Raw genomic sequence first — 72,089 nt, 5'->3', positions numbered from 1 at the left:
CACACCTTCGGCTGCCCGAGGCCCAGTCTTCGCCGAGAAGCAACCTTGGCCAGATCGCCACACCGACCGACCGTATCGCAGGAGCATTTAATGCGAGGATCGCCTGACACCTTATCCTGACGCGCGCTCTTCAGTCGACAGAGCCGAAGTGACCGCAGTCACTTCACCGCTCCACTGACCGACCTGACAAGAAGACAGCGTCGCCTGCGTCGCTCCGACTGCTGTGCCGCTCGACAAAGTGAGGCTGACAGTAGCCAAGTCCGGCCTCGGGCACCATAGGAAGCTCCGCCTCGCCCGACCCCAGGGCTCGGCCCCCGTCTCGGCCTCAGACGACGAACTCCGCTTCACCCGACCCCAGGGCTCGGACTCGGCCTCGGCTCCGGAAGACAACGGACTCCGCCTCGCCCGACCACAGGGCTCGGACTCGCCCTCGGCTCCGGAAGACGACGGACTCCACCTCGCCCGGCCCCAGAGCTCGGACTCGCCCTCGGCTCCGGAAGACGACGGACTCCGCCTCGCCCGACCCCAGGGCTCGGACTCGGCCTCGGCTCCGGAAGACGACGGACTCCGCCTCGCCCGACCCCAGGGCTTGGACTCGGCCTCGGCTCCGGAAGACGACGAACTGCGCCTCGCCCGACCCCAGGGCTCGGACTCAGCCCTGGCCTCAGACGACGGTCTCCGCCTCGCCCGACCCGGGGCTCGGACTTGACCTCGACCTTGGAGGACAGACTCGACCTCGACCTCGGAGGAGCCTCCGCCTCGCCCGACCTAGGGCTCGGACCGACCACGTCACAGGGGGGCCATCATTACCCTACCCCTAGCTAGCTCAGGCTACGGGGAACAAGACCGTCGTCCCATCTGGCTCGCCCTGGTAAACAAATAATGATGGCGCCCCGCGTGCTCCATGACGACGGCGGCTTTCAGCCCCTTACGGAAGCAAGGAGACGTCAGCAAGGACTCGACAGCCCCGACAGCTATCCTTCCGCAAGGCTCCAGCGCTCCTCCGACGGCCACGACATCACATGAACAGGGTGCCAAAACCTCTCCGGCTGCCACGATGGCATGTACTTAGGGCGCTAGCTCCTCTCTGCTAGACACGTTAGCACACTGCTACACCCCCATTGTACACCTGGACCCCCTCCTTACGCCTATAAAAGGAAGGTCCAGGGCTCTCTTACGAGAAGGTTGGCCGCGCGGGGGAACGGGATGACGCGTAAAGTCTCTCGCTCTCTCCCACGCGGACGCTTGTAACCCCCTACTGCAAGCGCACCCGACCTGGGCGCAGGGCAACACGAAGGCCGCGGGTTTCCCCTTTTGCCTGTCTCCCCTTTTTGCCCCCCTTCGTGCTACGTCTCGCGCCGACCCATCTGGGCTGGGACACGCGGCGACAATTTACTCGTCGGTCCGGGGACCCCCCGAGGTCGAAACGCCGACAATATTGCATAGAATCTAGGAGATGCCAAAATTAGAGCACCACTAGCACACAAAGAAAGTCTAGAGATATCCAGGGAATTGACTGATCAAAAGCTTGGTCCTCATGTGGGCATCCTTACCATGTGTGGTACTCCAATGAGGACTAGGGAAAGCTTGCATGCTTCTCAATATCTTAGTAAAAATAGTAGATTCGCCTATGAGAGTTTGTATCTCTATCGTACTTAAGCTTCTACACTTATAGTATGTATTTTAGTTGTGTACTTAGCTTAGTTGATAGGTTTGGAAACTAAGTTGCATAACTCTTTGCGATAGAGATAGCACCACTTAGTCAAAATTGTAGTTGCACATAGATAGTTTATTTATTGCTTAGGTTTTGACTAGGCAAAAAATGGAGGCCATACTTTAGTGAAATATATAGATTGCCTAATGCACACCTTAGGCGTCGAGGTGTCTTGTATGTTCTTTATTGTTTGGTAAGAATCAAATGGTCTATTTTTCACAAGTGCCTCCAACAAAGTGCTGATGCTTTTGTAAAAGGAGGGTGCGAACAATGCTTAGTTCAAATGGTTAGTAAAATAAAACTATTAAAGTTGTGTTTTATTTGCTAAAGTCAATACTTGAAAATAACATAATAGAGCATAATCAAGATGTGGATATTCAAGAATAGCCTATGAGGTTATTCAGAAACTATTTTTCCATAATATGAAGTGGATGTCCAGCAGAGTAAAAAAATGCTAACAAGTAGCTCAAGCTACCCTAACCGTTTTTCATCATTATTCTACAAAATAAAAATGTCATTGTTGAGAGATATCCTACTCATAGAGACAACAATATTGGTGAGTCCCATATGAACAAATTGGTCATAAATTGATTTACAACATAAGATCATGGATTTATGAACATAGCCAAAGTTGTCCTCGTCAATGTTTATATGTGGAGCTAGAAAGTTAATTAAGTAATTAGGAGTTGGCCAAGAAGACATAGACTATTATTGTGAAGGAATATGGGGGTGCTCTTAACTACTAAGAAGAATGGTAAACCTTGTGGAATAGAAGGCACATAGCTTGGTACATAGAAGGTGGTAAGAATCACCCAAACAAGGAAATAAGTTTTGTAGGGGGTCATAGATGAGACGGCCAACAAAAACACAAGAAAGCATAATATATCTTGGATTATTTAGTTGTGGTAAAAGGATTAATTCTCCTTGAGAATGTCGATTACCAAGGATGTTGCACATTTTATTTTTAGTTTACTATTAAATCAAGTTTTCAAACAATTTAAAATTTTACTAGAGATGCATATAGACATGGTATATCATGCCTTAAATTTCATTGTTGAACTTGGACTGTATAAAAGCAGTATAAAACACTTTTTCTTGAAGAATGGAATGATTTCCATACAAAATTTTGTGGGCGTGTCAAGTAATCACCTTCAAACATGGTAAAGTAACTAGTGAAGATAGTTATGATCTAATGAGATTGTTTAGAAGTGATGGAGGTAGCCTAGAGGAAGAAACCTTCTAGGTTGTAATATCTTTATAACATGTTCAAAACAATGTAGGGAAGGAAGCCTGAAACTAATATCCAGAGGGCCATCATAGCTATCTCAAAGAATCATAAATGACGAGTCCTTTTAGGATCCTGACCTGATGGAAGAAGTCCCAAATAAAGACACTCCAACTAACCATGCAAAATGCAAAAGTTTTCATGGAATTCTCTAGCACAAACATGGGTACAAGGTGGCAAACAAGACCCTTTCTATGCTAACAACATTGTAGGTGCAACACTAGTCAAGGCTAGGACTCTAGGCTCTATTTTTATTGTAAATATTACTAGTGCAAAGACTATTCACATGATCTAGAAGGTACGCTATTAATGGTACGTGTCCTTCAAGATCACTAGAAAGGCATCCTATATATGGCCTCATTTCAACGATAAGGAGGTAAGTCAAATATATTCAAAATAGACCAAGATGTATCTCACTTTGTATCTGTTTATCTAAATTCATCTAGAGTTGATTTTGACTCTAGGTCTACTATTTTTGTGTTGGATCAAAGATTTCCCAATAGTTCCTTCAACATGGAATGAAAGAAATCAACATATGGTTAGAATGGTAGATGGATTCCAAATACTCATAGATAATATTCCTCCATAAAAGAAATAGAAGTTATCTAGACCCCAACTAGGGGGTCATCATGGACACATTAGAATAATTGTAGGCTATGGCCTCACATGGGGTGATGATTCACTATGGAGTACGCTAGATAATCTCACTTGTATATGAAGGACCAATGCTAAGGGCAGGCCAATGCCCTAAAATTATATTTTTGTTGACACCTCAAAGTACAAAGTCATAAACTGAAGGTCACCATACATATATGAACCAATGCATGTAGTGCAAGAGGATTGTCCAAAGGCCATGAGTGTTCACCGCTAGATGTTGTTGTAATTAAATGTCTGCTCTGTCAAACTATAGGCTTAGGTAGTGGTTATGAATGCCATGAGGTGATGTTGTCTAAGATAATCAACTAGTAACTCTAGAATGATAAGAGCAGGAATCACATGTAGGCCCAAGTCTAGGATTTGGGTGGTGACTAGTGAGTGCATTCTTGCCTACCAACAGGAGGGGAAGGGTATATCCCCCATGCTTAATAAAGATGTTAGGTGCAAAGGGACAGAAATGGATGGACCCTACCCTAACTTCCTAATCATATGCCTTATTGGGATATGGGGCCAACCGAAAAGCATGCATGTCACATTTTTATGGAGAAATGCTACATGCATAGCATCATAAGACAATAGCCACATTATGTGATGATGCCCCAACTAAGATGATGGGGAAACAATATGACCAAATACTTTGGCCAATTGAAATCTTGTGCCTAAACCGTAACATCATGTACTTTTTAAACAAAAATGAATAATGTGTCAATAGTTTATATCATCCTAAATTAATAAATTTATTTCATATCCGCTTTTTCTTCGCATATCTATATTTAAATCTAGATCCAAAAAGTAATCCTCCTTCACGCTAAACCAAAGAGTCTAAAAATGAAAATAGGTCTAAATAATAAGAAAATGTTGTGCCCTACTCAATTCAAGAAAGTTTGTCCAAAGAATATAACTGAGCTAATTTCACGTTCAAATGGCAAAACCATGTTCAGTGCCTAGAAACTCCCAAGATAGTGCAACCGAGATTTAATATAACACAAATAATGTGGCACTACACTTAAAAATGACACATGATTATCATATGTTCTTGCCTTCCATAGATAAATCCTTCAAGGAAATGGAGAGTGTCTTCCTTCTTTATCCTTAGATGTACAATTCTATCCTTGAAAACCACATGTTAACGTTAACAGGGAGGTCAACCATATGGACCACTTTTAGGTAATTTCCTTTACAGGTGTGGATTGCAAATTGAACTATCCACAGAAATAGAGGCATTTTCCATGGGAGCTTCATAAGCTAGCCCCTCCATTTCCAAAGGCTACTAAAAATGGCAACCACATGTGAAATAATCTTATGTGTGTCCACTAGTACATAATACAGCCTCTAGCCTGGTTTGGAAACCCCATTAGTTCTAATTTTTAACTGAGACTGTGAATTCAGGACTAAAGGCCTCTCCCTTTAGTCCTGTGGGTCACTAAACCGAGACTGAAGTGCACCTTTAGTTCCAATTGGTAACACTATAATTTTTCATCTACCACCACCAAACTTGGTTTATTGGGCCATATGAGATCCAATATAAAGGTTTTGTGCCATTTCAGGTTTTTTAAAGGTACACTCGGTTCAACCTCTAATTACTTTGTACCGTCACACAAAAAATATTTAAAATATAGAAAATAGCAAACAAACTCTAGAAAATCTAAAATTTAGCGTTTCTTTAACTTGTGGTAAGTAAAAGCATTAAGAAAAATTTGAGGTGAGTACGACACCAAAATACAAGTAAGTTATGAAAACATAGTTTGGCCCATAAAATCACTACCGGAATCAGCTTCTTTGCTGAGTGTCTGAAGCACTAGGTGAAGCCTGTAAAACACTCGGCGAAAGCTTTGCCGAGTGAGACACTTGGCAAAGAAAGCTCAGCGAATTGTATATCGGCAACAGCTTCTTTGCCGAGTACTTTTTATCGGGCACTCGACAAAGTCTTTGCCTAGTGTCACTCGGTACTCGACAAAGAAAAGTCGCCGTCACGGCACCAGGTAACGGCGACGGAGCCTGTGCCGAGTGTCACAAAGGTGTAGTTAGGGTTCCATGCATGTAATGACACAACTACTTTATGAAGCATGCATGTTAAGTTAATGTCAAAATGGCTTGAAAAGTTTTCTGCAAGCATATGTACACCCAAACTATGGCCCACACATAATCTTAGATTTTTTATAAAAGCAAACAAAAGTGGCTTTCACTTGCTCTTAAGTATTTTTAGGCTGCTTTAGAGGTTTTTATGTTGGTGGCTTCTACATGGTATCATATCATGAAGCCAAAGCTAATAAGGTGAGACCCTACCACACTGGAGAATGGGGCTTCCATTCATCAACATGTGTTCTGGTTGTTCTAAAACCGATATCGATACAAGAATTAGTATTGGTTTTAAATATGGAGTTCGTGCAAAGAAACTTAGTACTGGTTGGTGTCTCCAACTAGTACTAATATCAAGTCTTTAGTACCGGTTGAAGACACTTAACAATACACATATGCAGAGATATCTTTAGTACAAGTTCTAGCAAGGAATCGGTACTAAACTTTAACTCTTTAGTACTAGTTAGAGACACCAACCAATACTTAAGATCCTCAAGCAGGTGCCAAAAATAGAGACACCTTTAATACCGGTTTTAGCAAAGAACTAGCACTAAAAGGCTATTCTCCATTCTCACCCAAATACTTTAGTAGCGGTTCTTAGTACCGGACCATGCAACTAGGACTAAAGCTTGACACATTTTGTTCGCAATGCCTAGTATTGGTTGGGAATCTAGTATTATAGCCAACATGGTTATTAAAATGTTAAAACAACAAACGTTAGGAGCCACCTTTTCAACATTTAAACATTGAAACGAACGTTCAAATGCATGTCGTATTAGACTTGACATAAAATGGCAGGATATGATATATTCATACTTGTAAGTTGAGTTCACAAAACAAATAGCATAAAAGGAAATGGATCAAGTTCAACCACACAAGTTATGCAACATGTAAGTTAGAACTTGCATCTAGGAACATTAACCATCATCCAACTCATCAATTTCAAGAGCACGAGCATCCATGTATGGACCATCATCATATTTTCCACTATTGTTTACTTGCAACGCTAGAGGCGGTGGCGCTTGGAAGAGCTAGAGGAGGTGGCGCCGCCTAGTGGAGATGCGGATTGCGGAGGTCAGTGACGCTCTAAGAGGCAAGCAAAAGGAGCTGAAGGCTTGCAGATTAACCTGGGAGCTAATGTGCCTCACAATGACAGGCCTTTGAGAGGCTCAATACACTAAAGCACTCAAAACATAAGCTAAATGCCCAAAGACAATTAAATGACACTAAACAAACGTTTAAATGTGTTTAACGAACGTTCTACGCTATGTAATCAAAGCATTCGGGCGCTCCAACTCATAACACATTTAAACATCACTTAAATGATGTTATAATAACCATGATAGTCGGTTCCCAACCAATACCGATTGTTTGTTCTCTAGTAGTATACCAAACAAGTGCTTTGAAGTGGGGAGTGAAGCTATCCAAACTTGTTGCTCATTAAAGAGGCAATTATTACTACTTTCTACACATAATATTATCCAAGAAACTATTTAGGCCATGTTTGAATGCACTACAGTTAATAGTTAGTTGCTAAAATTAGCTGGAGAAATTCAAACAACCCAAATAATAGTTTCGCTATTAACTACTTTTAGTTGGAGACATCTAAACACCCCTAGCTAATAGTCTAGCTAACTATTAGCTACACCACCCTCAACTATCCATTAGTTATTATTTGGTTCAACCTAGCTAAAATTAGCTACTAGTTAGCCAACTATTTGTTAGTTAGCTAATTCCACTGGCAACTTTTTATCTAGCAAACTATTATTTCTAGTGCATTCAAATGTGCCTTAGTTACTACTTGTCGGTGATCAGATCCTTGGGCCCCTAGGGGACCATGGGTGAGAGCGAAGATAGCGAGAAGCCTGCCCAGATGAATCTACCCTTGGATGACCCTTGTGCACTGCGCTCGGGGTCGGACGAAGTGAAGCCTGGAAAGGGGGTCAGACGAACCGCCAGGGAGCCACTTGAGTGGAAGGTGTTTCTAGCCGTAGGACTTCTCTTGCCATCAATACTACGCAGACCACATTAACTATGTCTGGCACCGAGCAGTAGTGTAGGAAAGAGTCGGTCCGCCTCCCACTCATGAAATACGAGTCCTAGGCCTTAGCCCCACTCATGACCTATGGGCCCTAGGCCTGAGTCCCCGACGCTCTACGAAGCACTCAAGATGACGAGGGAAAGCCGTAGGTCAGGCCACGAAGACCAAGGGTCAATGTAGGAAGAGATGACACAAGAAGTAATGATGATGCTCGGATTCCTGTCGTCGGCACGCTTCACCAATAGTCTTGAAGAGGCATGACCAGATATTTATGCGGGAGCGAATAACGACACACGACAAGGTGTTTGTTGTGGGAGAACTATTCCATTTTACCCGCGTAATGATTCCTCTGAGTGAAGATATCTATAAGTGGGACCTATAAAAGGAGGGTCGACCCGACGAAAGAGAAGTGAAAACACTCGATACGTAGACCCTTTAGCCAAGAACCCTTAGAGACTTGGGATCCTTCCGTCTCTCACCCGCTAGTAACCCCTACTATGAGCAACAAAGTGTCGGTAGTGCGAGCCACCGAAGACTGAAAGTAGGAACGCTCTGTCCGAACTAGTATAAATCTTGTGTCCACTGATCACATCATCCGAACCCAAAATGCACATACACAATTTTACTTGTTGGTGCTGGTTCGAAACACCGACACTACTACCATGGACTTGACTTTTGGTCGATTCCATTGTTGTCGACACAGACGTGTGTGAACAGAGTGTGAGAACAGAGAGTACGTGCTACTAGAAAAATTAAAAGAAAAGGCTATTCGAATATATTTTTTTTCCAGAGCGGCATTTTATGTCATGAACTTGACCTTTAATTTGCCATGTTGAGCGACCGAGATGTTTTACTCATTTGTTCATAATGAAAATGCTAAACTGTTGTCGGTCACAGCGCGCGGTTTTGCTGGTCTTCGTTGGTCGCCGGCGGGCTTAGGATCTTGTCGCGTGAGCCGGAGGAGGGGTGGGCAAGCCGCATGCGGGTGCTACGGTGCGAAGAGCCACACAAATCCAAGGCACAAGCACAACGCACGCAGGCCGCCGACTAGGGCTGCAAACCGGAACGGCAGCAGCGACGACCAAAGGCACGGCTCGGCTCTCGAGGTTGCTTCTCGGTGCAGGCAGGCCCCACGTCGTACGTCCACCACCTGAGAGGACAAATGTCGGGATCGGGCGCGGGAGTGGGGCCCCCCCACACTGGTCGTCATTTCCTCGTTCGGCAGTCGCCGCTCTCCCCTTTTTGTAACGGGATACGGGAGACCCGGCCGGCTGCTCCCTCGTCCACTTTGCATTCGTCAGTCGTCACGCAGTCCACCACTCACTCGCTCGCTCACTCCGCGTAGCCCCTCCCTCCCTCCCTCCCCACGAGCCCTCCGCAATGCCGATGCGCCCTGCAGCCTCTCCGTCGCCGACGGGCCACCGAGCCCCGCCGCAGCTCCCGCTGCTGCTGCCGTCGGCCTTGGTGCCCATGAAGAAGCGGCGGACGCCGCGCAGGGCCAGGCCGCCGGCCACCGTCCCCGTCCCCGTCCCCCCTCCGGCGGCCGCCGCTCTGATCCCAGTTCCAGTCCCATCCGCCCCATACCAGATCCCCGCGCCCCCAGCCGCCGCCGCGGCTCTCGATGCCCATTACCTCATGCTCCTAGCCCACACCGTGGTGTCTCAGGCCGACGCGGAAGAAGCAGCACAAGCCTGGTCTCCTTCTCCTCCCGCGGCTCCCGTGGGCGAGAAACTCTCCTCCTCCCCGCCACCGCTACCTCCGTCCGCCGCGGACGAGGAGAAACCCCACGCGCCGCCGCCGCCGCTTCCTCCTCTAGCCGTGGACGAGAACCCGTCGTCCTACTCCATCTCCATGTACCATCATGGGCATGGCCACGCCGCCACCGAAGAAAGTGCGGAAGACTGTAAGGAAACCGCTTGTCCCCAACTCGGAGGGAACGCCGGCGGCGGCAGCTCGAAAGGAGACCAACGCGGCGGAGGTGTGCCTTCGCCTGCCGCCGGAGCGTCGCCGCCGCGGCCGGGGAACGAGGACGACGAGGAGCTGGAATTGGGCGAGATTCCGCCTGAGAAGAACCCGGCCGCTGACTGCAATGCGGGTTCTGCGCATGAATCCTCGCTGGGGCTGGGCAAGGAGGAGGCGACGGGTGGCAGTGGTCGTCATGCGGCCCCTGTGCATGCGGCTGTGACTGAGATGTCTGCTGCGGAGCAGAAGAGGGTGAGGGAGGTGTTCGTCGGCGGGATCAGCAGGGACGCCGGGGAGGCGGACGTCCGGGCGGCGCTCTCGGCGGCGGGTGAGATCACCGAGGTCCGCATGATCAGGGATAGGACGACGGGCAAGAAACACAAAGGCTACTGCTTCGTGGCCTACCGTGACGCCGCCATGGCCAGCAAGGCCGTCGCCGAATTCCCCAGTGTGGAGGTTGTGCTAGCTTGCCCCAATTGCTTCTTTTCCATCATATTTCCCGCTCATCAGCTCTGCCCGTTTTATGGTAACTAGCTAGTAGGTATCACATTCACACCATAATGACTCACAACATCATTGGTTTTGCACCCCTCTTGAATTTTGATCGTTAGATACAACAATGGACTAGACGTCATTGAGTAATTCCCGCCATTGGAAGACCACTACTTTGGGTTTGTTTCGTAATGCAGTTTTGAAATACTAAAATTTTGAAATACCATAGTTTAGAATGGTATATTACATAAATACTACAGTATCACCTTACCACATTATTGCTGAAAACTAAGATGTGTTTGATTCCATTATAAAACCAAAGTATTCATAGAGAGAATAAAAGAAAACCGAGATCCTCAGTGGAGTTTTCAAAACTCCAAAAATATCATAGTTTTAGATAAACTATGGTATTTAAAATAGTGTTTTACCTGTATCAACCAAACACCTTTTAGCTTTCCATACCACGGTATCATCAAATACTATAGTATTTACTACAACAACAGGCATTCAGAACAATCCCTCATCCACATTCGCCACGTATTCACCCCACGAACTTCTCTTAATTTAAATTAGTCTCTTGACATATTAAAATTCTATTAACATTCAAAGTATATATTAGTATAAATAGCAAACTAAACTAAAGTAGACGTCTCTTATAATTAAATTTTTTGTTTAATTTATATTTAATTTGATATAATTAATTTGCATTTGTCTCCAAATATTGTATATTTTAACGGGGATGAATTCTTATGGACATAAATTTCCTGATGAGGATGGAGATAGAAGAAAAAGCTCTCTCGTGATCGTTCATTCCACGTTGACTTTGTTGTCTTGACCAAAAAATAGTTCTTGTGAAATGTTGGTTAAATTTTATAAAATACCGTTCAAAATATCCACACGTTCTGGATATGTAGCTACGACGTTAGCAAGATATGCCCACGATATATATAGAAATAGTTTTTTAGTGGAATTATTCACTAGTACAAAGAAGCTTTACAGTGGCGATTTTAAATCTATTTATAATGACGTTTTTCAATATCGTCAGTGCTATATTTTCATTGACAGTTATTTTAGAACCACTAGTGGAAATGTTATTTTCAATGGTGGTTTTCTTAACCAACCGCCGATAGAAACAGAATTCCACTGACGGTTTGCTTAATAATAATTCCTACAAGTGGTTTTCTTTATTAAGCTGCTAGTGGTAGTTTTACCGCCTTTTACAAATTTTCAAACAAAACTGAATATATATATATATATATATATATATATATATATATATATATATATTGATATTGAAAATGTGGCTAAAATTGAGCAAGAATGAACAAAAATTGTCAAGAAAACATAAACCAACCTTTCTTAGCAACCTGCTTCCAAAAAGTAAAGATGAAAATCTTCTCCTTTGTATTTTGTGAAATCTGAACCTCTAAAATCGCCTTCAATGAAAGTTGGCTGCGAACTACATCTCTTGTCGGGGAGGACGAAAGGGTATTTATACTACAAAGGTCACTGACGGTTTTCTTAACACAACCACCAGTGTAAATCGTCCGTTTCCACTTGCGGTTGGTGTAATGAAACGTCGGTGAAAACGATATTGTCACTGGCTGTTCCATTACACGCACCAACCGCGCGCCAGTGGAAATGGATGATTTTCACTAGCGGTTGTGTTAAGAGAACCGTTAGTGAAAATAGGTTTCTACTGGCGGTTCCTTAAGCTGAACCCGCCTGTTTATTTTAACTAGCGCGCGATAACTAAAACCACCAATGAAAATTTGTGCGTACCATAGACTTAGAACTCTTTTCTACTTGTGATTGTTGATTGTTGTTGAGCTTTGTTTTGCCTTTCTGATCTCCTGCATGCTCCATGTCAATATTGACTGTTGCCTTGCTTTCTGAAACACCATCATCAGATTTGTGGGAAACTGTGCCGAGTTGCTGTCGCTGAAGGGGATGAAAAACCCAATAAGTTTGCTCAAAGTGAGTGAGTTCTCTTCAAAATTCCAACCGGCTGTGTTATTCATTAGTTTCAGATTTATTGGTGTCATTTATAGTTTACCCATCTCAATCGTCCTATATATATATATGTCATCTACTATTTCGGTTTATCACAATGGTCTAACCATGTAAGTATAAAGTCTTTCCCAATTTTCTCTTGTGATAAAACTAAAGGCTATGCTGTTTTTGTGTGGCATCTATTTCACTAGCAAGCTAGGTTGTATTTTCATCCAAAGGGTGAACAACATTGGACTAAATAACAAGCACATACAATAGATTTTAATCTCCTAAGTGTTGTCGGATGACCTTTTTTATATTCTTATGCGACAAATTGACAGTGCATGGAACATACAATAGATGTATAAGACTTTTAGATATGTATATATTGGTGTATCTTATGTAATATTAGCCTAGTGTTTCATTCATTATGTGAATAATCAGTGGTCCTAAATGTGAATTATTTTTCTCTAACCTGGATAGTTAATTTTCTGTATTAGGACTGGAGCCTTTCTTTCAACTATTTGCAAATAATTGCAATTTGCAAATGGTAATATTGGATGGTTCTCTTTCATTATTAAGTAATCTTGACAGTACATCTTATTTTGGTTTAGTATTATTGGCTACAAATTCTGCTGCCCTAACGTTGTCTCCAGCACATATATGGTCGTGCAAAACACTGTTTGCACTATAGATAACACTGTTTGTAGTAGAGTGGAGTTTGAAATAGCTTGGATAGGGAATGAGATAAAAGAGCAGCTAGAAAAAGCCTTAGTATTATATGCAGATTTATCTTTTATGTCATGCTTCACTACAAGAATCGTCTTCTTTATCTAGTGCCACAATAGACACTCAGCAAAGGCTGCTTTGCATTCAGCAAATAGGATTTGGTAAAAAATTGACAAAGGCTCTTTGTCGAGTGCTATTTTATTGGGCACTCGGCAAATACTTTACCTAGTGCTGACCCGAAACTCAGCAAAGAAAAGTCATCGTAATGACGTGAGACGTTAACGGTGGCTTTGCCTAGCGTTGCACTCAGCAATGATTTATTACCAAGTATTACACATATATACTCATTTCTGGCACTAAACAAAAAATTAGATTTTATTCTTGGCCACAATATATAACTACTGTTTCCAATTAAAATCTATCAACCTTTAAAAGTCTTAACTGTTCATGTTTTTATCCCTGTTACAGGAGGTCCTATTATTCAAGATTATAACCCCATATATGAACATAGACAGCCTTCTCCAACACTGGTAAGCTATATATACTACTGCACTAGTGTAAAATTACTAATAATTGATTTTGCTGTAGTATAGGGTTTAATCTTGCCTACTGCAGGCTGTGCATCCTTCTTATATCACAAGCTGGGGTCCTCGTGCCAGGAATGACAATAACACTTATGCTATTCCAGCTTCAAGGTTATCTCAAATCCCTAAGCTAGCTATATCAGAGCGCATATGTAATAATGTTTTGCATTTCGGCGTAGATCGAGTAACATATTGTATTCAGTGGCGTATCCTGAGGGGTGGACACAGGGTGAGCCCCGGCCCACCCTCTGATTTTGATCATACTAAAGTATATAGTTTTTTAAATTATTTATAAAATTGAACAACCCTAACTTTAAATTTTAGATTCACCACTGATTGTATTCGTTTCTAAATTTATTTTGTCGTCTCAGCTATGTTGTGTCGCCCATTGTTGCTGTCCCAGCTGGATACTATACCCCAATGTACCATGAAGGAAACAGCATGTATCTGCCGCCACCACCAGGTAAACGACAGCCTGCTATCTTGTGCGAATCTGACTGCCATCTCTGATGTTCGAAATTATTTAAAATGTGCTGCTCTTGCTATCAGATTTGAATCATGGAGTAGCCGGACCATCGCGAAGAAGTGAGGTAAACTAAACCATCTCATCATATGTTGACATCTTTTTCAAGAGGAACGAAGATTGATTCAATTAACTAAACTACCTTATTTCATTTATTATGGTTCATGTTTCAGCGTCGAACTTAATTCATCAGTAGTAATTGTTGATCTTATTCCTTTGTTCAGATGGACCAATCTGGTTCTTGGAGGCCAGCTCGGCGGCCACGTAGAAGCAGACATTAACACAAAAAATGTAAGTGTCCCTATAGCCTATTTGCCCATCATTCGTTTCACGGCAATTTACATATTGTCCCATGGACTTGGATCCACAGGTTTACTACTGCAGTTAACGGACTCCTTTCGTAAATTCACAAGGAGGCCTTGGGTGCTTGACTCAAAAGGACGACACACACACCTGAACGCTTGTGTGGTGCTAGACTTGAAAGATTAATTCGGACTATATATCTGTGTATTCTATGTGCGTTTTGTACTAATTACTATACATCTGATCGACAAGAGATGCAAATTAAAGATTTTGCCTGTTTGGTAAGCACTGGTGCTACTAATAATCTGCTTAGGTTTCTATTAGCTTGGATGCCTTTCAATCTTGAACACCTAGTAACTAACAACAGATAATAGATTCAGATTTTTCAATCCCAGTAAGAAAAAAAAATGAACAACAGTTCAAAAGAATTAACAAGAGCTAGCTTAGGGTATGTTTGCATTATTGACTCCTTAATTCCCATCTCCTTTTTTTCTTTTTGCTAGAAATATGTTACCATTGCATAATCTCAATAATGATAGTATCAGGGAAATTGTATCTCCGAGCGTCACTTGTTAGAAAACAAAAAACACTCTTAAGTTCAGATATATAACTGACCAAATATGTCTGCTTTATTTACTTTCTATGGCATGCACTCTCTTGGTTCACATGTGTGTGGTTGATTCTCAAAATATCAATATACTAGCTAGCTAGCCTCTACGCTGGATAATCACCGAGGTAAGAAGTAGCTTAAGCTCCACTATACTACAATAATAATTCTACTTCATCATGAAACAGAATGACCTGCTAGAAAATGCGAAGTTAGTGTATCATGGCCATCTTGGACCCAATGATAACATATATGTTATTGATTCTATAAACTTTCGGACTGGTGCATTCTTGAATTAAAGCTGTTCGGACTGCTGCAACTGTAATCCATAGAGACAAAATACTATAAAAAAAACAGAAGCCGGTGGATTTAAGCCGTAAAGAACAGGCTTATGCATGCTGTCATCTCAAAAGGAGTTTCAGCAAACCAATGGATGGTGCCTTGTGGTTTGCTAGAGCGGCCATTTTTCTATATGATTAAGAAGTTCGGTCTAAATCGGACAGAACAAATAGAGAAGCACATGATTTTTGCAGTATAGTGGAGCTAAAGCTGTTGTGCTACTTCTCTATGATTTTCTAGTATTGAAAGTCAGCCAAACACAAGTCAACCAAGAAGGAGCATGTCATGTAGAAACTAAATTAAGTATGCATGCTAGCTGCAGTCTCCTGCCAATCCTTGCATGCAGATTTCTAATGATCTGCTGGAAGACAACAAAATCAACGTATACCAGCAGGGACGGAGCTGAGGGCCATGTTAGCTACTTGGCTAGATTGATGGTAGCTACAGGAACATAGAAAAGGCGGAGTACTAGCTACTGAATCTGCAAGATTGAGAGGAAGGAATGCCGTAATATAACTCGATCTCTACTAGGAATTAGAGGTGGCCCTAGCTAGCTAGGCTCTGATTTGTGGATGGTTGGTTATGTGACTTGCTCAGTAGTGGTGTTGTGTGGAGTGTGTATATACATATACCACAGCATCTACGTTCCATTACAAAGGCATTCATATATGGCCAAACGACGACTGTTCGATCGTATCAATTTACGCCCCTATGTATATTGTATAAAGAGTTCGACTCAAACTCTATTATAACACCTAATACAATTTACTAAATCATATCTTAACTAAACTTGCGCGTACGTATTCGACGCACACTGCTACAATATGCCCGTTGCTATCCTTTGGTACAGTTCCAAGCGACGGTTGATGAGATCACACTGCAAGAGGCTTCAGATTTGGGAGGGTTCAACAAAGTCATTGACCAAATAAGGCCATGCTAAGAAGTATATCTTCTTGCCTTTTTGCACTGATTCAGCCCACATGGAAGTTACGACCAAGCCAGCTTGTGGAGTGCATGCATGAATAAGAGAGCGGTGAAAACAATAAGCTAATTCTCAGCCAGCCTGATGGAGTCTAACCACTTAAGTGATGCTACTGTGCAGATCTGTTCCATGATACTATCATTAGTCCTTAATCAACATGTGTATGTCGTTGTGGAACAAACTAAATAAACTGGCCACAGTTTGTTTTGGTTGTACAAAACGCCATGTAGTGCTGGTCCATTTGACGAGCATTCACGTCTGTGGCTCGCCATTCGGCACCAAATAGAACTTGATGCATGTCATCCTCATCCCATGCCCAAGTCTTTGTGAAATCATTGTGCTACATCTCCTATTATTAACATTCACGACTTTCTCTTCTTGCAAGCTGCTTCTACCGAATAAGCCGGCAGACAAAACTAACAATTCTGTGGCATGCAAAAAAGTTGCACTTCATCCTAATCTATAGATTCGGCGCATCTTCCTGGTGCTTTCCATGCCTAAGCACGCACACAGTTGTGTTGTGGTAGACAAACACAATATACCCTCTCTCACACACACACAAACTCAAACGTTGAGCACAGCCTTCGAAAACTTCTCGTCCACGAACCAATATATATAGCTAATAACTACCACAAGAGGGACTTAATGTGCCCATCTTCTCTGTCTCATTTCACACATGAAGTATTTATCTATCTATATACATACACGATACTCATTCTGAGGGAGCAAGCAAATAAATGCAGTTATAAAATCATGAAGAAAGAGTATGTGAGGAGCGAGAGGACTAGTGTTCGTGTTTAATTTTTTTAGCTGAGCCATTATTTAGTTGGTTGCCATATATACGATGGGAAGGAAAGCTAAAAAATACAGACAGACCTACTACCCTCAACCATGCAGCATGCACACAGCTGGTATTTACTTAAAAAACAAATTAAACTCAAGGTATGTCGTCACAGAATATATTTTATTATTAGCGTGAAAGCACACTGAGTGTCCAACACCATGTCGATCATAGCCAGGGGCAGGATGATGAGGTCGGTTGAGAACGATGCCTCGTGCACGACGAAGGGCGCCCGTCAGAAGACCCTCAGGCATGACAATAACATAGAAGTTAAGTGATAATATATTAGACCATTTGATAAAAATAGTTTTATGATAATAACATGGAGGTTAAGTGATAATATGAGGAGTGTTCCAAATGACATGAATACCGAAAATTCATTTTGGCCACCCTAAAGGAGAGCTGGAGAGAATAAAGGGGTGGGGGACGGGACGCTAGGGCAAAGCGGGCATATCGACACGTCGGTGTGGAGAGTCGGTGAGTCCACTGTGAAATGACGACGGTGGGGCGACAACAGGCGTGGGATAGCGAGGGCAGGCGGCGATGCGACGGTAGATGATGACGACGAGGCGAAAAAGCAGTGGTGGCAAGCGACAGCCATTGCCGCATTGCGACGGCGTGGCGGGACCCTTGTGAGATAACGAGGGCAGGTGGCGTCATGGTGCCAAGGCAGAATCCCACTGATAGCCGACCCATCCGCTGGTGCGGACTATGATACAAAGTAGTTGTGTTATGTGTAGGATCTCGACGTGGCGATGAGCTGACGAGTGACGAGGAGGTAAGGTGGCATTGGCAGCGGGCGGGTTAGGTCACTGAACCGATCATTCAATGGTCGAAGGAGCGAGCGAGTCGTGACAGGAGAGAATCGAACAACTCGGGTGGGGAGTGGGTTGAGTAATGGAGCGCCGAGAAAAAGTTAGATCAAAGCCTAGTCTTCGTTAAATTTAGCACGACCTACTATATAAAAGTTTGTTTATTTTATTGTATATCTAAATATAGGTATAAGAGTTTATAAAAATTGAGGTGGGATCGCGGCCCCCATTGCCCATTCCTCGCGTCCACCCCTGCTCGACGGTGCTGGGAGGGCAGGCCGACAAGGATGGTGACAAGTCCTATTAGGGGCTGTCTGCAGTTGAGGTGAAGGTGGCGTTGAGAGCAAGTCGTGGCTTGACTATGGAAGTCGGTTGGCGCTTGCCTGGTGTGCAGCGACAACTTGCTCACGCCATTCGTTATGCGCGGGTCAGATTCATGGCCACCTCCAATGTCAACTGATTCTCTAACTGGACATCAATGATATTTTTCCAATGTCAAATAAAATATAGTGGTCTATATTCTCTCCAAAATCCTTCTCAAAATATACTGCAAATATTTTCCTAGTGATCCCCTCAACTTCTTTCCAGAAATACTACCCAAATATTCCACTCATATTTCTCCAAATATTTTCCTCTTGAGAAATACCTTCAGAATCATTTTTAAAATCCCTATAAATATTTTTTCATAATTTTCCTCATACTCATACGTATACATACGCCACTCATACGTATACATACGCCTCTGGTGTCATATAGTAAGCTCTACAAGCTAATTTCACTTATACATGACTAATACATGCTTATCTCTTACTAATCCTCGCCCCCTCCCACTAATCCTCGCCTCCTCCCCCTAATCTCCCCCACCTTGCCTATAAATAGAGGGGCAAGGGCCTCCCCTCAAGCCACCCCAAGCCATTTCATGGCAACTCACTCCCCCCCCACTCCCACTCCCACACAAGCACAAGGATCGTTCGATCGTTCGTCCACTTGTTCATAGTTTGTTCGTTCATCCGATCATTCGATCGTTCGTCTGATTGTTCATGGTTCGTTCGTTTGTTCGTCCGATCATTCAATCGTTCATCCATTCGTTTGTCCAAGTAATCTTTGTTCAGTCGTTATGCTGACGAAATTTTGATCGTTCGTTCATTCGATCATTCGATCGTTCATTCATAATCCCTATTCATCATTCATCGTTCGTTCAAACGGACTATTCATCGTTCATCGGATCGTTTATTGTCACTATTCACTATTCATCCGATCACCCAAATATTCAACTGCTCATCCATCATGCTGTCCAGCTCACCTAATACCTGCCAGACCAATATTCCAGTCATACGAACTCCAGTGACTGTGATTTTCCTTCCAGTAAGAACTTTCCATCTGGTCACCTATCCCAAATTTCTCCAACTTGAGCATGCTTAACTTTGAGATTCTTCCGAACCAGGCTTCCAAAAAGAAAGATGAACCATGTTTGTATGGATACGCCTTCAATCCTATAAAATCTATCCCAAGATACCACAGACCACCCGGACTAGAATACCACAGTATTTCAGCTATTTGGGTCTCGCTTTACTGTTATCTCATGTGACACAGTAGGTAGGAACAGTTGCCACCAACATAAACCCCTGCCCAAGAATAGCCCAGAAATAATTTCTGGCACTCCGCTCAGAAATACATTGATTTTCCAAATATATCTAAATATTCAAATTCTGGAATAATATTCGAGGAATATTTATTTTCCCTTTTCTTTTTATTCCTATTTTTTTATTCCGATGATTATAAAATCCAAAACTCCTCCATCCAAACTCAGATTCCAATAATTCTTTTTTTCTAAATTCTTATCAAATTACTCCCTATACAACCATGTCATCCCTTAAGCATGGTTCATATTCTAGAAAACTCCAAAAATACTTTTATCCCATATTCTGCTTATAATTTCTTTGTTCAGACTAAGTCAGACGATTCATTCGCCACTATTCTCACCAACAGTGAACTCTACCATACTAAACCACAGGTACCCAGCTATAAATACACCCAGCTACCCTCTCCCTCTCCACACACTCAACACCCTCAGCCAAGGCAAACCCCCACCCACTCACTTACCCCGCTCTGCCGGCTACACGCATAGTGTCGCTTCACCTCCAATCCACCCTCCTAGTAAGCACCTCCACTCCACCACCAGTAATATCACAACACCACATGACACAGATTCTGCTCAAGACTCTACTCATCCATATATCGCCATTCTAACCACTATACTAAATATTGTTGATATACTTGCTAGTTTGCATGTTTGCTTGTTCATGTTGCATAGTTATCGGAGCGTTCGTGTCATCTCGTGAAGGCCAGTTCTGCAAGTCTACGCCTGACGGTGGAGCCAGAAGCCAGTTCTGCGAGCTCTCACCCTTTCACCGGTTAAAGCACGGCAAGCTCACTGGATCCCTTTGATGCATAAATTACCTATGCTTTTCAACCACAACCCTCAGCCTATTATTTTATGCATGATATGATTTTGCTGCTAAGGGACATGTTAATATGGCCACCCAGCCTTAGAACTTTGCTACGATTCATCTTTATACTCCTCGACATTTTTGTTACAATTGTATTTGGGAAAAGGTGTGAGTTTTCAAAAAAAAATGTTTTTCAAAATGGGTATGATGAAGGGTTTTCACCCTTATCACCTTTGAGTGGGATGATCAGGGACTCCCTGGTTTGGGAGGGCCTTAAGGTGATGGCTCAGTCGGGTTAGGTGTGAGCATGAAGGATTGTCTCTCTCGCCTAAGGATCGGTTTGTCATCACTCCTTACCTATACTCTTATCAAGTACAACCACTCGAGACTGTATGGGCAGACGCTTGATCCGAACTTGCACGGTCTGTGCCCTAGGGTTATGATGGTTGAGGAGCACCGAGAGGACAAGGAGGGAGAATGTTTTGTCCTAGTTTGGGCATGGAGGTGGCCTTGTTCCTTTCGGTATAACCACCAAGGTAAAGTCGTGCAAGGGAAGAGAGAGTTTCGGATTCGGGTCTATTGGCCAAGAGATCGTAAAGCTGGACTAGTGGGTAAAGTGTACACCTCTACGCGGAGTTTAAAAACCTATTAGAATAGTCCGTGTCCACGGATATGGATGAGTCATGGCATGGATTTGACAATTAGTGTTTTGTTTTCCAAAAATGTTTTTGAAAAGTGGTTTTAAAAGGTCTGTGAGTTGAGCCGTGAGCTATGGTGGACGGGAAGTCCAGTAGCTGTTTCTGAAAATGAAAATCGATGGGAAACTGCTGAGATACATGGATGGTTTAGTCTAGGGGATTTTGTTCTATTTTGAAAAACTTCCTGCTCCTTTGGGAGAGGATGTGATTTGAAAAATATAAAATGTTTTACAAAATAACCCTGCATCAAATATTGCTCTTTCTACAAAATATCCTGAGCTCCACAAACTCCATGCATTATATCTAATTTCCCCATTCCATGGGTGAAGGTGGGCTACTGGGTACGTAAGTACTCACTCTAGTTTATTTGTTGTTTTTCAGATAAGGAGATCGTGGATCGAGTAAGAGTTACGGTTGTTCCCAACCATGCATGTGGCTGTTGGACCGCTGATTTGCTTCGCTGCGTATATCAGGCTGCTTCAACCCGACTCTGATGATATGTCCCGAGTTGTGGACCAAGTCTTAAAGTTGATTGCCACCTTTATAGGTTTGTCTCATTTAAGCAGATCTAGAACCATCTGATGTATAAATGTGTTTACTAGCCTCCTAGAACTAGTAATTGTATCACATTTGAATCCCAGAGGATTAGGACGCTTCACAGGTGGCCAACTCACCGAGTGGGCATGACCATATTGGTGGCTCGAAGCAAAAATTCAACAACTCGGAGAACCATCGCCAGGATGACGTCCCTTCTTCTTGGTGTAGTTGCATGTACCATTATCGCATGGCATGTTCTAGATGGTCAGAGGCCATCAAGACCTACTCCTTAGGTATGATCCTTTGTTGAAAAAAGAAGGATTTGCATTTATTGGTGAATACCAGCAGGTTTGTCTTGCCATCGAACCGTGGAAAGTCTAGATGGTGGAACTTGGGGGTGACCGTCGTTTGCGCTGGTGTGGCCACCTTGAACCCGATGGTCGTTCTAGTTATGGGGATGCTCTCCTGCTTCCATTAGTCTAGGTGTGTGATGGTGGCCTGGCTTGCTGTCTATTGTTGTTCTAGATGTCGTTGGATGGTTGTATTCATGGCATCCAAGGTTGCCAGATTTTGGTTGATCGTGTCCAGGGCTATGGCAACCGGATCAGTGTTTGTTGTGGAGGACATGGCGGCAAAGTTGGGTGGTAGTGGAACCTGGCCTCCATACACTTAGATGTTACAGTTGTGGCGATAGGGCGGGAATGGTGGCAGAACTGGCATGGGACCTTGGCTCCACAGGTGACGATCATCGGTGAGACGCCGTCGATCAATGGAGACAGCAAGGAGGGAGACCGAAAAAGCGGGGAGGAGGTGTCACTACAGGAATTCACTTAATTCCCGTCGGCCAGAAACCGACGGGAATAAGCCTAAACCGACGGGAATTACTTATTCCCGTCGGTTTAGGGCTTATTCCCGTCGGTTGTCAGCCGCCAGGCGTCCCTTGTCGGGGATAAGTTTATCCCCGTCGGCGGCTGACGGGAATTATTAATTCCCGTCGGCCACTAACTAGCCGACGGGAATTAAGGCTAACTCCCGTCGGTTCTCCAGGCCGACGGGAGTTATTAATTAATTCCCGTCGGTTCCCCAGGCCGACGGGAGTTATTAGTTAATTCCCGTTGGTTCCCCAGGCTGACGGGAATTAACTGGGCCGACGAGAGTTATTAGTTAATTCCCATCGGTTCAACTATAGCCGACGGGAATTAACTGGGCCGACGAGAATTACCCTATACTGCTACAAAAACATCACTAAATTAGGTCACTATTTCTGCACACATAACATATATCACACATAACATAAATCACAGATAACAACCACATTACAAACACATGCATTCATAATAAAATCACGCATTACAAACATAACATCCACCAACATTTCAAATATAAGTTCAACCACCACATCGAGTCAACGAGTACGACATAGTATTCAAATATAAGTACGACATATGTTCAAGTACGACCAAGAGTCAACGAGTTAAGAAACATGTTCAAGTATTTAGAGATAACCACCACTTGGGTGGTTAGAGCTTTGATCGCTGCCGCCACCACCACCAGGAGCAGGGAACGCGAAGAGCGAGTCAACAAATCCAGTCCCTGCTGCGGGATCAGACCCACTACCACCCGCTTCAGGCGTAACCTATGGAAGTTAGCAAATATCATCACGTTAAATGCAAATATCAAAAAAGTATACAAGTATATAAATTAATGGAGAGTTATCAAACGTACCCTATCTTCAGGTGCAGGTATATGTGTCGGAGGGGTGGTGAACTGTGGTGGTGGAACTGGTGTGTTTGCAAATTGGCTCCATTGTGGTGGTGGTGGAAAATTTGATGTCATGCCCTGTTGCTGCATTAACTTTTAAACACATATGTGTTACTACCAAAGATGTTGTATTGAAATATAATAATTTAGAGTTTGGATTATGTGTACTCACTTGATACATCGCTTGGTTATGTGCATTGCAAGCCTCCATAAATTCGCGTTGTTGTCTCATCTCTTCACGCATCCTCATAATCTCCATCCTCATAGAATTAATACTTACCTAACATCAAGCCACACATGTGATATTAAACTAACTCTAATCACACTCTAATCACATGTGATATTAAACTAACTCTAATCACATGAAAGTTAACTCCCGTCGGCCATAAAAACCGATGAAAATAAGCATGTATACACAAATTTAACAATCGCACTCGCATTTACATTAACAATCGCACTCGCATTTACATTCAATAATGCATAAAGTCATATGAAAACTGAAAACACTATAAATTAACAATTTTAAACTAACTCTAATCACATGAAAGTTAACTCCGTCGGCCACAAAAAACCGACGAAAATAATCAATACTTATTTACATATAGATAGAATTATACCTCAGTTAATGATTCCCGTCGGGGCACGAGCGGACGGTGGACGACGACGGGCTGGGGACGACGACGCTCGGGGTACGAGGAGCTCGGGAGCTTGTGGTGGCACTCGGGCGGCGGCGGCGGCGCTTGGGCGGGGCGGCCTCGGGCAGGGCGGCGGCGCTCAAGCGGCGGCGGCGCTCGGCCAGGGCGCCGCTCGGGTAGGCGGCGGCTCGGGCGGGGGCGGGGGCAGGGGCGGCCTCGCCGGCGGCGCTCGGGCAGGGGCGGCGGTCCGGCAGCGTGGCGGTCGAGCAGGGGCGGCGGTCGGGCAGAGATTGTGCGAACGGAGAAGAAATGAGCCCGCGCGGCTGCGGCCTGGCTCTAAAAAGATTAATCCCCGTCGGCTAGTATACGGGGCCGACGAGAATTAACTTATTCCCGTCGGCCAGAGCACAGGGCCGAAGGAGATTAGTTAATCCCCGTGGGCTTGGGACGGGGCCGACGGGAATTAAAATAATGACCGTCAGCTATTTTGTGGCCGACGGGAATTAGTCTATTCCCGTCGGCTTTGGCTCGGGCCGACGGGAATTACCCTGGCCGACGGGAATCAGTAGAATTCCTGTAGTGTGTGAGATCAACTTACTTCTTAATTCCCAAGAAATCAATTGATTTTCATGAGGCCCCTTTAGCAGGGCTCTTTGGGTGGCTCCTCTTCTGGCTCTTCGTGAAACCGTACCAAACGGTTGTAAAAAATGGCTCCTCATCGAGAGCCATCAAGAAGCTAGAGCCAATTTTGTTGGGAGCCGGAGTACCAAAAACGTGGCTCCTAGCGGCTCCTCCTACCGAAATTCACCAAATTACATCACTGTCACCGCCTCCATTGCCCTTGCATCCATCTTGTCTCTTGCCTACCAGGTTGTGTCACTAGTCGCCAATGAATCTCTCACGAGGACAGACTCTGTCTAGGCGTAGTTTGGTGGCGACCGGATATGCTATCCGCGGGCCATTGGGGTGTGCCACGCTACCAAGGGCGAGGTCCATAATGTCTTCGTTGGAGAAGTCCACTGTGCCGCCTAGGGCGAGGTCCACCACACTGCCAAGGACGACGTTTTTGATGCCGGTGTTGGGGAAGTCCACAGTGTTGCTGAGGGTGAGGTCCACCATTGTCACACCCGGTTCCAGGGGGTAGAACCGAGCACATAGCATATGTGTGCCAGGATCCATTTCCACACATATGTTGACGTCACAAGTGTAATATATCAAAAGACAATGCAATAAAGGCGTAAAGAGAGTATAATACTTTATTACATCATCTGAAACATTGTATCTTTAACAAGTGTCGCATCAAAGTAAAGCGGAAATAAACAACTGGGCAATCTTCCACAGGAAGTTGACCGGCGTATCGTTAGACTTAGAATTCCTCGTCGTCAAAAACTCCATCAAAGTCTCCAGCATCACCCTCTGATCAAAATAAGCAAGGGTGAGCTCACTTATGGTCGGGGCTCAGCAAATGGGGGAAAACTAATGCAGGTATAACAAGGTGAGGCTAAGATTGAGCAGTAAGCATTTTAGTTGGTCAACATTTTATTAACAACACATGTCTTACTAATAAGTGTGAATCCCAAATATCCCATTTAAACAAAGGAATATGAGTATAACAAAAACACTTAAGTGAAACCACTTAAGCAAATTATTGGCAGATCATCGGATCTCAATTTAATTCCATCTTCAAGTTCAATTATCATGTGAGGAGTCCAGGTCACTCATAACCGGGAGCACAACTGATATATCAGTTTTACACTCTGCAGAGGTGGTACAACTTTACCCACAAGCCATGTATCCCATCTAGCCCGGGTTGATCGGACCCTTAGACACTGCCGAGGTGAATGGCTAGGGATCCATTATGAGGTTTTCATAAAATACACTTAATACGAAGCAACCCGCTAAGGTTTTTAAGACGATGGTGGTGGCCCCCTGGGTGAAGTACCTTAGCCAAGAATACGACCCCATGTTAACGTGGGCTGCCAGCACCTACCGCTCCCCCTCTTGCCCATCTTTCAGGTAAGGTTGCTAGGCATTAAGCATATAGAGCTAATTACCAAAGCCAGAGCCATGATAGCACTCGTGGTTGCACTGTTATCCTGGGTGGTCACTCCATGTTCCAATTAAATTTGTAATAAAGTTATCTTAACCATCGGGTTAATGTCATAATTGCCAATTAACATTTTGGAACATTAAAACCAATTAATGAGTGACATTAGGAATCATTAAGTTGGGCGATAGCGTAAATCTTGCACAGCTTAACAATTTTCCTAGGTAAAACAAGGAATACAGGTAGTAAATCTAGGAAATCCTTAATTAGGTTATCCCATCAAAGTATGCAATATATCGAAAGGTAAACATTATTATATGTAATGAATAGGTACAAACAGAATATGCAGAGGGAGAATCCACTTGCCTTGCTCAAAAGCGTCTTGCGGGTCGTCCTCGAACGAGTTCGGATCGCCTACCGCACAATCCGCTTCTAATAGAGTCGCATAGCGCACATACAAAAATAAAACATACACCAATAAATAAACATGCACCATTTCATAAACATACACCATTACATGCACATTAACACGTCGCACTAATCACATCTTAATTACGTACTAATCGCGTAAATACTTATTAATTCAATTACAGCTATTAATGTGAATCCTAATGGTGAATTTATGAGTGGGTGCAATAAATACCATTTAACTAGTATTAATATATTTTAACATCATTAATGAAAATAAATAATATTTATTGTCTTTTAATACTAATAAATAAATTAATACCTTTTATTACTTCTAACTCAAATTAGTTAGCATAGCAAAAATGAATTTAATAATATTAATATTCTAAAAATCTACATAAATTGGTAATTGGACTTTTTATAACACAAGTGAGGATATTTTTACATAAACTAATATTTTGTTTAATCTAAAAATCTAAGTGCTCAATTTGCGAACAAGATTATTTAACTAGCAAAAATCTATTTATCACACCACTGGTGATCTTTTCTCTTTTCTTTCTAAAAAGAAAATGCTAATAAAATAATTAGATAAATCATCTAAAAATCCTATAATATTCATATGACATCTATACCATTTTCCAAATCCATTTAAAATACACCTATAATTCTCCAAATAGTTTCTAAAATTTATCGTGACCAAATTTTTGACTATAAATTCTTATCTAGTATTTTTATCACCAACGTGTGACTATTAAATCTACGTCATATTTCTCTAAACCAAAATCAATGCGTCGATTAACATGAAGTAACACGGTGCACTACTAATCGCATATCTCTAATAAATCCCATAACGCACACATATACATAAATCGGAATCACATGTGTTCATAATACAACAAACAAAATATACAACTCATGAATCGAATCAAAAAGCACTTTATAAAATACATAAAATGAATTTGGGTCATCATCAACCTCGGGTTCGTGCGTGTGACGGGAATGGATCGACGGGTTTTGGCCGGACGGAGAGCGGGGCTCGACTACGGACAGCGAGTACGTGGCTCCGGCGATGAACGACACACTCCGGCGAACTCCACGGGCTCCGGCGGCGAGCGGCAAACTCCGGCGACGAACGGCAAGCGAGAGAGTGCGAGGAATGGGAGAGAGCTCGGGTAGGGAGGATGGGAGTGAGGAGAGGGCGTCGGATTTATAGGGGAGAGGGAGGTAAATGGAGGGTCGTCGTGAGGAAGAGAGGGACGGTCGGTGGCTCCATTAAACGAATTAATGGCGTCGGTTTCTTCTCTATAGCGTTAATGGAGAGCAAATGGGAGAGGAAGAAGAAACGGTCGCGTGAAGAGCTCCATTAATCGACGAAGCGAACGGTCGGAGTCGCTCGGCTTGAGCTCGCTCGCTCAGCGCGGCAGCGTCGGCCTGAGGCGCGCGGGATGGCCGGTGTAGGGCAGGGCGCCGCGGCGTCGCGGTGGGGCCGCCGGTGGGCCCGCTCGGCGCGGAGGAGCCGGCCTGGCGCGCGACGCGGCCTGCTGCGCGCGTGTGCAAGCAGCGAATCGTGAAGGAGCAGAGAGAGATAGAGGAGTGAGAGAGCGGTGAGAGAGAAGAGAGAAGAGAGAAGAGAGAGAGAGAAGTGAGGGAGGCGGCAGCGGCTGGAAAAGCTAGCGCGCGCGGAGCTAGGTTTAGGGTTGGGGCATGGGCCCCTAGTGGGCCGGCCGGCTGTGTAGTTTTTTTTAAATTCCGAAATGATTATTTAAAGAGCTCAAAAAGTCATAAAAATTCACCAAAAATGTTTATAAATAGAATACTTATTTTTAGACTAATAATTACTATATTTCTTAATTATTATTTAATTACTAGTATCTCTTTTAAAATGAATTGATATTAAACATCCGATAAGAAATCAAGCGCATGCAAAGAAAACGATGCAAATAAATAATTAAACACTAAAAAAATTTATTACCTAATTAATATAATATCTAAATTTATTATTTTAATTGATGGCTTTTATGGTGTTACAAACCTACCCCTCTTAAAAAGAATCTCGTCCTCGAGATTAAGAAACTTCCGAGAATAACTGGGGGACTTCTGCTCTGAGTTCATCTTCTCTTTCCCAAGTGGCCTCATCTTCCGAATGATGACTCCACTGAACTTTGCACATGTTAATGACTTTACTCCGTGTAATTCTGCGAGATGTTTCCAGAATTCTGATCAGGTACTCCGAATAAGTCAAATCCTCATTAACATTCAGTTCTTCCATGGGTAACTGTTCTTCTGGTACTCTTAAGCACTTCTTGAGTTGTGATACGTGAAATACGTCATGCACATCAGCTAATCTATCGGGTAGCTCTAGCTGATAGGCTACTTCACCTTTTCTTTCCAAAATCTTGAATGGGCCAATATAGCGAGGTGATAATTTTCCTTTAACCTTAAACCTTTTCATTCCTCTCATCGGTGAAACTTTAAGGTAGACAAAGTCTCCTACTTCAAACATCAACTCTCTTCTTCTATTATCAGCATAGCTTTTCTGTCTTGACTGTGCTGTCTTCAAATTTTCTCTGATAATCTGCACTTGCTTTTCAGCCTCTTGGAGTATTTCTGGTCCAAATACTTGACTTTCTCCAGTCTGATTCCAATAAAGCGGTGTTCTACACTTTCGTCCGTAGAGTGCTTCAAACAGTGCCATTTTGAGACTTGCTTGATAACTATTGTTATACGAAAATTCTGCATAAGGCAAACTTTTATCCCAGCTTCTACCATGCTTTAGAGCGCAAGCTCTTAGCATATCTTCCAACACTTGGTTTGTTCTTTCCGTTTGCCCATCCGTCTGCGGATGATAAACTGAACTAAAATTTAGCTTGGTATCCATGGACTCATGAAGTCTTTTCCAAAAGCGCGAGGTAAACTGGGTTCCTTGATCTGATACGATCTTCTTCGGTACTCCATGCAGACAAACAATCCTCGACATGTACAACTCTGCTAACTGGGCTCCTGAGTAAGTTGTCTTCACAGGTATAAAATGTGCCACTTTAGTTAACCTGTCTACTATGACCCATATTGAATCATAGCCATCTCGAGTACGGGGTAGTCCAACTATGAAATCCATACTGATTTCTTCCCATTTCCATTCCGGTACCTTGAGAGGTTGTAGCAATCCTGCTGGTCTTTGGTGTTCAGCTTTAACTCGCTGTCACACGTCACACAATGCAACATGAGTAGCAACATCTCTTTTCAATTCGTACCACCAATACTTTTCTTTAAGGTCCTGGTACATCTTGGTACTTCCAGGGTGAATAGAGTAAGCTGAATCATGAGCTTCTCTCAAAATAAGTTGGCGCAAGTGCTCGATTTCGGGTACACAGATTCTCTTCTTAAACCATACTGTGTCTTGTTCATCTTCCGTGAAATCCGGGGCTTTTCCCAAACTAATCAAAGTTTTAACTTCCTTAATTTTCTCATCGGACTCTTGTCCTTTACGAATCTCTTCTTCCAAAGTAGATTCGACTTCCATCACCATTGCTTCTACATTATTGAGAAATCCAAGGTTGAGTCGTTCCATTTCCCAGCACAATTCTTGTGACATCAAATGAGTAGTGATGTTGTTCACTTGACCCTTACGGCTCAAAGCATCAGCTACTACATTTGCCTTTCCGGGGTGATATTGTATCTCCAAATCATAGTCTTTAATCAACTCAAGCCATCTTCTCTGTCTGAGGTTGAGTTCCTTCTGAGTGAATATATATTTCAGGCTTTTATGATCCGTGAAGATTTTGCACTTGTTTCCAATCATATAGTGCCTCCAAATCTTCAAAGCATGCACTACGGCAGCTAGTTCCAAATCATGCGTAGGATAATTCTTCTCATGTTTCCTTAACTGTCTTGAAGCATAAGCAATCACCTTTCCTTCTTGCATTAGCACACATCCAAGTCCAAGGTGTGATGCATCACAATACACATCAAATCCCTTGTGGATGTCTGGCATTACCAGTATTGGTGCAGTGGTTAACCTTTTCTTGAGTTCTTCAAAACAATTCTGGCAAGCTTCATCCCATTTGAACTCTTTGCCTTTCTCCAGTAGAGAGGTAAGTGGTTTCACTAACTTGGAAAAACCTTCAATAAATCTTCTATAGTATCCTGCCAATCCAAGAAAACTTCTGATCTTGGACGCATCCTTGGGTTGCTTCCAATTCAGTATCTCACTTATCTTTCCTGGGTCCACTTTAATTCCACCATCGGTAACAATATGCCCTAAGAAAGCAACTTCTTTCAACCAAAAATCACACTTCGAGAATCTTGCGTACAATTGGTAGTCACGAAGCTTTTGTAGGACTAGCCTTAGATGATCTTCGTGTGCTTCTTCATTCAGAGAATATATCAGTATGTCGTCAATGAATATGACCACAAACTGATCCAGATATTCCATGAATACTTTATTCATCAAGTTCATAAAGTATGCTGGTGCATTAGTCAGTCCGAACGACATGACCAAAAACTCATATAATCCATATCTTGTCGTGAAGGCTGTCTTGGGTACATCTTCTGGTCGAATCTTTAACTGATGATATCCCGATCTCAGATCTATCTTCGAGAATATCTTAGCTCCCTTCATTTGATCGAATAAATCTTCAATCCGAGGTAATGGATATTTATTCTTGATGGTTACTTCATTCAAACTTCTATAATCAACGCACATTCTCCTCGAACCATCCTTCTTGTTCACAAATAGCACTGGGGCTCCCCAAGGGGATGAACTTGGGCGAATGAAACCTTTTTCTAGTAATTCTTCTATTTGTTTCTTCAATTCTACTAAATATTTAACATCCATTCTATATGGTCTTTTCGAGATAGGTGCGGTTTCGGGTACTAATTCAATAGAAAACTCTATATCACAGTCAGGTGGCATACCTGGCAATTCCTCCGGAAATACGTCTGGGTATTCGCACACTACTTTGATATTTTCCAAGGGCTTTTCTTCCAAGTGATTGATCACTGTCTTCCCTTTTTCATCTGTTGACTTGTCTATGTTAACTTGGATCCTTTCACCTTTGGGACTTGTCAACATAATTGTTCCGTTGGCACACCGTATCACTCCATCACAACTTTTCAACCAATGCATCCAAGAATCACATCAATCCCGTTGGATCCTAGGACCACTGGGTCGACTATAAAATCTATTCCTTGAATCTTGATATTAACATGAGGGCATAAGTGTGTGGCCTTCATGTCACCTCCCGGTGAACTAATGTGTAATATCCTCTTCAGAGGGTACTTAGGTATGTTATGTTTTTCCACAAATGACTCAGTTATAAATGAATGTGATGCTCCAGAGTCAAATAAAACTGATGCAGGTATGGAGTTAACAAGGAACATACCATACACTATGTCGGCATCCTCAGGCACTGATTCCGCAGTGACGTGATTGACCCTTCCTCTGCTCTGGTTCTGTGGTGTCTTTGAAAGTCGCCTAGAGGGGGGGTGGATAGGCGAAACCTGAAAATTAAAACTTTATCCCCCAACTAGATCCCTTGATTAGTGGTTAGAACAAGATAAACAATTATCGGAGTATAAAAGCTAAGTCCTTTGCTTGTAAAGAGTGTTGCTTTGAAATAATGCGGAATTGATAATCAATATAACTACTTAGATATATGGATAGTAAAGCAAGAAGGCTTAGATGAGAATAGCAATAAGTCAAGTTTCTTTCTTGCGAAGTGTTGCTTCACTAAATGAGAATTTAACTTGAAGCAACACCAAATGATATTGACAAAGAATAGCGCAAGAAAACTTAGAGAAGGAAAAACAAACAAATCACAAGCAATAAACACAAATGACACGGGTGATTTGTTTTACCGAGGTTCGGCCCTCGAAGGCCTAGTCCCCATTGAGGAGTCCACTCAAGGACGGGTCTTTTTCAACCCTTTCCCTCTCTCCACCGATCACACAAGGATCGGTGAGCTCTTCTTCTTCTCAAGGATCACTCTCGATCCCACAAGGACCACCACACTCTTTGGTGTCTCTTGCTAGCTTTTACAAGCCTCCAACACTTTGGAGGAAGTTCGAATGGGAGTCAAAACACCACGCGCAAATGAACACAAAGATGAAGCTCACACTATCTCTCAATGGATCTCACAAGGCACTAGGGTTAAACTCAATTGAGTAGCTCTCAATTGCTCGCTCTCTCTTTTGTGGCACTTGTATTGGTTGTAGTGGGCTAGATCTTGTGTATAGGATGTATCAATGAATATATGTGGTTGGGAGGGCTTGAGTATGTCAACTAGATGACTTGGAATGTTGCTTGAACTCCCACACCTTGAAGTGGCCGGTTGGGGTGGTATTTATAGCCACCAAACAAAATATGGCCGTTGGAGAAGGCTGCTGGCAATGGGCGCACCGGACAGCCCGGTGCACACCGGACAGTGTTCGGTGCGCCAGCCACGTCATCCTATCCGTTGGGGTTGGAGCTGGTCGACCGTTGGAGGCGTTGTCCTCATGTGGCACCGGACAGTCCGGTGCACACCGGACAGTCCGATGCCCCTCTGGTTCTCTGCTCTGACTTCTGCCGCGTGTACTGTTGCGCACTGTTCACTGTCAGAGTCGACCGTTGGCGCGAGGTAGCCGTTGCTCCGCTGGCGCACCGGATAGTCCGGTGCACACCGGACAGTCCGGTAAATTTTAGCGGAGCGGCCTTCGTGAAATCCCGAGGCTGGCGAGTTCCAGAGCCGCGTCCCGTTGGAGCACCGGACACTGTCCGGTGTACACCGGACAGTCCAGTGAATTATAGCGTGCCGACTCCGGATTTTCCCGAAGGTGGCAAGTTCGAGTTGGAGTCCTCTGGTGCACCGGACAGTCCGGTGTCTCCAGACCAGAGGTGCCTTCGGTTGCCTCTTTGCTCCTCTGTTGAATCCAAAACTTGATCTTTTTATTGGCTGAGTGTGAACCTTTTACACCTGTATAATCTATACACTTGGGCAAACTAGTTAGTCCAATTATTTGTGTTGGGCAATTCAACCACCAAAATTAATTAGGGACTAGGTGTAAGCCTAATTCCCTTTCAATCTCCCCCTTTTTTGTGATTGATGCCAACACAAACCAAAGCAAAAATAGAAGTGCATAATTGAACTAGTTTGCATAATGTAAGTGCAAAGGTTGCTTGGAATTGAGCCAATATAAATACTTACAAGATATGCATGGATCGTTTCTTTCTTATTTAACATTTTGGACCACGCTTGCACCATATGTTTTGTTTTTGCAAACTCTTTTGTAAATCCTTTTCAAAGTTCTTTTGCAAATAGTCAAAGATAAATGAATAAGATTTTGTAAAGCATTTTCAAGATTTGAAATTTTCTCCCCCTGTTTCAAATGCTTTTCCTTTGACTAAACAAAACTCCCCCTAAATAAAATCCTCCTCTTAGTGTTCAAGAGGGTTTTAAGATGTTGATTTTTGAAATACTACTTTCGCCCTCTTTTGAACACAAGAAGATACCAAATTGACAATTGAAAATTATATTTTAAAATTAGGTGGTGGTGCGGTCCTTTTGCTTTGGGCTCATACTTTCTCCCCCTTTGGCATGAATCGCCAAAAAACGGAATCATTAGAGCCCTTTCTATAAGTTGTCTCCCCCTTTGGCAAATAACATATGAGTGAAGGATTATACCAATGTGGAGAGCTAGTGTGGAGTGATGGCGAAGGATAAATGGTACCGATAGAGTTGAGTGGAAGCCTTGTCTTCGCCGAAGACTCCATTTCCCTTTCAATCTACGACTTAGCATAAAGATCACTTGAAAGCATATTAGTCGTAGACATAAAGAGATATGATCAAGAGATATATCAATGATCATAGATCTATATAATATAGATTTCTCCCCCTAAATATGTGCTTTGAGAGGAATACATATTTTGGCCTTAAATGCCAAGTGCACATAATTAGTTTAATGAGAACAAATCTATATCATAGAGAAAGTGAAGTGCATTGTGTCATAGTATAGGTGTGAAGCTTATGACATATTATGCACTTGTGAAAGCATGTTATAAGAATCTTAAGCATTTTCCCTTAAGGATTTCAAAGAGGCTTAAGGACCATCCACCTTTGGAACAAAGGCAGCTTATCCTCGTTACAAGGTTAAGCTTTAAGCTCTTTGACAATAAGATTACTTCATCCAGTTTTAACAAAGATGCATAAATGCAGGAATGAAATGTTTGAGAGGTTAAATTAGGTATGAAGCAGGGAAAAAAATGCATGGACATGCTTTCTCTTCCTTTTATACAAGATATGTACGGAAAGTATAGAAAAGGAAGATTTGAGGTACAAGTTTGAATGAAAGGAAGTAGTTTTACCCTTTTGTACCTTCAAATAGAGACGCTCTCTTCATTGTGCTTTGTCCTTAGTCTTAGTTGCTTAAGACCTATACTCAAGACAATATATGGAAATATTTGCACAAGAGAGAGTTCTACAACTAGTGATCCTTTTCCAAGTCATGATTAACATATATCAAGTGGATCACAAATTGCATAAAGGCAACATGAATTCTCCTTTCAACTTAGTGCATATCAAGAGATATTGATTGATTTTATATGAGGCACTAAGAAGTATAAGTGTTAATAGAAGTTATTCAATGATCAAATAAATAACAGATGTGATCAAAAGAACAGCATGAGCATTAGATTAACAAATAAGCTTATTATAGGAGAATCCAGTAAGCATGCTACTTTAGCAATGAAAGCAACAATCCTTGATAAAAACGACATTATTTTAACAAGTTAGATTGATGTGTAGTAGCATACTATATGAGAAACATTATTCTTATGCAAGAGACTATATGAAATTACTAAGATAAAGCAATAGTCTCAACATAATCAAGATATAAGAATAGACTCCCCCTAAAGGTATGCACCAAGTATTTAAAAGAATTGATTTAGTGCATTCACTTTTAAATACATAAAGGGAGATCCATTATACATCTTGATCAAGGCTTATAAAATTTGCAATAAACAACTTAAGCCTGGTAATCTCAAAATGAAAAAGATTTAGAATGCTTACAACCACACCATTGATTGTTGTGAAGACCTTATTGTCCAAGTAGGTGTTGTTGTCCTTGATGTTCTTCCTTTTTCATTTGAGTGTCCTCCCTTTGTAGTTGTCTCTTTTTCCTTTCAAACTTATTGAAAATACTCAAGAGAGATGTTAATAGCGCAAGGGAGTATATGATGAATGATGATTTTTAGAAAATAAATATGAACGATTCATCATCCATAAGTCACACAGACATAAAGTAAAATCCTTAGCATTAGTGCACATCATAATAAAAGAGGAATATGCACTATTTAACCATTTGATCAATCATAGGAATTTACTTCTTCATATTGAATTTATTAATCATTACTTTAAAAACAAGTCAATATGAGAACGTTTATAGCAAAGGTATGAAATAGATTCTAATGAATAAGTGCATTAATGAGATTGAGGTTGAATGCACATCTTGGCCAATTTAAATTCAATAAAGAATCTATTTCTTCACAAAGATATAATTATAGTAAATAGTCATTGATGGGAACTGCATTTGGTTAAGGAGATGAGTTCCCATACCTTTGCTTTTACCTTTCTTCCTTTGGGTGAAGATCAACCCTTTGAGGCTTGTGACATTAAACTTGCACTTACTCTCTTGTCATAAGTAAGCTCAAGTGAAAAGTTAATGGCAACACAAGCACTAGTTTCCCTTTTTGTAATCATTTTGATAAGGAATGAAACACTAGATTACTAAAACCATGGAAACTTCAAAGCATGAACTAGATTATCCATAGAAGATGTTATGCTCAATTTTAACTTATAAAACAAGCATAACCAATCCTTTAAGATCAGGGGAATAAATCTAATTCATGATATGGAAAGCGATAAATGTAGAAGAATCATATCCAATTTAAGCAATAAGACATACAACATAAATTATTGGATTGATTTTCCTTGGCATGATGAATTACGCATTTCCATAGAGAAACTCATTTTCTACATGAGAGACTACATGGGTTACTTAGATAAAAGCATTAGTCTCACTATTCTAGACATAAAGAAAGATTCCCTCTTATAAGTGTCCTTACATGACACCTTATTCCTTTAAGAACATGGAATCTCTATCTATATCTAGATCAAGGCAATAATAGGATAATTAAAGATAAAGACATGCCATGGGGACTTTGCAACAATTTAAAGCATGTAGATTGCCATAATATGAAAATGATGAATATGCAATCTACCATATGAGAGGAAACTCTTTAAGGAATGGTAATGTAATTTAAAGACATCTTAAGTGCTTCCTATTTCTATGTGATCACACAAGACACGTGATATTTTTAAGATAATTGCACTTAAGAACATGAGTGTTACCATCCTTTGACTTTCCTCCATGTTGTAGGCTTTGACTTTTCCGCATAGGATAATTCTTTATTTCCTACAACATTAATATCTTCCCGAGATGATATGGGTTTTGAATACAATAAATTGAAGTAACCTTGGGTCAATCTTGAATATGTATATCATTTGAAGATTGATAGCTTGAGTTGATAAGAATTGAATTAACTCCCTCAAGCACCTCAAAGCTTCATACCATCTCCTTCTCCTACAAAGCTTGTCAAGCACATTTTGGTACCCATAGCTTGATGGGTCCGTTAAGGTTAGTAAACAAAGATCTAGGAACCCAAGTGTCCTTTGTGCTAGCGCTTGGTAAACTCGTTACCTTTCTAGCACAAGTTGCAATCTTGGGTTGCCTAGTTATATATGAATCAGATGACAAGTTAGGAGTGGGAGAGTTACCAATGGGACAATCCTTGCATTGATGTCCCTTTTTCCGGCATGTGTAGCATATGCGTTTTTGAAGTCTTGAAGATTTCTTCTTTCCTTGTTTGTTGCTTGCTACATGGTTAGTAAAAACTTTCTTTTCTAACCCTATGCCTCTTTGTTTCAAATCGGGACAAGATTTGATTAAGTGTCCCTTCTTTGAACATTTAAAACAAAGTCTATCATCCTTGTTAATAACCAAGACATTTTTAATGTAGGGACATGACCTAATCAAGTGTCCCTCTTCAAAGCATTCACTACACTTCTTATTTTTCTTAGTGTGAAGTATGGCTTGATCATTACCTTGGATGTTACCTTGTATGGAGGCATGGTTGAGGCTTTTGGAAGAGGTATTGATTTTCTTCTTTTGTTTCTTTCTCTTGGCAATCCTCAAGTCCTTGACATTTTCTTCAAGGGATGTAATGCATGCCACGGTTGTTCCCGTCTCAAGCTTCTTCACCATGTGGTCACGGTTATCTTGAGAAGGTTGGGCAATGCATTTCCCTTTTAGTTGTGTCAAGCTCATCTTTAGCCTCTCATTTTCTTCTTTGAGCTTTTGATATGTATCATCATTTGTTCCTGCAAATTCTAGCTCAAAAGAAGATTTGCTTGTCGACGGACAACAAGCATTAGCACATGGTAATATAGTATTAATTTGAATACATGTGCATGTATGAGGTTGTTTGGATTTTAAGTTTTCTATCACAACCTCATGTGCAATGTTTAACATGATATGATCATCCATAAGTTTTTCATGAGAGCATAGGAGCATATCATATTTTTCTTGAAAAGCTAGATTTTCAACTTTTAGCTTTACTACTTGGTCCTTAAGCAAGGTATTCCTATTTACTAATTGAGCGATACAATGTAAAGCGTTATCTTGCTCAATTGAAATAGTTTCATACCTTTGGACCAAATCAACATGAGAGCACTTTAGCTCCTCATGTTCTTTAGTCAACTCGTCAAAGTGTAGCATTTTCATGGAGAGAATATCTTCTAGCCTTTGACGAGCTTCGCTTTGCTCTCTCGCTCTTTCTAGAAGTTTGAGCATGACCGCCTTATCTTCTTGGCTTAGGCGAGCGTAGAGTTGCACAAAGCTTCTTTCTTCCTCCTTATCCTCATTTGTGCTTCCGCTATCATTTGCATTAGCCACACAACACAAGTGGGAGTCGAAATGGGAAGACAGACCTTTTGGAGAGGTGGATTCATCGTTTGGTCTCTATCGTTCATTTTCCTCTTCTTCCTTGCAAGGGTTAGTATCACAAATACTAAAGGAGGTAGAGGCATCAAATGAACTATCATGTTTGGACTCATTAAATTTTGTTTTAATTCTAGTCCAAATATCATGCGCATCATGGATAGATTCATTATAATTTGTAATGAAGGCACGACAATCTTCTTTGCTAAGAGAATTTCTTAAGATGTCATAAGCTATGAAGTTTAAGTGTATACATCTTCGATCTTCCTCCGAAGCACTATAATTAGAGGGCATTATACTCTTGTTTATAATTTGTTCTAAAAGTGGATCTATGGCTCTAAAAGCATTTAGCACACTAGTAGACCATGAATCATAGTTAGAACAATCATCAAATAAAATCTCAAGAGTTACCTCCTTCCGAGTTGAGTTCTCTTGGGTCTTCTTGTTCTTTTGGGATCTTCTACGAGCCATCACTTCGAGTTGTTAGACTCAAGATGAAGTGCCTAGCTCTGATACCAATTGAAAGTCGCCTAGAGGGGGGGTGGATAGGCGAAACCTGAAAATTAAAACTTTATCCCCCAACTAGATCCCTTGATTAGTGGTTAGAACAAGATAAACAATTATCAGAGTATAAAAGCTAAGTCCTTTGCTTGTAAAGAGTGTTGCTTTGAAATAATGCGGAATTGATAATCAATATAACTACTTAGATATATGGATAGTAAAGCAAGAAGGCTTAGATGAGAATAGCAATAAGTCAAGTTTCTTTCTTGCGAAGTGTTGCTTCACTAAATGAGAATTTAACTTGAAGCAACACCAAATGATATTGACAAAGAATAGCGCAAGAAAACTTAGAGAAGGAAAAACAAACAAATCACAAGCAATAAACACAAATGACACGGGTGATTTGTTTTACCGAGGTTCGGCCCTCGAAGGCCTAGTCCCCGTTGAGGAGTCCACTCAAGGATGGGTCTTTTTCAACCCTTTTCCTCTCTCCACCGATCACACAAGGATCGGTGAGCTCTTCTTCTTCTCAAGGATCACTCTCGATCCCACAAGGACCACCACACTCTTTGGTGTCTCTTGCTAGCTTTTACAAGCCTCCAACACTTTGGAGGAAGTTCGAATGGGAGTCAAAACACCACGCGCAAATGAACACAAAGATGAAGCTCACACTATCTCTCAATGGATCTCACAAGGCACTAGGGTTAAACTCAATTGAGTAGCTCTCAATTGCTCGCTCTCTCTTTTGTGGCACTTGTATTGGTTGTAGTGGGCTAGATCTTGTGTATAGGATGTATCAATGAATATATGTGGTTGGGAGGGCTTGAGTATGTCAACTAGATGACTTGGAATGTTGCTTGAACTCCCACACCTTGAAGTGGCCGGTTGGGGTGGTATTTATAGCCACCAAACAAAATATGGCCGTTGGAGAAGGCTGCTGGCAATGGGCGCACCGGACAGTCCGGTGCACACCGGACAGTGTCCGGTGCGCCAGCCACGTCATCCTATCCGTTGGGGTTGGAGCTGGTCGACCGTGGGAGGCGTTGTCCTCATGTGGCACCGGACAGTCCGGTACACACCGGACAGTCCGATGCCCCTCTGGTTCTCTGCTCTGACTTCTGCCGCGTGTACTGTTGTGCACTGTTCACTGTCAGAGTCGACCGTTGGCGCGAGGTAGCCGTTGCTCCGCTGGCGCACCGGACAGTCCGGTGCACACTGGACAGTCCGTTGAATTTTAGCGGAGCGGCCTTCGTGAAATCCCGAGGCTGGCGAGTTCCAGAGCCGCGTCCCGTTGGAGCACCGGACAGTCCGGTGAATTATAGCGTGCCGACTCCGGATTTTCCCGAAGGTGGCAAGTTCAAGTTGGAGTCCTCTGGTGCACCGGACACTGTCCGGTGTACACCGGACAGTCCGGTGTCTCCAGACCAGAGGTGCCTTCGGTTGCCTCTTTACTCCTCTGTTGAATCCAAAACTTGATCTTTTTATTGGCTGAGTGTGAACCTTTTACACCTGTATAATCTATACACTTGGGCAAACTAGTTAGTCCAATTATTTGTGTTGGGCAATTCAACCACCAAAATTAATTAGGGACTAGGTGTAAGCCTAATTCCCTTTCAGTCTTGTTCTGAGCAGATCCACGAGCGGGGGTGTTCTGGTCATTCCTCTGAGTATTGCTTTTCTGAGGTGTCTGTTGGTTGCGCCTTGGGCAGTTGTTGGCATAGTGGCCTAGTTCACCGCACTTGAAACAACCGTTGGGTTGGACTGGTGCGTTGTTTCTGGCCTGCGTGTTACTGGTGCCACCTTGACGGTTCTGTGAATTTCCCCTAGACCTCTGGTTGGTCTGGGAGTTGCTCCTTTGCTGGTTCTGGTTTTGATTACTTCTCTGGCTTTGCTGTCCAGAGCGTTGCAATTGATAATTATTTCCACCCTGATTTCCAGAGCGGAACTGCGAACCTTGAGCATTGTTTGGCCGGGTGTTCCTGCTGGACTGACCTTGAAATTTTCTTTTGTGGTCAGATAGCTCCTTCCTTTTACTCTCAAGGCCAATTGCCTTGTTCAGCAGTGTCTGGAAGTTGGGAAAAGTGTGACTCTGAAGTTGATAGTTCAGAGGTCCAATCAATCCTTCTAGGAAACGCTCTTGGCGCTTCTCATCAGTGTCCACTTCTTCTGGTGCGTAGCATGAAAGCTGAGTGAAGCGATCACGATACTCACTGACAGACATATTCCCTTGAGTAAGGGAAAGGAACTCCTTCTTCTTCAGCTTCATAATTCCCGAAGGAATGTGATGAGCGCGGAAGTTCTCTTGGAACTCCTGCCAGGTTATGGTATCAGCATTGGGATGTGCCGCTGTGAAGGCATCCCACCAGTCGGACGCAGCTCCCTCGAGTCTTCCCGAGGCGTACACGACCTTCTCCCGGTCGTTGCACTGAGTGATGTCCAGCTTCTTTCCAATGACCTTGAGCCAGTCATCGGCATCCAGAGGATCAACCGCATGAGAGAATGTTGGCGGGTGATGACTCATGAAGTCCCGGTGCTTATCTCTGGCCGGGGGTGCATACTGATGCTGCTGGGGTTGCTGATTCTGTTGGTTCTGTTGTAATTGCTGAACAGCCGCAGTGAGTCCTTGCAGAATCTGCATCTGGGCGGCGATGAACTGCTCCATATTGGGATTTGGTGGTGGTGGTGGTGGTGCTTGTTGTCCACGCTGGTTCCGGTTGTTAGGTCCTTGACGTGGGTTCACCATCTGATTTGTTAAGAAGTGAAGTCCTTAGAAAAGTGAGGAGTAGAAAGATTCTAGAGGGGAAATGACTTAAGTTTTAAAATTTTTATATGTTCTTATGGCCATCATTCCATAAGACCATTGCACTCAAACAAAGATCCAAATCAAACATTTCAATCAATCACCATCACATGGTTGATATTTATTGATATGATAACTTAAAGAGAGTTTCATCGTCTAACGCGATATATAACTTGTTACATCATAGTCCAAAAACTTAAAGCAGCCTAGTGACGGATTCGGGCTCTCCATAGCGCAGCCTCTTGCGGGGAGGAGACAACGCCACGGCGGGGACCTGAGCTTCGGGCGGATCCAGTCCTTGCAGTTGGGCTTCCAGGGCTGCAATCCTGGCGTGGGCATTCTCCAGCTCCAAGTGCACCCTGTAGAGGTCCAGGGTGGCACTGTCCAGGTCAGTGTTGAGACCGGCCACTACACCAGCTAGGGTGTTGAGGCGGTCCTCACCAGGCTCACCTGGGATGATGTTGGTCTGGCTTTCTCCACGCAGACGCTGAGGAAGATGCCTGAACCTCGTGTTCTGCAGCTGCTGCCGGTAGGTGTGGCTGAGCGACCACAGGGTCCGACGGGCAGCATCGCTGACCGAGGCAGCGTAGGTGGACAGCGGTATCAGGGACTCGTGAGCAGACAGAGTCTTGAATCCCCTATCACCTGCATCCATTACCCTGACGTGGATGCGAGTGATGTAATAGCAAGCCCGGGGAGGCTCGCTCACTCGCCTTGTCTCGTACAGGGGGCGGACGTAGGTGCCTAGCGCGTGCAGCACCTCCTGCAGCAAGTTGGGGAAGTGCCCCGTCTCGAACATTTATGTGTAATGTTCGACAACAGGACCAAACCCCATGAAGTTGTCCTGCTGGGCGTAGTCAGCTTCCTCGTTGATGTGTCCGTCTTCTCCATCGTCTTCGTCGTCGTCATCCTCGTCATCGCCGTCTCCGGAGTCGTCGGGGTCGTCGCCTCCAGGTGCAGGTGCTTGGAAGGCTGGTGCCGACGATGCTGACGTCGATGACCCAGCTGCGAAGGCCAGGGACTCGGCCAACGGGGTGGGGGTCGGCAGCTGCTCCTCCGAGCTGTCCTCCAGGTTGATCACGTTCTCTACTCGGACGGGAGGGAGATTCGCTGGAGCTTCCTCGACTACCACTGGGTAGACCAGGATCTGCCGGGGTTGAGGGGCGTAGTTGGTGTTGACGCGAGTGGTTTGGAGAGTGCGAACCATCTACAAGAGAAGAGTCAACTTAGTTGAATTTCAAAGAGGTAAGACTGATAAAGGAATTTATAGGAATGAAATTAGCAAGTTTTGAACAACTAGGCTTTCCATTTCTAACTAATCTAACGACCTAGGGTCAGCATAGCTTTGATACCACTTCTGTCACACCCGGTTCCAGGGGGTAGAACCGAGCGCATAGCATATGTGTGCCAGGATCCATTTCCACACATATGTTGACGTCACAAGTGTAATATATCAAAAGACAATGCAATAAAGGCGTAGAGAGAGTATAATACTTTATTACGTCATCTGAAACATTGTATCTTTAACAAGTGTCACATCAAAGTAAAGCGGAAATAAACAACTGGGCAATCTTCTAGAGGAAGTTGACCGGCGTATCGTTAGACTTAGAATTCCTCGTCGTCAAAAACTCCATCAAAGTCTCCAGCATCACCCTCTGATCAAAATAATCAAGGGTGAGCTCACTTATGGTCGAGGCTCAGCAAGTGGGGGAAAACTAATGCAGGTATAACAAGGTGAGGCTAAGATTGAGCAGTAAGCATTTTAGTTGGTCAACATTTTATTAACAACACCTGTCTTACTAATAAGTGTGAATCCCAAATATCCCATTTAAACAAAGGAATATGAGTATAACAAAAACACTTAAGTGAAACCACTTAAGCAAATTATTGGCAGATCATCGGATCTCAATTTAATTCGATCTTCAAGTTCAATTATCATGTGAGGAGTCCAGGTCGCTCATAACCGGGAGCACGGCTGATATATCAGTTTTACACTCCGCAGAGGTGGTACAACTTTACCCACAAGCCATGTATCCCATCTAGCCCGGGTTGATCGGACCCTTAGACACTGCCGAGGTGAATGGCTAGGGATCCATTATGAGGTTTTCACAAAATACACTTAATACGAAGCAACCCGCTAAGGTTTCTAAGACGATGGTGGTGGCCCCCTGGGTGAAGTACCTTAGCCAAGAATACGACCCCATGTTAATGTGGGCTGCCAGCACCTACCGCTCCCCCTCTTGCCCATCTTTCAGGTAAGGTTGCTAGGCATTAAGCATATAGAGCTAATTACCAAAGCCAGAGCCATGATAGCACTCGTGGTTGCACTGTTATCCTGGGTGGTCACTCCATGTTCCAATTAAATTTGTAATAAAGTTATCTTAACCATCGGGTTTATTTCATAATTGCCAATTAACATTTTGGAACATTAAAACCAATTAATGAGTGACATTAGGAATCATTAAGTTGGGCGATAGCGTAAATCTTGCACAGCTTAACAATTTTCCCAGGTAAAACAAGGAATACAGGTAGTAAATCTTGGAAATCCTTAATTAGGTTATCCCATCAAAGTATGCAATATATCGAAAGGTAAACATTATTATATGCAATGAATAGGTACAAACAGAATATGCAGAGGGAGAATCCACTTGCCTTGCTCAAAAGCGTCTTGCGGGTCGTCCTCGAACGAGTTCGGATCGCCTACCGTACAATCCGCTTCTAATAGAGTCGCATAGCGCACATACAAAAATAAAACATACACCAATAAATAAACATGCACCATTTCATAAACATACACCATTACATACACATTAACACGTCGCACTAATCACATCTTAATTACGTACTAATCGCGTAAATACTTATTAATTCAATTACAACTATTAATGTGAATCCTAATGGTGAATTTATGAGTGGGTGCAATAAATACCATTTAACTAGTATTAATATATTTTAACATCATTAATGAAAATAAATAATATTTATTGTCTTTTAATACTAATAAATAAATTAATACCTTTTATTACTTCTAACTCAAATTAGTTAGCATAGCAAAAATGAATTTAATAATATTAATATTCTAAAAATCTACATAAATTGGTAATTAGACTTTTTATAACACAAGTGAGGATATTTTTACATAAACTAATATTTTGTTTAATCTAAAAATCTAAGTGCTCAATTTGCGAACAAGATTATTTAACTAGCAAGAATCTATTTATCACACCACTGGTGATCTTTTCTCTTTTCTTTCTAAAAAGAAAATGCTAATAAAATAATTAGATAAATCATCTAAAAATCCTATAATATTCATATGACATCTATACCATTTTCCAAATCCATTTAAAATGCACCTATAATTCTTCAAATAGTTTCTAAAATTTATCGTGACCAAATTTTTGACTATAAATTCTTATCTAGTATTTTTACACCAACGTGTGACTATTAAATCTACGTCATATTTCTCTAAACCAAAATCACTGCGTCGATTAACATGAAGTAACACGGTGCACTACTAATCGCATATCTCTAATAAATCCCATAACACACACATATACATAAATCGGAATCACATGTGTTCATAATACAACAAACAAAATATACAACTCATGAATCGAATCAAAAAGCACTTTATAAAATACATAAAATGAATTTGGGTCGTCATCAACCTCGGGTTCGTGCGTGTGACGGGAATGGATCGACGAGTTTCGGCCGGACGGAGAGCGGGGCTCGACTACGGACAACGAGTACGTGGCTCCGGCAAAGTCCGGCGACGAACGGCACACTCCGGCGAACTCCACGGGCTCCGGCGACGAGCGGCAAACTCCGGCGACGAACGGCAAGCGAGAGAGTGCGAGGAATGGGAGAGAGCTCGGGTAGGGAGGATGGGAGTGAGGAGAGGGCGTCGGATTTATAGGGGAGAGGGAGGTAAATGGAGGGTCGCCGTGGGGAAGAGAGGGACGGTCGGTGGCTCCATTAAACGAATTAATGGCGTCGGTTTCTTCTCTATAGCATTAATGGAGAGCAAATTTCCTTATTATTAAACCAGGAAGGAAAACTGCTCCCAGAGTCGTCCACGTGAGCTGAAATGTTTTGGCCGTTGGATCGTTGATCATTGGTGCACTCCTGCGCAAGGTGTGTAGAGTCTTCTATCAGCATTTGGTTCTTCTCTGTCTTCTTCTTCCTTCACACATCTCCCTCTCGCGCTCTCTCCTCCATCCCCCAGAGATCCACCTTCCCCTGCTCGCCTCCGCTCACCTGCGTGCTCCGGCAACAGCCGCTTTCGGACTTCGGTTTCCCTCCACCGGCGCTCCAAAGGTAACCACGTTTCCTCCCCCGCCCCCTCCGTCCACCCCCCCTCCATCGCACTTCGATTCCCATTGCTAGGGTTCGTCGTGTTGGGTCGGAGTAGACACGGCAGCGGCTCTTCCCCCTCCCCCTCATACGTTTTTTCTTGCTAGGGTTTGGCTAGGATTCCTCATCCTGCCATTTATTTAGGGTTTAGGGTTCGTCGTTCGATTCATATGCTTCCAATTTTTTCTCCAAATTTCTTTGCTTCCGCAATATCCGGTGTCTTCCACATTGGAGCTCCGTGTCTCCAGAACTCCGTTGTGCGATGCCTTCCACAGGGCGACGGCCTCCATGGGAAAAAACGGTAAGTCTTCACTCCTTTCGTCGTCTCTGTGTTGGACCTTCACTCCCATCGTCGTCTCCGTGTTGAGGAATACCCGGTCGAATTTGGCGCCGCCTTTCGCTCTTGCCCGCTGTTTTACATCTAAAAGAAAGGTCCTCACTAGCACCTCTTGCGGCGGCCACCGCCGAGCATGCTGAGCCCTGCCGGTAATAAGTACGGCAGACGTGCATCCATCGAAGGGTTAATTAGAGAGGAGAAATTCAGAGAGCTAATTAAGCTACTCTATTCCCGACAAAACAAAGCGGTGGCCGCCGCAAGAGGTGCTAGTGAGGACGCTGTTATCCTCTGATTATTTATTAAAATCGTGATGCAACAATATCAATGAAATTTACTACTTTCCCTATCTCAAGTCTGGGCGCACTAATATCTGGAATCATGTCAGTATCCACAAGATTTTGCAACACTAAATTTGCCTCATCAAACTTCCCTTCCTGTACAAACAACTCACTAAAGAACTGCAAATAAAAAGATTTGGTACCAGACCTTTCTCAATCATTTCAAGATATAGGTTATAGGCTGTATGCAAATCTCCCTCTTTACACCATCCAGCAATCAAAGCTCCATATGTGACCGTGTTAGGAGAAAGTGCCCTATTACTCATTTCAAAGAGTATATCATTCACCTTTCCATGTTGCTTAGCTATGAAGTGTCCAGTTATCAAAGAATTGAAAAATTCAATTGTAGGAGCAAAACATAAATTTTCCAGTTCATTCAGAATGCGGCTAGCTCTATCCATTGCTTCATTTTGTCAACAAGCTCTTCTGCTTCGGGCATCCTCTCAATCTTACACAACCCATTGATAACTGTGCTGAATGTGGTTGCATTTTTTGCTAAACCCCTTGCTAATTAATTGATTTGAAATTGTTCGTAAAGGCAAAGATGTCCTTAATTATGATACATTAGATAGATAATGAGCTTGGTTTATTTTTTACAATTTATTTTTCTATATAGATTAGTCTTCTCGGATCATGAATTCATGATGCATTATATAGATGATTAGTTGGATCTATTCTTTACTATTTGACTGCTTCTTGATTTTTATGTAGACTGTGATCTTCTTTTTTATTGATTGAGGATCCCTAGTATTTGAAATTTTTCACTTGGTAATTAGTAGTAATACACACCCATCTTTAAATTTATGAAAAACAGATGGTAAAAAAAGAACAATACTTAACAAGTTATTCAGCACAATATCACAAAAGAAAAACTATGGAATAATGTGATTATAAAATTGTTGAAAAAGGCTGTTAGTAAAAGCACCTACCCGCAACAATAGGAGCTTGCCATTTTCTAGCTATAAAACGATCTCTTCTCTAATATTATTAACTTTTTTATAATGACTTATATTATAATTAGATCAACATAATAACCCCACATGAACCTGAAATACGTGTGTAAAACCAGTTTTTGATCAGTATGTAGCTTTTCACTCCTTTTATATTGATATATAAATAGAATGATTGATTTTGGCTTACAAATTATTGTTAGAATTGTCCTAAATATGTTATTATCTCATAAAACTTACACATTTTCTTTTAATCACAGAACGTTGACGAATATACAGATCAGCTGACCAAGAATGAATTATCATCACCACCAAAAAAGTATGTATGCAAATACATAAGTTATAAAATAAAAACAAAGCATGTCTTTTATGCTTACAACTACAACTTTTATTCCATATTAATATAATGCACTACATACAGGATGAAGCACACCCAGGTTAGCAAAAGCATGCCAGATTCTACATATTCAAAGAATGACAACATTTAGTCCATCATGAAATATATCAAGGTATGGCACCATTTTACTTAGCTAATTAATTAAGTGTCTATGTTCTTAAAACTTTTTTTCAATACTTAGAATTTACATGGTTTCAGCTTTTCGACCTATTTTCCTTAGTTTCTGTGCTCGCAAATTCCTGATGAGTCAACTTGCCATTCTCAAACAAAGCATCAATTCTATTGAAGTTATTGGAAACCTGCATTCCACCAAACTGAAGTAACACACTGGTTTGTCAAACACTGAGATAATGACATACATATATAGTTTTGATAGCACTTTCAAGTCATTCATCATCCAAAAATATATAGGATAGGCTGAAACGATCAAATACTTTTAGCAAGTAATAACACTTTCAGTAAGTAGTTATTACGATCTAAAGGCTAAGTATATATGCATGTATTGTACATAGTTACAAACTAATAATGTATATAGTTTTCATGTTGTACCTAAGTGGGTTATCATCCAAAACAAATATAAAGTAGACCACATCAATTGATCTTAGAAGTTAGTACTACATTTGAAGGGTTATATATCTATGTGTCTGGCCAGTATATTTAGTTACAAAAGGTTGGGTAGGATGAATAACAAAATGTGGTGGTCTTTTTAGTCCTTGCAATCTTGGGTTTTCAGTGGTCCTTCTTTGAGCCTATTAAATGTTAAATAGAGGGCAGAGCATCCCATTAAGGGAGACAAAAGCTGAGGCTTCGAGAGACCGTGAGCTTCCCATATGGTGTCTGGTGTCAATTAACTTTGTCCATGATCCCATCTCACTATTATAAACTCGAAGCTTACAGCCATTACAACAATCAGCAGAATAGAGATGCCCATTGAGGGAAATACTTGAGTTCCGCCAACCCGTTACCATTTCATTACCGGTGGCTGACCACATTTTGGATGCTGCAAGATAGACCTCACTCACGACCTGGCGATAAGAATTTAGACCTTTTAGATACCACTTACCATCATGTACTACTCCAATGGAGGGCACCATTCCTGTGCTGATTCAGATCATATACCTCAGCGGATCTTAGAATTCTCTGTATCCCTACACACTCTCCACCAGCAACATAAAGGCAGTTGTTTATGACACAAGAACCAAATAAGTGCCGTTTTTTGCAGCATCCACCATACTGTTAGCTGGGCAAGTAATGAAGTTCTAAGATGACACTATTTTACTTTACGCATAGACTAAATGTCTCTATTATTCAAAAATTTCACCCAAATGTTTAACTCACTTGATGAAGGAGATCAAGGACATGAAACAACAGGTCTTAACTGCACACACTCTTGAACTTCATTGCTTCCTCACACCAGCAATTTATATCTTAAATGTTAACCTGTCTTTCTTAATTTGTATTTAGATGCTTTGAACCTTTTATTCAAACATTGCCTAGATGCAGTTGCTAGCGTTCTTAGTACACATACTTCTACATTGCTCCTTTTTTCCTTATATATCGTCATGATAATGTATTAGATTATTAGCCTACTCATGTACCTTATTCGACAAACACTTCAACTGACTTAGTACCTGCCTGCTGTGATCAGAGGGAAAGAGAAAACAAACATATTGTATGTTACTGTTTTTACCCTTCCAAAGAATGTTATTTCTTTTATAATCCTGATATTACATTGAACTCTTTAGTGTTGTCTATACTAACATGCTACTCTCATTTATATACAGGTATCATGCTCCATCACTTTTGGTCCTGAGACTTTTATGTACATATTAACCTTATGTTTAGACCTTCCTAAAACGGTGTCTATGCAAGAAAAGCTAGGTCACTTTTGATCAGTAAACTGTTATTTGCACCTTGCACACATAGAAAAGGCTCCATCACTTTTGGTCACAAGACTTTTATGTACATATTAACCTGATGTTGAAGCCTTTCTAGAACTATGTGTGTATGCAAGAAAAACTATGTCACTTCTGGTCAGTAGACTTTTATGTATATATGACTCCACCGTTGGAGCCTTTTTACAACTATGTTTGCATATGTAAACTCTGCATATACACTATTACTGGACACTCAATTATGCTAGTTTAATGTAACTTGCCACTTATTGTAATCTAAATTTGTATTACTACTGCCATTGCGCTATTGGTATAAAAAAAGACAATTACGCGCGCAGGCGCGCGTACGCACTAGTGGGAGAGGAAGAAGAAACGGTCGCGTGAAGAGCTCCATTAATCAACGAAGCGAACGATCGGAGTCGCTCGGCTTGAGCTCGCTCGCTCGGCGCGGCAGCGTCGGCCTGAGGCGCGCGGGATGGCCGGTGCAGGGCAAGGCGCCGCGACGTCGCGGTGGGGCCGCCGGTGGGCCCGCTCGGCGCGGAGGAGCCGGCCTGGCGCGCGACGTGGCCTGCTGCGCGCGTGTGCAAGCAGCGAATCGTGAGGGAGCAGAGAGAGAGAGAGGAGTGAGAGAGCGGTGAGAGAGAAGAGAGAAGAGAGAGAGAAGTGAGGGAGGCGGCGGTGGCTGGAAAAGCCAGCGCGCGCGGTGCTAGGTTTAGGGTTGGGGCATGGGCCCCTAGTGGGTCGGCCGGCTGTGTAGTTTTTTTTAAATTCTGAAATGATTATTTAAAGAGCTCAAAAAGTCATAAAAATTCACCAAAAATGTTTATAAATAGAATACTTATTTTTAGACTAATAATTACTATATTTCTTAATTATTATTTAATTACTAGTATCTCTTTTAAAATGAATTGATATTAAACATCCGATAAGAAATCAAGCGCATGCAAAGAAAACGATGCAAATAAATAATTAAACACTAAAAAAATTTATTACCCTAATTAATATAATATCTAAATTTATTATTTTAATTGATGGCTTTTATGGGGTTACAACCATGCCGCCGGTGGGGAACTTCACCATGCCGCCCGGAGCCTAGGATGGGGCAACGCCACCGCATCAGGCCTAGTGCGAGGCAATGCCACCGCGGCTAGGGTTGGGCATGCTGCCGCGCATGGGGCTCACCATGCCACCTCGATCGGGGTTTGCCACACCGCCACAATAGGGGTTGTGCATGCTGCCTTGTAGGAATCCACCCAGACAAGAGGGCATGGTACCGCACTGGCTGCAAGCCAAGCCGCCACGCTGGTAGCCGCCTAGGCGAGGGGAAACACTACCTTTGTCCATGGTGAAGACATTGTTGGCGTCGACATTCCTGCTCACGCCGTGCAATACAATGGTGTTGTTCAGGTTGACGACAGTGAACCCCTAGCATGGTTCCAAGGGGCAGCGACGGTCACTTTGGGGGAAGATTGGATGTTCGAAGATGGTAATTATGGAGCATCACCGGCGAGCACGATCGGCCAACATCCTGCACCATCGAATCATGATGAATGCATGATACTAGTGTCTTGTTGCATGCGTTGGAGCATGATGAGGACTTGTTTCCACACCCTACCCTATGTAAAATGAATATTTTATATGATATTCTGACTTTTCAATTTCATGATGTTAATGTGTACTGTCACATTGTGCTACTTATTTGTACTTTATTGCATTGCCCTATAAAAATATGATACCAATGACACAGGATATCCCAATAGGTCAGGCTACTTAGCTCCATACAAGGGTGAAAGTTATCATGTTCCTAACTAGAGAAGGGGTCCTACACCAAATGTTGAGCAAGATCATTTTAATCATTTGCACATTTGGTATGTAGAAAATGAAGTGGGCGTATATTCCTAAAGAAGCCAAGTTACTCTATGGACAAGCAAAAGATGATTGTCGCAGCTACCACGTGCCTGCATAACTAATACATCCATGAGAACGATCAAGAAGACTATGAACACAAGGTTGATATGTGCACTTGTTGTTTGGGTTGTGAAGAGTTTTTGTCAAAAGTAGTGGCTTGGGTTCAGTTGCGTGGACTAATCAGGGCACGAGTGTGTGTTATGCAACCATGTTTCTTCGCTTGTGGTGTGCAGGTGTGCAGTTAGAAGATGATAGTCGATAGCGAAGGTGAAGGTCATGCGAGTTCGTGTCGATGGACCGAGAGCGGTGAAGGACGAGTGCCGAGTCATGACTGAGGGACTAGAGAAGCTGGGTGACTAGTCGTGGTAGCTGACACCTTGGGACGCTGACAGGTGTGAGGACGTGGATGAGCGGATCATGTCGCCAATGCGGTCGCAGACCGGAGGGACACGTGTCTAGGACGTGGGGACACATACGGGGTATGCTACCCATGGTGGTTTCAGTGGTTGAGCCTCAAAATCAGAGGCAGCATGTGGCATCATCGTAAAGGGTGTGTCGAGGCAAAGCAACTTCATGAAGAACGTGTGGTCGTTAGATCAATTTCCCAAGAGTTGGTCCATTTTGTCTCTAGCTAAGTAGATAGACTCTATGTATCTAGAAGTAGTTTAAGGAAGTAGAATAACTCTCTATAAATAGGAAAGTGTGATGGTTGTTTCAGCTATCTCTTTAACACTCTCATCTTCCTTCGCTTTGTTTTGTAATCTCTTTTATTTCTAGCTTGGAGATCCTTAGGTGTTTTTGAACCATGGCATCTAAGACTATGGATTTGTGAGGAAGTGTGGCCGTAACCACACTTAGTTCCCGTGGTTTTACTTCTCATGTCAAATCCGATGGAATTGGGTCTTTGATTTGGAATTGGGTCTTTGATTTGCTTGTTCTCTTCTCAACCCCTCTAGTTTGAGTTTTGAGTTTATCCTTGCCTTCACTTGTTTGGGAGAGGTTTTGGAGTAAATCTCTGGATTAGAAGCTATCTTGGCAGCATTGCAACTTCTTGCATGAGCTGACCCACCTTATGGATAGGTTTCTATCAGATTTGCTCATTTGACAAAACCCCAATAAAATCTCAACTAAACCTCAAGTCTTTTTTTTGACAATGGGATACCCCCTATTTCATTAAGAAATAGAAACCAAACATAGTTCTTACAGGAATCACGACAAACCAACAGACACAAGCCGATAAGCCTACCACAATATCAGCTACACAAAGCATTAAACCCAGCAGAAGGAATACGGTCAACCAACAAAAGACCGACAGTCTAACAGATAACACTGAATATCTACAAAGGATATGCCCCAAAAGCAGCCGGGAACATCACATCACCAGGAATGACAAGAACGCTAGTTTTTATCTACCAAAAGCAGACACGCTGTATACATCCAGAAGCAAAAGATGCATGAGCAGCAGCAAAATGTCACTGGAGACGCCTGTCAACCGGCTTCCAACCATGGGCCTTGCTGTAGATATCACTTGTTATCTTTCGAATTCTGCGGCTTCCTTGTTCCACCAGTCTTTTTCCCTTCTTTGTCTGTCGAATAGACCAAGCATCAATCCAATAACAGCAGGAGAAAATCACATTAGATGGATCATCAATCAGTCTAGCATTGAAGCAGCAATCATTACGAGTACGCCAAATAGCCCAAATAACAGCACCACATCCAAAAAGAATCAGCTTCTTTTCAGGATTATGAAAACTGTCAATCCAGGGACCAAAGAGGTCAGCTGAGTTTTTTGGGGTAGAAGACAATTTGAAAGCAATTTGGATGATTCTCCAAATGAATCTGGCCACAGGACAATGAAAAAATAGGTGATCTATGGATTCTAATAATCCACAAAAGTTACAGGCCGTATTCCCATGCCAGTGCCTTTTTACCAAATTGTCTTTGGTCAAAATCTTATTATTTCTGACCAACCATAAGAACACTTTAATTTTTTGCGGAAGTCTGGTTTTCCACATAAAATTCACAGGAACCACAATTCTGGAATTATTTAACATTTTGTAAAAAGATTTTACCGAATAACCTTTGCAACCCAACAACCAATTTGAAGAATCAGCATTTCCAGAAAGCGAGGCCTGGCTACACTGATCCATAAGGTCACTATAGGCCTCACCTAAAGCACCAATAAGTCTTCTTCTGAAAGTCAGCAACTGAAAATTAGAGGAGACAACCTTATGAACAGTGATATCTTTGTCATAAGCCACCTCAAACAAATTAGGGTATTTGTCAGCCAGCGTCATATTGCCACACCAAATATTTTTCCAAAAACTGGAACTCTTACCATCACCAATCTTTATTTTACAGTATTTATAGTATTTGTCTCGAACCGAGAGAATACCTTTCCAGAAATGAGAATCTGAAGGTCTATCCTTCACCGAAATAATAGGTTTATTCTTAATGTATTTGCTTTTTATAATGGATTGCCACAAACCACTAGTATTTTCTAGTCTCCAAATCCATTTAGCCAACAAAGCTTCATTCATTTTTTGCAAATCCAAAACACCAAGACCGCCCATATTTTTAGGGGAGCAGACTAAGTTCCAAGCAGCCAAATGAAATTTTTTCTGATCATGCCCTCCCTGCCATAATAATCTTTTCCTGAAGATATCCATTTTTTTTAACACAGCTTTGGGGCATTTATATAGAGAAAGCATATACAAGGGAACGTTGGTGAGACTGCTGTTAAGCAAGACTAACCGGCCACCCAAACTAAGGAACCGACCTTGCCAGGAGCCCAATTTATTCTCAACCTTTCCAACAATGGGATCCCACAAAGATTTGCACAATTTTTTGTTATCAATAGGAACCCCTAAGTATTTCATAGGAAGACCACTGGGAGGACAAGTGAAGATATCAGCATATAGATGTTCTCTATTGCAGGCATTTCCCAGGCAAATAATTTCACTTTTATGAAAATTAATTTTTAAGCCAGAAATCTGTTCAAAGATGCAAAGAATAAACTTCAAATTTCTAGCATTTTCCAAATCATCCTGAAACAGAAAAATGGTGTCATCTGCATATTGAAGACAACAGCAGCCACCAGTGACAATATGAGGAATAAGGCCTTTGATAACACCTTCATCCTTGGCTTTTTGGATCAGACAAGCAAGACCATCAGCAGCCACATTAAAAAGGAGAGGGGAGAAAGGATCACCTTGGCGAACACCTTTATGAGTTTTAAAGTAGGGCCCAACCACATCATTAGTTCGGATAGCAACTTTGCCACCTTTCACAGTCTTCAAAACCCAATCACTCCATAAATCTCCAAACCCTTTTTTTATCATCATTTTATGAAGAAAATTCCAATTAACCTTGTCATAGGCTTTTTCAAAATCGACTTTGAAAATAACCCCATTCTGTTTCTTCCGTTTAACTTCATGAATAATCTCATGCAAAGAAAGAACACCATCCATAATATATCTTCCTTTTATAAACCCATATTGAAGGTCACTAATCACAGAAGTAATGCAACGAGCCAATCTGTTAGTAAGAACTTTGGTAATGATTTTGTAGCAAACATTAAGCAAGCAAATTGGGCGAAAAGCTTTAATATCAGTCGCATCAGGGACCTTAGGAATAAGAGTGACAATACCAAAATTAAGTCTTTCAATGTTGAGAGAGCCATCATGAAAATCTTTAAAGAGATAGAACAGATCACTTTTGATCACATCCCAAAATTCCTGAAAAAATTCAGAAGGGAAGCCATCGGGGCCCGGAGCACTATTGTGTTTCAAAGCAAACACCACATCCTTGATCTCTTCCAAAGAAAAGGGGTTGGTGAGCAGAATTCTATCACCCTCCCCCAGCTGTTTCATGTCCAGGTTATTCAAAGAAATATTCGAATCACGGGAAGGACCAAAGAGATTTTTGTAAAAGGAAGTCGCCAGCTGATTAATTCCATGGTCATCATGAGCCACAATATCACCGTGAGAAAGAGTCAAGATTTTCAACTTCCTTTTTTTGTGTCTAGCCATCAAATGAAAATACTTGGAATTCTCATCACCCTCTAATAAGAATTTATCCCTAGCTTTTTGTCTAAGGCTAATGTTTTCCTCATCCACAATCTTCCTGAGATTAGACTCCAAATCTAATTTCATATATCTGTCAGCCTCCGAAAGGCCAGACGACTCACTGGCCTTATCCAGAATATCAATTTTTTCAATCAAGTTTTTCTTCAACTTTTTGTAGTGACCTACCACATTACTGTTCCAACCTTTAAGCTTCTGACGCAAACGTTTCAATTTTATTTTCCAAACATCAAGACTGTTGGACACACCAACCGGAAGAGTCCAAACATTTTCCACTAATTTGTGAAAATCAGGCCTAATCTTCCAACACAGCTCATAACGAAAATCCTTACGCACCATGGGCAGGGAATCAGTGTGAAGGCAAAGGGGAACATGATCCGAAAAGGATCTATTTAACCCGATAACACTAATATTATTATAAGCAAGATCCCAGTCAGGACTGGCCAAAAATCTGTCAAGTTTTTCAAAAGTAGGATCATTACGATTGTTAGACCACGTGTATAGTCTATTTTTCAGATCAAATTCAACTAGACCATTATGATCTATAATGCTATTGAACATAAAACTCCATTTGCTGAGGGTACCAGGTTTATTTTTTTCCTCAGCTTTCCTGAGAATATTGAAATCACCACCAATAAGCATGGGGACCTGGCTTCTCGAGCAAACAGCAGACAATTCACTGAGAAAGCGAGATTTGTGCTCATTTTGGGCAGCCCCATAAACGTTAACGAAATTCCAGATAAAATTTTTTTCTCTGTGGAGGACAAGGGAGCGAGTTAAGAATTCACCCGCATCAAATTCTCTAACATCAAACACCTCAGAATTAAAACCCACTAAAAGACCTCCCGATCTCCCATTGGGAGGAGAGGAGAACCAGGCAAAAAGCTTGCTACCCGCGAGCGAGGACAGAAGAGAATCATTAAAATGATCTTTTTTAGTTTCTTGTAAACCAATGAAATCAATTTTTTCTTCCTTAATGATTTCCCTCAGGAAATCAAACTTAGAATCACGACCCAAACCCTGACAATTCCAAATAAGGCCTCTCATGATTTAAAACGGATCAGGAGGGAGGTCAGAACAGATAGACTCCCCTTTTTTCGTAGATGGACCTCTACTTTTAGGGGAAGCCTTTTTTTTAATCGTTTTTTTCCGATGCTTAATTTTCCTACCTTTTCGTAAAACCATCACATCAAGTAAGTCCTGATCAATATTCAGGTCAGAATCATCATGGACACTACTATCCATGTTTATGTGATCAACAAGGGAAGGGACCTCCACATTTGGGGTCATACTATTTTTGCAAGCTTGGAAGGCCAAAATTTTTCTGGAACGTTCCAGATCTTTGATCAACTCCAAATTATCAATCACATCGGAGTCAGAGGGGCCCAAAGAAACTCCAAGTTTACAAGCTAAATCTATCAAATCATCATTATTAGAATCAAGCAAAGAAAAGGAATTAGAACACATACCTTTATTGAGGAAAGCATCCTTGGCTTCTGCTCTGTATATCGCTTTATCAACCACCTTCACCTCATCATTCTTCTCCAACCTAGAGCTTTTCCTGGCGCCTTCAGCCGTGTTGGTAGGCAAGTCCAGAGGCTTTTTGTTCTTCCCTTCAATAACCATCTCATCATTGGGGGGAATCGAGATCATAGCACCAATTTTTGACTGAAAATCAGTTGGATCTTCCTCCATATCCTTAGCGAATTCTTCCAATTCTTGCGAGCTAAGCAGATCATCTTCATTTGGATCAAAATCCACCTTCTCATCAGAAAGGTTATCGAGTTTCTGTTCATCATCAGACACATCTTTAGAAGGCACAAGATTAGGGTCAGACAGTTTGGCAAACTCTTTGCCTTGAGAAGAAGACTCCCCAATTTTGAGAATAGGATTAGGCTCCTCTTCAGGGACATCATCATCCAGATTCTTGGGATTTTTCCCAGATTTATCAAAAAGCGGATCATTAGATCCATGAATTTGAACCGAGGCTCTCTTACCCAAATTCACAGAATCATCATTCCATCCTTCATCACAAATAGACTCAATTCTAAAGAAGATATCATAAAGAAAAGGCTTGACAGCCACTTCCACCACAGGAGGGATCATAGCCACACTTTTAATGTGGATTTTAAATCTCACTATATCATCAGAATCCAGAGACATAAGGTCAACCTCCTCCACAGCGCCTATCATTGAACCAATTTCACAGATAGATTGGTAATTCTGCAATTCCTCAGGGACATTTTCAGCAATAACCCACACAGTATGGAGTCTAGATTTAGGTTTGGCCCTAGAACTCCAAGGCACAACAGCGATCTTGGCCCCAGACATCTTCATTTTCAGCTCCGGGAAGCTTATCATTTCATCAAGACGTTCTTGGGAGGGAAACTGCATCAGAAATCCTGAATGGCATTTGGTAGCTTTCCACCTTTTGTTCCAAGGGAAGTGAAACCCGAAATCTCTCTCAAGATCTTCAGCTGAGACAAGTCCCTCAACCACTTTAACCAGACCGATGAAAACCCTTTTTGGCTTTTTGATCAAAGGTTTAGCGAAGTGAGACAGATAAAACCCTAAACCATCAGCAGCCAAACCAACAATGGGCATGGTGGGTTTGTTTTGCTTAGGAAGAACACAACGCGAAGTGACATGTGTCTCCTTGCGGCAAATATCACACCACAAAGCGTTAAAACAATTTCTGGCATGATGTCCTTCAACACCACATTTTTGACAGAACGCAGGGCGAACAAGATCGAGATCTTTCTTCAAAGGAACAGGAGAGACAGAAGGGTTACCTGTTTGATTTCCCTCACCAGGATGAGGAGACAGGACACCCTTCTGCTGCTCAGATTTGCCGATATTAGGCTTAAGCTTCCAGCTAAGGTTTCTTGGTCTGTTCCAAGGATGAGAACCTTGCGGCTTCTCCGACGGACCCCAACGATCCCATTGGGAGTTCTGGGGGTTCTCTCCTTTCGGATCCATAGCAGCGATTTTCGCAGGGCAACGAAGAACACCAGAACCCAGACGCGGCCACTCCTCCTCAACCACCGGAGGACGAAAAGACGAAACGCACCAACCCCCACCAAAACTAGACCTCACCGAAGACGGGAGAGACCAGAGGTGCGAGAGGAAGGCGGCACAGTGAGGAAAAGAATGTACACCAACAAAATCCAGAGGAAACCCTAGCGAGGGAGAGGGTTTTGCGGGCGGAGAAGACAACAGACGAGGCGACTCACCCGAGAGGGGAAGCAGACGCGAAGAGACCAGCGACACCCCTGGACTCCACCCGATCCAAGGAAAACACGCCTTTAGGGGCCGCTCCGCTGACGGCGTCGGGGTACTGTATCCCTGGGCCAGGGAACGGCACGAGGAAGACGGCCCAACAACAGGAGACCGAGTCCCGCACCGCTGCAAGCCGTGCGACGGAGAAAGGAGAACGCCAGAGGAAGAAGAAGCGGCCCAGGGGACCGGGCGCCATTTTTTCTTTTTTCCTTTGCGTCTCATCCGTAAATCCGAACACTAGGCTTGATATTACTTTTCACTAAACCTCAAGTCTAATTCGAGTTTTCTAATCTACAATTGAATTTTAAATTCGTTTGAGTTCAAATTTTGTGGACACCTAAGAAACTCAATTCTCCAGATGTGTACAAACTTTTAGCTCAATCGGAGTCCATTTGAATCAGTTTCACATTAAAAAACTGAATTTAGAAATGTTGAAAATAGCCTGAGTTAGCGACTCAGTTTTGGGTCGTTACGAAATTTTTTGTGTCTGTTTTGTGATCTGTTTGTTTTTGTTAGGTTTGTGTATGTCCTAGAAACTTTTCAACATTTTTGTGTGTTATTTAGAGTTTTGTAGGTTAGGGTGTGACTGGGATTCAAGACAAAGTTGCTTGGGCGCAAAAAATCCTATAGCCTCCCATTCACCCCCCTCCCCCTAGTTGCCTATTCGATCCTTCAAAGACAAAGATTTTCGTAAGGGTGATCGCAATCCTGAATACATGCCAACCATTCCTTCTAGATATAAAAATGCATCCGACACATCGTGTCTGTACTCCAATGACCACTCCATGGATAGATTTCATGATGACATTGCAAAAGCAATCTTCCTTTCTAGGTCTTCTTGAACATAATGTGTGAAATTGCCAATATCGATGTATAAATTAGAAAGCAAGATGCAATATTATTTACCTCATATGACCATTTTTAATGTTCTAATATTCATACATAATATATATGCCCCTTACATATGTACAACTAAATAAATGAGGCATGGTCACTATAGACATTTTTCTCATACACCATTTGAAAAAAACACAGGAAAAGTTGTTTTGCTAAACAAATTACAGAATGGCTCTGACTCCTCCAGAGAAGCTAAGGAGCCAGAGGCGGAGCCGTTTTTAGAGAAGCCAAAGCCCTGCCAACGGGGCCTCAATAGACCTCTTAGGCTAGGAACTAATCACATCTTCTACCTTCTCTCAACTAATCCTATCTCTTATCCCTTATCTGTCTCTTAATTAAACTCTCAAGTCTCAACTAACCTTACCTTCCAGCCCTGATTTCCTTGTTTCTATTTTGGCCTGGTGATGATAACCTGTGTTCCACAAGACATGATGCCTCTAAAGAAGTGAAGTCGATGCGGGTGAAATCACCAGATAAGCGCATTACTGGTGAGAACCAGTCATCTTTGTCGCCCAAGCCACCAAACAAAACTTGATGTATGCCATCCTCATCTATACATATGTCTTCACATCATTCGTCTATTACCCTGTCTCCCATTATTAAAATGCACATCTCTCTTCCCACTCGATGTTGCTTTGCAGTCTGTCGGTAGACCATGCAAACAAGGTGCACTTCGTCCTAATCTATAGGTTCAGTATGTTCTCCTGTTGCTTTCCATGCCTAAACATGTACACAATTATGTTGTGGTAAGCAAACACAATATGCCCTATATTCTTCGAAGCATGTGTATCTAAGAAGTAAAGCACAAACCCAAACTATGAGCACAACCTTCCAAAAACTTCTTGTCCACGAACCAACATATATAGCTAGTTACCACAAGAGGGACTTAATGTGTCCATTTTTTTTATCTCATTTCACATATGAATCATATATATATCTATATATACTACTCATTATGAGGGAGCAAGCAAATAAATACAGTTATAAATTCATGAGGAAAGAGTAGGTGAGGAGTGAGAGGACTAGTGTTCGTGTTTAAATTTTTTGTAGATGAGCCATTATTTAGTTGGTTGCCATATATATAAGATCGGAAGAAAAGCTAAAAAATATTGACACAAACCTATAGCCCTCAACCATGCAGCATGCTACATACACTTGGTATTTAATTCAAGAAAACAAATTAAACTCAGGGCTTGTTTGGGAGTAAGGATACCTGAAGGGGATTGGAGAGCCTAAAATTCTCTTGTTATTTAAAAATTAAATAGCAAGGTGATTTTAGCCCCTCAAATCCTCGGATATCTTTGCTCCCAAACAAGCCTTCAAGGTATGTCGTGAAAAATATATATTTTATTATTAGCACGAAAGCACACTGATTATACAATTTGGGGTTGTTATAAGCTTGTGAAACATGTGCATATGCAAAAGCTAAGGTCAAGAACACTGCAGCATATAAACCTAAGTCATTTTCCAATTATAGTGTACCCCAATACCCCATTCCTACAAACATGCATGCCAAAGGTACATTATTGCCCATATCACGATGGCAGCCGAAGAAATCCAAGAGCTATGTTTTAGTTTGCATCCCACTGTTGGGGCGAAGGCGAAGACGCCACCCTTCGCTCCAGCCTTCGTCCGTCTCGCTGCGTCAATGGAGGCAAAACTACCGGTGGGGTCCACCCTTCGTCCTCTACACCTACGAGACAAAGGCCTACGACAATGTCGCCCCGTCCCACGGCCTGGAGGCCCACGTGGGATTCGGCATATTGTAGCAGGCCCCGCGCGCGGAAGTGTGTTACGGGCTCGATTTGTAAAGGCTTTTCTGTAATGACAGTCTGTAACCCTCCTATATGGGAATATTCCGGGGATAGCCCAGGTGCCTGAGGGCACATGCGTCTTTACATCGAGACGTTGGGCACTCAGGCGCCTATAAATACCCCTGTACAGTGCCCTTGAGGGGCTGGAGGAACAGAGCAATTACTGCCTCAAGCTAAAACCGTGTTTTCATCTTTCTCACTCCCCCGTTGGATCAACTTGCACCAGAGCACTAGTTCCAACATTGGCGCCCACCATTCGTGCTACGAGCAAACCACCCGCGATGGCACCCAAACGAGCTAACTCGAAGGCAGCCCCATCCGTCGACGACTGCTAGCCGAGAAAAAGGGCAAGGCCGTGGCCGACAACACCCACCAAGGAGCTGGCGAAGATGAAGCACATAGTAAGAGACAACGCAACAACCAAGAGCTATGTTTTAGTTTGCATCCCACCTTCACCAGTCATTCTACCATCTTCTTTTTTGCGAGAGGATTTCAATTTGTTACCATCTGATAGGTAATACATATTATGCCATGCTAAATTTGATATCAGGCAAAAATATTTATTAATACATATGGTGTGGTAAGATATTTCCTCATCATAAGTTTTTGCAAGGCTTGTTTATCCCCTGCACATGTTGGAAAATGCCTTGGAGCCCTCCATACCACCAAAACAAAACATGGGTAATAAATAGCGTCATTATTTGTTGACAATTGAAAATAGTAATAGTGTGTGGTCACATTTCCAAAAGTACCTTGTTATCCATGTCCTCCCTGAGTATAATTATATATCAACACATGCTTTTTTATAAGGAAGATTTTAATTGCATATAAAAGTTTGATACGAATCATCTTCTAGCCTCTGCAACAATAAGATGCACATAGCCTAGAAAAAAGGTAAAAAGAAAAGAACATGACAAGCACATTGTTATTGACTCTCAATCCTATGACTACAGTGACATCCATGTGCCTAGGATAAGAACCTCGTAGCCACCTGCTTCAAATGTTGTGAAGCTTCCATCACCATAGAATGTTGATCATGCCTCTGTAGTACAACCCAAGCCTATAGCCAATGGGTAGTAGTGAAAATCACCTATAAAGGAGACATGTAAGTTTATTTTGAGAAAACATATCCTTTCTACTAAGCCAGAGTGACAAATAGATGGTTGCTACTCCTAGCAGGGCTAATTTTTTAATTTTTTGTCGAAGTATGAAAGCCAATTTCCAAACATATTTGCAGTGGAAGTAGGTTTTAGGATTCCTAATGCCCAAACACTAGGCTTCAATCCATGCGAACAAATTGGCATTCAAGAAACAAGTGTGTGTTGTTTCATTGTCTTGACATAAGTTATATGCTTTACTATCCTTCCAATTACGTTTAACCATGTTATCTGTGGTGAAGATCACTCCCCTACGAAGATACCATAGAAAAATCTTGCTTTTGAGGGATGCTTTTATTTTCCATAACCTCTTATTTAGGTTTGGCACATATTCTTTGATTAGGGCCAAATAGAGAGACTTCACCGAGAATGGTCCATTTGGATGCAAGATCGAGCGAAAAATGTCCAAGTTTTTTGTGTTAAGGCTATGTTAACAAGCTTCCAGTGTAACTTATTCCAAGCAACAAGCTTAGGTCCAATTAGAGATCGCCTAAGATAGATTTATGTTATCTGATTTTAACATTGTTTCAACCATCTCGAATTTCCTTCAAAAACATTGTATAAAGAGGGGTACTGGTTTTTAAAGTTATGCCACCTAGCCACCTATCTTGGCAGAACCTCACTTGTGATCCATTCCTGATTTCGAAGGTTCCAAAACAAAGAAAGTTTTGCTTCACCTTCATTGGTCTTGAGAAAAAAATGTGAGCCCTAGTTTCCATTCAGCATGTACTAGTTGTTTGGATTTGAGATATTTATTTCAAAACAACTATTACCACGTTTCTTCCATAGTAAGAAGTTTAAACAACCATTTGCTTAGCAAGGCACTATTTTTTAGTTTGAGATCCATGATGCCCCATCCCTCTTAGTCCTTGGGTTGATAAAGGATGTTCCATTTAGCTCAACATTTTTTATTCTCGTCACTTTGCCCAAAAAAGTGAGATGGGGAAGTAGTCAAGCTTCTTGTGGACACCCTTTGGAACATGAAAGAAGTACATCATATACATGGGTAGACTATTTAAAGCTAAGTTTATTAAGGTTAGCCTTCCCCTAATTGATAGATTTTTTCTTTTCAGCTACTAAGCCTTTTTTTCAAATCTTTCCTCTACCTCCCTCCAATCAGTATTATTCAACTTACTATAATGAATAAGAACATGAAGATACCTTAGAGGAATTTTCTATTTTTACACCAAAAATATTGTGCTTTGGTGCAACCACAACTTCCATAAAAGCATAATATTTTGCTCTTATGGAAGTTGATTTTTTTAGTCCCGAGATTTGTTCAAATGCAAAAGGCAATAATTTCATATTATGAGCCTTCTCTAGATCATGCTCTAAGAATAGAATTATGTCATCTACAAATTGAAGGATATATAAGCCTCCATCTATAAAGTGGGGCACTACCCCACTGACTTGTCGTTTTATATTTTCCCTTTTAATTATTATGCCAACATATCTGCTACAATGTTAAATGGGAGGAGTGAAAGTGGGTTTCCTTGCCTAAGGACTTTATTTGTTTGAAAATAGTGACCTACCTCATCATTAACGTTTATAGCCACGCTATCTCTCGAGATGAAAGTCTTTATCCAAGATATTCATCTTGGAGAGAAACCCTTCATCCATAGAGTTTGATATAGGAAAGGCCACTTAACTTTATCGTATGCCTTCTCAAAATCTATCTTCAAAATTATCCCATCTAGCTTCTTTTGTGTAGCTCATGGATTGTTTCATGTAGGATTACTATTCCTAGGATTTTCAACCTTGCATGAAAGCAGTTTGGGTAGGATTCACTATTTTGTTTGTTACTAGATTAAGAATGATTGTAACCATTTTGATGAAGATCTTGTAACTGGCATTCAAGAGGCAAATGGGTCTATATTGTTTGTTATATTAGATTCGTGTCTTGTACCTTACAGATTAGAGTGATAACACCAAAGTTCAAGCTAAACAATGGAAGCACCTATAAAGGTCCTCGAACATTTGCATCAAGTCATACTTGATAATGTCCTAGAATTTTTGGTAAAACTTTTTCAAGAACCCATCTGGACCTAAAGCTATTGTTTTCTTCCATAGTAACTTGAGGGATGTCCTAGATTCATTCCTCATCTAGGGAGAAATGAGAATTCTCAGGTTATCCAAAGAGCTCCTTATAAATTTGTATAATATATATTTTGAGATTATTTTGTCCTTCTATTATCCCATCTTCATGGTCCAAATAAAAAAAATCATTTTTTGGTATTTGCCATTTGCCACCATGTGAAAATAAGCTGGTATTATTATTTTCTAGTAAAATATTTTTAACTTTGGCTCACATATAGAATCTTATTTCTTCGTCTCTAAGGAGGGTGGATTTCTAAGAACCCATTACCAACTTTGACACCTCAGCTAACGATAGGTTATTGAATATCAACACATGATATAATGTGTAAGACATGCATACAAGGTTTTCATTTTCACAAACAAAATATTCTAAAACCATTAACAATGAGTAATTGCCATCTTGTACCTTTTGTCTTCATAGTTACCACAAATTAAACGAATGCTATTAGAATCCATATCATCTAAGAACAATAGTGTGACAAGCCATATTTTGTTATGGTAAAAAAAGACTCTAACCAACACTGCAACTAGATTTCTTTTAATGGCAATAGAAAGAAAAAACTAAGAATTTCTATGGGAAGAATCAAGTGCATGTGCTAACTAAAGCTATCCAAGCTAGACATAATATTTTGGCACACATTAAAAATTATCAAAACACATCAGATTGCCACAAAATTTCTTCAATGACATGCTCTATGCATTTCCATCTTAAAATGTCCTCCCATTGTAGCTCTAATTTTATCAAGTCGCACATTTTCTTTTCTTTATTTCTATCTAGAAAGTTTTGGCATCACCATTAATATTGACGAATGAGATACAACTAAATAAAATTAGTTGATTCCAACATATTGGATCAAATCAAATGGATTTTATGGTAGTGACCTAAGTGAGTAATAGGTCCCCCGATGATATTATGACCAAATTACGAAAACCATATCTTCTTTTGCATCTTACGTGCAATTGGTCAATCGATTACTGGTTAGAGGCATGAGAAGCTCACAAGTAACATAGTAGACATTATTATTGTATCTAGTTATTTTGAGTAAATTTTGCTAGAATGCATCAAGTAAACGGACAAATGTCAAAACTCAGTTATAATTGGCAAAATTTGAAAACAATGCTTTATGTTTCACTAGTTTGAGTAGGTTTTGCAAGAATGTATCAAGCAAGAGGTCGATTGAGCAAACTTAGTTTGCTCAAACCAAGTTTAGACTTCATTAAGTAAGAATACTATGTTTGACTAGTCTGAGTAGGTTTTGCTAGAATCAATGTAGTCATAATGCACGGCTTACTTGAACTCCATGAGATACCAACGGATAGTCATCCCATTACAGTAACAGTGGAGGTTGAAATTTCATAAAGTTAATGTTCATCCCCTATTGTGGTAACATTGCCAGCAAGTGAAATGAGTCACCGTGCTAAGAGTTGATCTTAAATACGTGATGAGAGTTTATCTTAAATACTTCGAATGGATTTAACAACACTATTAACAACTAGCCATTAAATTTACTATGCTATAGTAACCATTAGCACTAGATGTGAAGTAACTTCTAAGCCAACAATTGAATTATGAAAATAACTTTAAATGAACTTCTTAAACATGCTTATAAATTGCCACATGTGTTGTTATGGAAAGATAATATAAATATCACATGAATCCTCATTTAAATATCAGTCTCTATCAACATGAAAAAACAAGTTAGAAAAACTTCCTAGACAAACATCTAATTATCATCTCTTTCTATCAACATCTAAATTATCACTAGGGAATAGGGACCGTGTAGATATGTTCATTTTGGAGGAATTGGAATCTAGTTAATAGAGTAAGCTATTTAGCTTAGAATTTGACATTCCACCACTTTCTAAAGTTCAGGCATAATCCTATCTCATATTGATAGAGTGGGAGAACAAAATTAATTTTATTTACCACGAGACTATGTTTCTACTTTGCATTTTATAACATGTTATTTGGCTCACTTCCCTATAGTAGAAATGGTGCACAAAAATATTTCCCTTATACGGTCAACAGTAGTATACAAATATATTTCATATAAAAGCATACTAGCTTAATTGATCATGGCTAAATTATGATTGTTATAATGGAATTCAATTCAAATGATCCAAACAGGGTCTTAAAACCCTAGGTGGCCAGGGCAAGGACCGACTAGGGCTTGATAGGCAGGGGTCAGCCGAGGCTGGCAGTGACAAGGGTTCATCGGGTTGGCTGGGCAGGGGTCGGCTGGCAGCGGTAGGGACCGACCGGGGCTAGGGCATTATTGTGGAGGGACAATTCAATATATACCACTTCTAAGGAGGTGGATCTAAACAACACCATTACTAAGTGAAAGGGAATTAGGCTTACACCTAGTTCCTATATAATTTTGGTGGTTGAATTGCCCAACACAAATATTGGACTAACTAGTTTGCTCTAGTGTATAAGTTATGCAGGTGCAAAAGGTTCACATCAAGCCAATTAAAAAGACCAAAGTTGGGTTCAAATAGAGAGCTAAAGGCAACCGAAGGCACCTCTGGTCTGGGGGCACCGGACTGTCCGGTGTACACCGGACAGTGTCCGGTGCACCACCGGACATGTCCGGTGCACCAGAGGACTTCAACACAAACTCGCCACCTTCGGGAATTTCCAGAGGCAACTCCGCTATAATTCACCGGACTGTCCGGTGTACACGGACATGTCCGGTGCTCCAAGGAAGGGGGGCCTCCGGAACTCGCCAGCCTCGGGTTTTCACTTCAGCTGCTCCGCTAAAATTCACCGGACTGTCCGGTGTACACCGGACTGTCCGGTGCAACCTCGGGGCAACGGCTACTTCGCGCCAACGGTCACCTGCAGGCGCATTTAATGCGCGACAGAAGCGCGCAGTCGTCAGGCACGCGGGAGCAGGCGCACCGGACACTCTACAGTGCATGTCCGGTGCGCCACCGGACATCAAGGCAGGCCCAGAAGTCAGAACTCCAACGGTCGGAATCCAACGGAACTGGTGACGTGGCTGGGGCACCGGACTGTCCGGTGTGCACCGGACTGTCCGGTGCGCCATCAAACAGACGGCCTCCACCAACGGTCAAGTTGGTGGTTGGGGCTATAAATACCCCAACCACCCCACCTTTCATTGCATCCAAGTTTTCCACTTCTCAACCACTTACAAGAGCTAGGCATTCAATTCTAGACACACCCAAAGAGATCAAATCCTCTCCAACTCTACACAAGTCTTTAGTGATTAGCGAGAGAGATTTGCCGTGTTCTTTTGAGCTCTTGCGCTTGGATTGCTTCTTTTCTTTCTCACTTGCTCTTGTGATCAACACTCAATTGTAATCAAGGCAAGAGGCACCAATTGTGTGGTGGCCCTTGCGGGGAAGTTTTGGTTCCCGGCTTTGATTTGAGAAGAGAAGCTCACTCGGTCTGAGAGACCGTTTGAGAGAGGGAAGGGTTGAAAGAGACCCGGCCTTTGTGGCCTCCTCAACGGGGAGTAGGTTTGTGAGAACCGAACCTCAGTAAAACAAATCTGCGTGTCACACTCTTTATTTGCTTGCGATTTGTTTTGCACCCTCTCTCACGGACTCATTTATATTTCTAACGCTAACCCGGCTTGTAGTTGTGTTTATATTTGTAAATTTCAGTTTTGCCCTATTCACCCCCCCTCTAGGCGACTATCAATTGGTATCAGAGGCAGGTTCTTCATTAGAGCCTAACCGCTCGAAGTAATGTCGGGAGATCACACCAAGAGGGAGATGGAGACCGGCGACAAGCCCACTACGAGCCAAGGGAGCACTTCATCGGAAGAATCCCGCACCAAGAGGAAGGAGAAGAAGAAGGACTCCTCCAAACGGAAGGAGAAAAGATCTTCTTCCTCACACCACAAGGAGAAGAAGGAGAAATCTTCTTCCCACAAGTCGCATCGGAAAGGAGACAAGCACAAAAGGATGAGGAAGGTGGTCTACTACGAGACCGACACTTCATCAACATCTACCTCCGACTCCGATGCGCCGTCCGTAACTTCTAAGCGCCAAGAGCGCAAGAAGTTTAGTAAGATTCCCTTACACTATCCCCGTACATCTAGACATACTCCATTGCTTTCCGTTCCATTAGGCAAACCACCAACTTTTGATGGCGAAGATTATGCTAGGTGGAGTGATTTAATGAAATTTCATCTAACCTCACTCCACAAAAGTATATGGAATGTTGTTGAGTTTGGAGCACAGGTACCTTCTGTAGGGGATGAGGATTATGATACGGACGAAGTGGCCCAAATCGAGCACTTCAACTCTCAAGCCACAACCATACTCCTCGCCTCTTTAAGCAAGGAGGAATACAACAAAGTGCAAGGGTTGAAGAATGCAAAAGAGATTTGGGACCTACTCAAGACCGCGCACGAGGGTGATGAACTCACCAAAATCACCAAGCGGGAAACGATCGAGGGGGAGCTCGGTCGCTTCCGTCTTCGTCAAGGGGAGGAGCCACAAGATATGTACAACCGGCTTAAAACCTTGGTGAACCAAGTGCGCAACCTCGGGAGCAAAAAGTGGGACGACCATGAGGTGGTTAAGGTTATTCTAAGAGCTCTCATTTTTCTTAACCCCACTCAAGTTCAATTGATTCGTGGTAATCCTAGATACCCACTAATGACCCCCGAGGAAGTTATCGGGAATTTTGTGAGCTTTGAATGTATGATTAAAGGATCAAAGAAGATCAACGAGCTTGACGAACCCTCCACGTCCGAGGCACAGCCGGTGGCCTTCAAGGCAACGGAGGAGAAGAAGGAGGAGTCTACACCGAGTAGACAACCAATTGACGCCTCCAAGCTCGACAATGAGGAGATGGCTTTAATCAACAAAAGCTTTCGCCAAATCCTCAAGCAACGGAGGGGGAAGGACTACAAACCCCGCTCCAAGAAAGTGTGCTACAAATGTGGTAAGCCCGGTCATTTTATTGCAAAATGTCCTATGTCTAGTGACAGTGACAGGGGCGACGACAAGAAGGGAAAGAGGAGAGAAAAGAAGAAGTACTACAAGAAGAAGGGCGGCGATGCCCATGTTTGCCGGGAGTGGAACTCCGACGAGAGCTCCACCGACTCCTCCTCCGACGATGAGGACGCCGCCAACATCGCCGTCACCAAGGGACTCCTCTTCCCCAACGTCGGCCACAAGTGCCTCATGGCAAAGGACGGCAAAAGGAAGAAGGTAAAATCAAGATCCTCCACTAAATATGAAACCTCTAGTGATGAGGATGATGCTAGCAATGAGGAGGATAACTTGCGCGTTCTTTTTGCCAACCTTAACATGGAACAAAAGGAAAAACTAAATGAGCTAATTAGTGCCATCCATGAAAAGGATGACCTCTTGGACTCCCAAGAGGACTTCCTTATTAAGGAAAACAAAAAGCATGTTAAGGTTAAGAATGCATATGCTCTAGAAGTAGAAAAATGTGAAAAATTGTCTAGTGAGCTAAGCACTTGCCATGAGACCATTGACAACCTTAGAAATGAAAATGCTAGATTAAATGCTAAGTTTGATTCTCATGTTTGTGATGTTTCAATTCCCAATCCTAGAAATAATAATGATGATTTGCTTGCTAGGATTGAAGAATTAAACATTTCTCTTGCTAGCCTTAAAGTAGAAAATGAAAATTTGATTGCTAAGGCTAAAAACTTTGATGTCACTATTTCCGATCTTAGAGATAATAATGATATCTTGCGTGCCAAGATCGTTGAACTTAATTCATGCAAACCCTCTACATCTAGTGTTGAGCATGTTTCCATTTGTACTAGATGTAGAGATGTTGATATTGATGCTATTCATGATCACATGACTTTGATTAAACAACAAAATGATCATATAGCAATATTAGATGCAAAAATTGCCGAGCATAACTTAGAAAATGAAAAGTTTAAATTTGCTAGAAGTATGCTCTATAATGGGAGACGCCCTGGCATCAAGGATGGCATTGGCTTCCAAAGGGGAGACAATGTCAAACTTAATGCCCCTCCAAAGAACTTATCCAACTTTGTTAAGGGCAAGGCTCCCATGCCTCAGGATAACGAGGGTTACATTTTGTACCCTGCCGGCTATCCTGAGAGCAAAATTAGGAGAACTCATTCTAGGAAGTCTCACTCTGGCCCTAACCATGCTTTTATGTATAAGGGTGAGACATCTAGCTCTAGGCAACCAACCCGTGCCAAGTTGCCTAGAAAGAAAACTCCTAATGCATCAAATGATCATGCTATTTCATTTAAAACTTTTGATGCTTCTTATGTGCTTACTAGCAAATCCGGCAAGGTAGTTGCCAAATTTGTTGGGGGCAAACACAAGGGGTCAAAGACTTGTGTTTGGGTACCCAAAGTTCTTGTGTCTAATGCCAAAGGACCCAAAACCGTTTGGGTACCTAAAGTCAAGAACTAAAATTGTTTTGTAGGTTTATGCATCCGGGGGCTCAAGTTGGATACTCGACAGCGGGTGCACAAACCACATGACAGGGGAGAAGAAGATGTTCTCCTCATATGAGAAAAACCAAGATCCCCAAAGAGCGATCACATTCGGGGATGGAAATCAAGGTTTGGTCAAAGGTTTGGGTAAAATTGCTATTTCACCTGACCATTCCATTTCTAATGTTTTTCTTGTTGATTCATTAGATTACAATTTGCTTTCCGTTTCTAGTTGGCTTGTAGTTGTGTTTATATTTGTAAATTTCAGTTTCGCCCTATTCACCCCCCTCTAGGCGACTATCACTAAGATTAGGGGTCTAAGATATACCACGCCTA

General features: G+C 42.1%; 1 protein-coding gene and 1 long non-coding RNA gene across 2 annotated transcripts; one reads left to right on the top strand and one right to left on the bottom strand.

The window, feature by feature from the left end:
• The first annotated feature begins 45,950 nt into the window (after nucleotides 1–45,950).
• On the top strand, nucleotides 45,951–50,269 carry LOC103632014 (uncharacterized). Its single transcript, XR_555600.4, has 4 exons — nucleotides 45,951–46,129; nucleotides 48,051–48,109; nucleotides 48,212–48,299; nucleotides 49,972–50,269. It is a non-coding gene; the product is annotated as an uncharacterized lncRNA (long non-coding RNA).
• Nucleotides 50,270–53,167: 2,898 nt separating this feature from the next.
• On the bottom strand, nucleotides 53,168–59,556 carry LOC103632013 (uncharacterized). The gene is made up of 2 exons (XM_008653870.4): nucleotides 59,309–59,556; nucleotides 53,168–53,576 (listed from the first exon to the last, which is right to left on the bottom strand). Exons 1-2 carry the CDS (start codon nucleotides 59,548–59,550, stop codon nucleotides 53,522–53,524), a joined length of 297 nt encoding a protein of 98 aa, XP_008652092.1. The 5' UTR covers nucleotides 59,551–59,556; the 3' UTR covers nucleotides 53,168–53,521.
• Nucleotides 59,557–72,089: the final 12,533 nt, after the last annotated feature.

Source organism: Zea mays, chromosome 7, assembly GCF_902167145.1.
Source record: "Zea mays cultivar B73 chromosome 7, Zm-B73-REFERENCE-NAM-5.0, whole genome shotgun sequence".
Lineage (NCBI taxonomy): Eukaryota > Viridiplantae > Streptophyta > Magnoliopsida > Poales > Poaceae > Zea > Zea mays.
This window is presented reverse-complemented; position numbering and strand designations above follow the sequence as displayed.

Coding starts and splice junctions, on each gene's coding strand:
- LOC103632013 (XM_008653870.4), bottom strand. CDS start 59,550: ATGGCGCCCGGTCCCCTGGGCCGCTTCTTCTTCCTCTGGCGTTCTCCT. Junction 53,577..59,308: donor GCGTCTGCTTCCCCTCTCGG/GTGAGTCGCCTC, acceptor TCTATTCGACAG/ACAAAGAAGGGAAAAAGACT.